We start from the raw sequence: 72,089 nt of genomic DNA on the forward strand, positions 1-72,089 counted from the left end.
TTGGAGGAAACAGAATGCGAGAGAGTTGGTTGGGGTGTGTGAGGTTAATGGGTGGAAATACAGGGACAGTGGGAGTGCGGGGAGTGAGATTCTTGGATTGAGAGAGACATCGAGAGAGAGTGGCAGGAGAGATGGAGTGGGGGGGACATAGAGGGGAGGTTTTGGAGACAGATGGAGAGTAGGACAGGAGAGAAATAGAGAAAGAGGAGAGCGTAGAGAGGGAATGAGGAAGAGAGACAGTGGGGGCAGTGAATGATAGTGCGAGAGAGAGTGAAGTGGAAGAAAGACAGTGAAAGAGAGAGAGGTAGGTGAGAGGTGGAGACAAAGACTGAGAGAGTGGAAGTGTTCAGTGAAGAGAGAGAGAGGAGAAAGAGGGTGATAAAGGGGAGAGAGGAAGAGTTGGAGGGGAAGAGATAGAGAGAGGGAGGAAGGAAGGAAATAGCGAGAAAGACTTCAGGGAGGAGAGAGAAAGCGAAAGATGGGTAAGAGAGACCGCGTGGGAGAGGGAAACTCGAGCGAGAATTGGAGGGATAAGAGACAGCAAGAGAGAGAGAGAGAGAGGGAGTGGAGATCGAGAGAGTGGAAGGGTGAGAGAGCATGGGAGGGAGAGGGAGTAGGTGAGAGAGAGGTTTACTGGGAGGTAGTTAGAGAGAAAGTGTGGGTGAGAGAGCGAATGAGTTTCGGAGAGAGTGTGGATGTGAAGCGAGTGTGGGAGTGTTAGAGAGGGAGGAACGGTGAGCGTATGATAGATGTACAGAGAGACAGAATGGGAGGAGGCAAGAGAAAGAGAGTCAGTTGGAGTGGTTGGAGAGAAATAGAGAAAAGGGGTGCAGAGAGAGCGCGCAGCGATGCAGAGAGTTGGGGAGTGAAGACAGAGTTGGAAGATAGGAGAAAGAGAGAGTGGGGAGAGAGAGATTGGGAGAGTGAGAAAGACAGTGGTGCGCGAGAGAGAGAGAGACATGTTGGGAGCAGAGTAGAAACAGAGTTAGAGGGAGGAGAAAGGGAGTGATAGTGAGAGAGGGAGAGTGCAGGGTGGGAAGAGAGAGTGGGAGGGAGAAACGTGAGTGGGGAAGATCGAGAGAGTGAAGGCTAGAGCGAGAGGGAGGAAAGAGAGGGTGAGGGAGAAGAGAGTGTGGGGAGAGAGAGTGGGGGAAGAGGGTGAGTGGGAGTGGTTAGAAACAGCAAGAAAATAGAAGGTAGGAGAGGATAGATGGTGGCAGAGCGTAGATAATGAGGTAGAGATGGGGACGGGCATAGACTGAGACAGAGTGGGAGGTTTAAGTGAAAGAGAGGGTGAGATGGAGCAGACAGATAGTGAGAGAATGATTTTGTAGATCGCGAGAATGAGAGGGGATAGAGAGAGTCATGGAAGGGAAAAGATGGAGGGAAAGGATATGCATAAAGAAAGAGAGGGCGTGAGACCAAGGAAAGGGTGAGAGAAAGTGGTTGGTGTAGAGAGAAAGAACGAAAGAGTGTGTGACTAAGTGAGACAGAGAGAGTGAGATAAGGAGAGCGTGAGAGAAAGAGGGGCTAGTGAAGAAAGAATGGCGGGATAAAGATAGAGAGAGGTGGGAGGGTTGTAGAGGATAAGTGATAGTGGGTGGGTAGGTTGTCTAGGTTGGAGGTAATTGAAGGGGGAGAAAGAGTGTGCCTGGAGACAGAGAGAAAGGGAAGACGGGAGTGAAACAGAGAATGGTTGGAGAGAGAGAGAATGAGGGACAGAGAGAGTGAGTTGACAGCGAGGGAGGTGAGACAGAGTTGGAGGGTAGAAATCGAATGGGGAGTGAGGAGAGGACGCAAGAAGAGGGGGAGTGTGAGATTCAGAGTGAGAAATAGTCGGGTGAGAGAGATGCAGTCGGAGAAAGTGCGATGGGATAAAATGGGGAGCGAGTGGGAGTGGGCGAACAAGTGTGGGAGAGCGGTGATAGAGAGAGTGGAGGTGAGAGATAGAATTTTGGGCGGCAGAGAGAGTGGGAAACGTAACAGAGAAGAATATTTGAGGGGTGGAGAGAGAGCGGGTGTTGGGAGAATGTGAGGCACGTAGAGAGAGAGGGAGAGAGTGGGAGGCGGTAGGTAGAATGGAGAATAGAGATAGAGAGTATGAGATAGTAGAGAGAGTGTGCCGGAGAGGGAGAAAAAGAGAGTGGGAAGGAAAGGAGTTCGTGTAAGTGTGTGAGAAAGAGTGGAAGGGTGCGACAAGAGAGTGCGGTGAGCAGACAGAGAAAGAGAGATAGACTTAGGGCGAGATGAGTGTGTGCAAGTGCAAAGAAAAAGAGATTGTTTGAGAGGACAGAGTGCCCCGGTTTCCACTCTCAACAAAAACACTTGCAGGTTCAGTGAACTGATCATGTTAAATTGTGTACAGGGTCATGTCGCTAAGGTGTATTTGTCCGAGGTAAATGTAGAGTAGGAGGGGAATGGTTCTGGATGAGTTACTATTTGGATGGTCTTGTTGGGCTGAAGGCTCTGTCTTCACATTCAACGAAAATTCAACGGATTTTGCTGACTATTCAATATACAATTCGTTTTCCTGTAACTTTTTTTTATTAAACAATGTGGATGTAAAGCAATTAGTGAATTGACGAACTTTATATATATAAATCGAACTCCATTTGACTGCTACACAACTCTCTCTTGGCGCTAACTGAGCAGCAAAATGCAACCTCAGAATCCACTGCCTGGAAAATGCAAGCACAGCTACAACAGGAAAGGAATCAGCTCGATAAGTCTGAGAAATGAGCTTGAAAGTGGTAATATCTTGTATATTTAGAAGGAACTTAATTTCACACTGGACCAAAATTTACAGAGAACTGGAATTCCGTGTAGGCATCATGTGCTCAGTCGGTTTGCATTTTCTCTGATGAAGCGCATCGTGAAAGGTACAATGCTGCAGTCAGTGATTGTAGTCTTAAAGTGTTTCATTTACAGAAATGTTTCATTACAATATATAAATTAAATATTGAACGACACTGTGTTAAGGTAACCATTACTTCTGTTTTGATTTTTTCCGCGATTTGTGGCATTTCGCCCGAGACATGTTTTTTCGCCTACGTTTCATGACTTGAATTCCATGGTTTTGTATAACATGGTGTTCCACAGGAACTCAGCTACCATCTTATAAAACCTAAATATAATGATGGCTGCTCGTCTACCCAAAAACGATATCCTGCATTGTTTCCATTACTATCGTGTCCAGAAATCCTTATATTCGATGCCTTGGTTTTTATTGCCTTATCTGTGAGAGAATTCCGAGGTTCGCCAGTGTCTGATTGCCGACGTTTATTCTAATCTCAATGCCTTTACCTAATACTGTAGCTGCTTGTTTTAGAAGTACAAGCCCGGGGAATTATCATCCTTGCTGCCAATGTGTCTCAATCTTTGTGAGTTTGTCCCTGAGATCTCCAGTCATTCTCCGAAAGCTTGGGGGATATGACCCCAAACCTGGTCCCACGACAAGCTTGTCAGCCCAGAGATCAGTCTGGTCTTTCTTTGCTGCAATCCATCAATGTCAGGTTTGTGCTTTACTATGTAAGGAAATTAGAACTGCACTCATTACTCCACAATGTCGGCGATGAGGTCTCACCAAGACACTGCACAGTTGCACTAAGAGACCCTTACTCCTCTACAGAAATCCCCTTGAAATTTTGGTCAACACGCCATTTATCTTCCGAACTGCTTTCTGCTCATTCAATACTGCTTTCAAAGACTGAAGAAAGCTGAGAGCCAGAACGTTATCTATTCTACCATTATCCACTTGGTGGGGTCTATGCACACGGCTAAGCAGGCCAATGCCAATCCCAATATTGAAAGCTGACATTAGAACTGTTAAGAAGTTGTCGGTGCATTGTACCTTTAAACGAGTTTAAAGACTAGCAACGTTTAGCAAGGCAACGGTGTAGGAAAATGTAAAATGTAGCATATGTTGGAATAGCCACCTGTCGGTGAGTTGCTATGAGCCAAAAAAAAATCAAATTCAAATTCAGCCAATCATTTTAAATTAAATCCAAGGTACCAAAGTGCAATCATGTTTGCTTTTATTATTTTGACAATATTAAAAACAATGAAATAACCCGATAGTTCAGCGTAAAACTATCGTACATTTTAAACAGTTAGCCAGAATGTCAAAGAGCAGCAAATCACCAACTAATACAGACTGCCAGCAGAACTGCTCTCAAAAAAGCAATCTTTATCTATCAAAGACCTGTGACGCAGAATCCATAAGAAGCAGAAAAGAAGACAGACAGATCGACAGAGGAAATTCGGCAAAGCTCCTGGTTTTCACACGCTACCTTTTTATGTAAATTATAATTGGGATTTCTTTTATCGGACAAGTAATGTGGAGTGGGAGGTAAAAGACAGGCTGAAGAGAAAGGAGTTATAAATCGTTGTTAGTTAAAATTCTGTATTAGACTTGAACATAAAGTTATTAATTTTTACTTTAAGTAGTGATTTTTGGGATACTTCTTTGCCTGTCCAATTTTAACAGATGATATCATTGGATGAATCTTATCTGTGTTGCTAGTTTAATTCAGCAAAGGGGTTTACCGTGTGCTCTAACAGTTTAGGGGGTCGTAGCCAGAATTTGAACAGTTTGGGTCACGGATTCGTGATTTGAACACGTTTAAAAAGATCCATTCAGCGATGTGGATAGATTTGAATAGATCAGGAGTCCGAAAAAGCCCAGGAGATTGAAGCATTAACATTTTAGTGTCTTGATCATTAAATAAACCATAGGCGACACAATTGATCTAATTTCGGTGATTAAATGTGAGTAATTAAATAAAAAATGAGGGGAATTGCTCTTAAAATTGCTAAAGAGCTTCTGCGATATTAAGATGATTATCAAATTTGCCAAGTAAGTGTACAACGAAAGAAAATGGCAGTCCTTTTAAAATTATAAAAAGTTTGATTTGCGTTTAACTAATGATAAATGTAAAGCTGACATTGCAAGGAAATTAGCTGAAAATGTGTTGCTGGAAGAGCGCAGCAGGTCAGGCAGCATCCAGGGAACAAGAGAATCGACGTTTCGGGCATATGCCCTTCTTCAGCCCTCACTTTCTCCTCATTGTAAGGGAATTACTCAAACATTTACGTGTGTCAGAGTAACAGATCAGTGCAGTAGATGTAGAGAAAAGATAAATAGCAACTGACGAAAATGGAGGTCCAAGACAAACAAAAGGGAGAGACAAAGAGAAAGAGAGAGAGAAGAAAAAGGAAGAGGGAGAGAGAAGAAACAGGAAGAAGAGACAGGAAAAAGAGAGAAAAAGTGTTCTTAACTGAGAAAAGAGACAGAGACGAAAGACAGACACAGAGGGAGAGAGAGAGGATTTGAATTTGAAAAGTTGCGACTCAGTCAACAAAGAAAAGTTAACAGGATGGAGATTAAAAGAGAAGGTATTGATATTTAAATATATGTCAAAACTTTACCATGATGTAATGAGAAATATGTTGAAGCCTTCTTTATTTCAATGTAAAAATTGTCTAGGCAAATGTCGTGATTCGAGGAATAATGGGTATTCCAGAATAAAGTTTTCAGCAGAGACAGTAAGGCACTTGCTGCATTGTCAGATGAGGGGTCTAGGCATTATGAAGAGATAAAACAGGCTATTTTAAGTGCTTATGCATTGGTATCTGTGGAAGCCGTTTTCTGGGCTTTGGCTTCCCTCCTGGTGAAGGAACCCTGTTGTTGAAGGACCCCTCCCCCGACAGATCAATAGTATTTGGTATGTAGCCTTGGTGGCTGTCTCGCACATAGCTTAGTTCCTCTCCCACTGTGATACATTGCTGGTCTGTCCAGCTTAATTGCTCAAAGACGCCTCCTCTTGTCAATCAGCTTCTCTCTCTCAACGATATTTTGCCTGTAAGTGATGTCCATCACATTAAGGAAATCTATCCTGCATTTGTCACGGACCTTCTGATAATAGCATGTTCGGTGATAACTTTCACTGCTGTTTACCTGCAGAACGTGTAGCATCTTTTAGGTTTGACCTTGACAGCTGACCCCTGATTCGGTACTTTCTCAGACCATTCTGACACTTTATCTTTAATGGTCAATCTGTGTCTCAGTCTTGTCTTCTTTTCTATATAACCTTGTAACTTTGTGCTGTACTTCAGAATCCAACCGAGCCACTTTTAAGGCCGAGGATATCTCCATGATGAATCTTGTAATAAACAGGCCAATGCTCAAGTTCTGCCTCTCAAGATTTTCTTGAAAAATTGGTATAGCTGGCATGGTCCCCTTCATTACGGGGTCTTCTGCAGAAATGAATTAGTGCTTTCAACAGTTTAAATTTGCGTAAGTGTAAATGGGAGTGATGCATGGGGCGAATTAAAATTGCAGATATCGGTTAAGTACATTATCCTAACCTGTGCTGAACACTACTAACTTTTGGTATCCTTCAGAATTGGCTATAGAACCACAGTTTGTGTGTTTTGTCTTTGTTTGTGTCCTCTTTGTTTCCCTAGAGGTAACGTTTCTGCGCATACGACGAGGCAGGTGACGATTGGATCAAACCACTCTACATATAAGATCAAAACAGCGGTGACGGGGTCAAGGCAATCTTGTTCTGCTGTGCAGACCGAACCCCATGCTTTTGTCCCCACGGAAGCCACGCTGAAACGCGATGGTAGACAACTAAATGCAACACCTAAATTAGGCGATTTCATTAGAGAACGTGAAGATTACAGATGCTGGAGATTAGAGTTGAGAGCGTGGTAACTGAAAAGCAGAGCAGGTCTGGCAGCATCCAATGAGCTGGGGAGTCGCCATTTTGCGCCAAATCTTTTCCCTTGTTGAATTTATGAATGTGGCTAAGAGCCATCAGCCCGTACATTTGCAATCAAAATCAGCGTTCAGCGAACACATTCAAAACCTTCCCACGGGACTCGAACCCTGTTCCCCTAAATATCCCAAAATTACCGACCCAAACTGGATTGTTGCTGTTGTCACTTTCCAAACGACCAGGAAAGCTGGCCAGAGAAAGAATGTTGTTTAAAAAGCTATTACAGTTCTCGCTACTTATCCACATTTTATGAGTGCAAGTACTCAACAGGGCTCTATTATCTGGACTGCAAGTGTTGGTAAAAGAATCTCACGATTCACAGATATTTCTAATAAAGAACTTGCTTGCCCAGAATTATGACCCGTGAAACACCATTTAACAATCATTGGACCTATGTTGAGGTTTGTGACATGTTTCAATACGCCCAGTAAGCTCTTGTGCCTAACAAGTTTAATTGGCTTGGACAAACATGCATTATATATAGTTGCTTGCCTCAGAAAGTCCAGACTTTCCTGAGTTGAGCCAATGGGACACAGAGGGCGACTATTACATTCTCCATTGTATTTTCCCCTTCATCGTCGACTACTATAGAAGCACGCACACCTAGGCTTGAAAACATTATTAGAATTGGAACTCCCAAATTTTGACTCTTCTGGAATGTGAATGTTTCATGACACTTAGAATCACCAGAATCTTTAAAAAACTAAAATAGAAAAATTGTTGCCAGGAAGAGAGAGTGACCCTCTCAGCCCCGAGACTCTGAAGCTAGCAGAACGATTACATTATTGTGGTCTTTTATTGATGCACATTTGCTTGTTGTTGATTGAATTTTTCTGGTTGTTTCCTGGCGCTCGAGATTCAGGATTGTTGTTCTCCTAGACTATGACGGCAAGACTATCAATTGTTAACTCGACATTTTTTTATTTTCATGAAATTCAAGCCAATTCAAAATGGCGGGAGACGACATTACAATCTTTAAACAAAAAAAATTCTCCTCAGATTTTACAATATTTGACACAAGTGTAAATCTGCTCGCAACTCTTGCATAATTTCTGCTTCTGACAAAGATCGATTTCACTCCCTGTTTTCACCAGGTGTTGGACTAATTGAAGGATTGAGTGAGGTCAGTTAAAGTTGTACCACTGAAAACCTTGAATTCGCTTGCAGAATGATTCTGTTCCGGTTTGAAAGTAGGTATCTGTTTATTACTTAAACAAGATTATCTAATCGTAACATTGAGGGCAATCATCTCAGACTTTAACGTGTGATCATTCAGTAGAGGAATTGCAGTGAACATCACAAAAATAATATTGAAAAATTGTAAAACTCTAAGTATGAAGATGGATGTAATATCCCAAACCAGTGATAGAGTTTTCAAAGGCATGATTCGAACAGAATTAATTTTTACACTGCTGCATCTCATTTGTGCATACGAAGTGTCAGGCGTAACTTTATTCGATGTTAATTTCCCTTCCCCATTAAAAATTCAAGTATCAGTTCAACATGATTTTCTGAGAAAGAAATCATGTGGCAAAAGTTAAGATAGTATTGTTGATATTTGTGTCTTTGGATTAAGTTTTCATTTGTGCATACAAGCATTTTGATACTGTGTGAGTAGACATGACTTTATTGATGCAGCTGCAGTCATTTCACACCCTATGACGCAATGACTGAGCAATGACTGATCAGAACCGCTTAAGGAACTAAATCTGGGATTCACATGGAGAGTCTGCAACCGGTTATTTATAATGGGTTTTAGGATTCGAAACAGTGCGCATTTTATATTATGCAATTGGGTCTGGAATGAGTTTATTTCACTTTCATATTGAAGTCTCGAGGCAAAACTCATACTAAATCGGAACAAAACTTGTGATTTAATAAGTTAAGTGTGATATTCTCCGATTAGAACAATCCTGATACAATTTCATGACTGCAATTATAGGCATATTGAATCATTTTAGTGACTTTAAAATCTATTTGTTCTTATTAATTAATAGTGAAATGTCTCAGTCACGTGTTCAGTTTCCATCTTGCGTTAACAAGATTGGCAAGATTGAATGGTTTATGCACTATCATACATTTTCAGCCGTCTATGTTGTTGCCTCATAATTAGTTGAAAGCATGGCAACATTGACTCATGTTTACCTCAACCATCCCATATGATAAATTGAGCACTGCACATCCAATTGGCAATGGAAGCAAGCGATGTAATAGAATGTGTAAAAAATGGTGTTGAAGCAAAAGCGCTGTAAAAGAATCTAAGTACTAATCGGGATCCTGAGCTTATGCCTGACACACCGACACTACTTCAGGATGGGGATGACACTGATATGGATGGGGGAAAGGGATGTTATTCAAGGAGAGCCAGTGAGCCACTTATATGTCCTGATAGTCTTCAGCACTCAACAGACAATAGACAATAGGCAATATGTGCAGGAGTAGGCTATTCGGCCCTACGAGCCAGCACCACCATTCATTATGATTTTCGTGGAAATTAAATCGACTTGACTCAATTATTAGCAAGATCAAAGAAAGGGACTTTATTTTAAATTCTGCCGAATTGACTCCATTACACTAAGCCAGATGCCTCAATGTAAGGAGTTCTGAACATTGTTTTGATGCTTTACTTATCGTGTTTCTTATCACGCTCTCAAGGGCAAAGACTGGGAGAATTCAAGTTGTTATTCTCTCATCCCCTGGTCTTAGACATATCAGTTCTTCAGCTTTTTCTGAGTTCGATTATCGCAAGTTCGTGTTGGATGTGGACATAATACGAACAGTGATAAGATGTCTGCAGGCGTTAGAAAATCATTCTCTTTCAAATTTCACAGTAAATGGATAATTTTCCATTACGTTTTCCATCTTTTTGTCATCCTATGACATCAAGGACAACGACAGCAACAACAAACAAAAATACAGAGCCAGAGTAGCTATATATCAAACAATGTTAAGGAAACACCAGACTTTTCCTTAGACACCACCGAGCTTTGTGGTGGTATCGTCACTTGCTCGGGTGTACCTGTACATAGCCCATGTGCACACGTCACACTCGTCAACGCCATGGTACGGTGGGGTCCACGCAATGCCTCAGCCCGTATGAATAGTCCGACCAGGGCACTTGCTAAAAGTTTGAGCTGGGGCAGCCCATATTTTTATGAGGCTTCTAATCACTATTTGCCCTTAAATGGTTCCGGTGCTGTCTGATGCCTAATCAGGCCCAGCAACACACTTGCAATGTCTGGCGTGTGTGCACGTGGCTCTTTCTGCGATCTTAACTGCTGTCTGTGTTGCACGGATCACTTAAAATGGTCCAAGCCACCTCTTCACCTTCCAGTTTTTCCTCCTGAATTCTTTCACCACTACCCACTCTCCAGGTGCTAGATCATGCAGTTCCCTCCTGTTGGTTGTTGCAGTGCTGCTTTCACTTGATTCTGTGTGTTGTGGGCTTCTCGTCTCCACCTCAGCCTTCCCCTGTCAGTCACCCTGTCGACCATCCTCCAGGACCAACTGAGGCTGTCTGTGTTGGCACTGTCTCGCCCATCAGTCCATTGCTCTGCAAACAAAGCATCCAACAGATCTACCCCTGCCCGCGCCGCGAACTCCACCTCTGCCTCTCTGTCTTCCTGCAGCCCCTCCCTCTAACGGCTGGGTGACCATTTGCATCACTGTAAGCTGAGCTTTATGTGCTTGCTGTTCCATCTTTAATTTCCGCTTATACTTTTCTTGGGTAAGCAATTTTTCAGCACGTATCGCGTGTCGTTCTATCAAATTCAGCTTTCTCGTGTCCTAGGTAATCCATGTCTCTTTTACATGTTTTTGCTTTTTCGTCTTTCATTCCATTGATGAAGCTGGTCCTCAGGTGTGCCTCATAAGGCATGCTTTCTGCCGCAGTGATGTTGTCGGGTGGTCTCAGTCCACCATGGGCATTACAGACTTCAGTGAGGCACGAACGTTACTGGGACACGGTCTCACCTTCCCGTTGTTTACACATTGTAATTTTGGTCATGTCCATTCGCACTGGGAATGCCTCCCTACAGGCGGTTGCCAGCGCTGCAACAAAAGCATTGAAGTCTTCGTTCTGCTCCGCTTGTGCGTCTGCTACCCTGCCATGAAGGTTTGCATTTGGCCAGGTATACTTGATTTTCGTGACATTGGCATCTACCTTTCGTCCCAGGAGACATCTCATCTCATATCACGTGAGACGGAACTGATTACAGAACTTTGCAACTTCTTCGGCGAACTTATTACCTCGAACCTCGCGTGAGTTAGGCAACCGCCCATCGGCACTTTCCAGATCCTTCATGGTCCATGGCCAGTTTTACAACACTGGATGCCCTTCTGGACCTAAAAATTCAACCATTGGTGCTTGCAGAACTATCTGGTTCGATGATCGTACAGCAGTACACTCACCGTCTGACTCATCATCCGTCGGAGGGTGACCGCAAACAGGCCCTGAATGCCTTTCTGTCTTGGAGTGGTCGTCCTTCTTTTGGGCTTCTTGCTTCAATTGGTTGCGGGTATGGCGGGCTATCAGTGATCCAGCAGATCCTGAGGCAGCGGGCGCTGACGTGGAATCTTCGCCAGGCGGATCATGTAGGGGTGCTGTAGGTCTCGGAGGGCAGTCATCAAGGTCAGAAACTGAAATAGACTTTAAACACAGTTCAGCTTCGTGAGGTTGTTTTCCGCGCGTCTGCATGTGTACTGGTGTTCGTCCGTGTATTTGATTTATCTTTTACTTGTGATTTCCTTTCCCTGATATCAGCCTCAGCCTTGCACATGTTATAAGCACTCCAATTCACGGGATATATTTTTCTCTTCCTTTTCTCTTTCTCCCTGTCCTCCAACTTCGAACTCAATATTTCCAGCTGTCGTTTACTAAAACTTCCTCCCTCAGGAAAACCACATTCCTCAATCCACAATTCTGACTGCTTTACAGATTCTGGGCCGTAATTAGTAGCATATATTGTATTTTTGGTTGGCCATTCCAAGTCCTGTGTGGACTCTCCCTTTGTTTGATCTTGCCATTTTTAGTGTAACTGGAAAAGTGTTCAGCTCTCTCTCTCTGTTATCTTTTCCCTTTGACTTGCTTTTTACCTCTGGAGGTCCCCTCTTGCTTTGGCCGCGTCTACCTCAATGCCTTGGTTTTCGTAAACCAAGAAACCACGTGCCTGGCATGTCTTTGGCGAGTCCAACTCAGCCAGTGGTGGTTCCAAGTCTAAAACTACCCTCAAACTTGCTGTCTCCTAAACACTCTGGAGACGGCAATCACCTTCCATGGGGTTTTGCTCTAATATCACGTGAAAGTTCACTGAACCCTTTTCGTGCTGTATTTAATCTCTGATAATGAGTCTCTACGAAGGATTACTTAAGGCACGACTATTACCCGGACCCGTAGTGTAATGGAGTCAATTCTGCAGAATTTAGAATGAAGCTCCTTCCTTTGCTCTTGCCAATAATTGAGTCCAGTCGATTTAATTTCCACGACAATGATTATGGCTGATCATCCACATTCAGTATCCTGCTTTTGCCTTATCCACATGACCTTTGATTCCACACCTCCAATTATAAACCTCCCGTTTCTGTGAAGATGAAGGGACCAGCATTGGTAACCATCTTCATAGCCGACATCATAAAAGTAAGTGGCCTGAGTAATCCACAACCGAGGCTGTCTCGATAAGCAGATGAATGTTAATGAACCAAGCCCCTGACTGCAAGGAGAACAAGTCCAATTGCTCAATATATTCGAAGGACAATACGGATGTGTTAATGCCACTTATCAGGCCCGTCTGTATTTATGAGGATATGAAGGCTTCATTCCCTGACAATGACATACAGGTGTACCACTCAATACAGTCATTAGAACGAGTTTTACAACAACCTGCAAATATTCGTGATGAACTGAAATGCAATCTCAAACCTTGTGAGTCACGAGGTCAATATTGCGATATGTTGCCTGCTCAGGAATTTTTACCAGGCAATCAGCTTTTCAATTTACAAGCTGACTCACCTTTGTTTAATGCGATGCTTTTGCGATGTATTCCTTCTGGTGTCGCCGACATGTTCCAGACAAATGAGATGAAATCGTCTAACAATTCCGGTCGCAATTTCAGTGAGCAGTGATTTTCTACTTGGATGTCCAGAATAAGACCAAACCACGATCGAGGTTGCAAGCAAAACCGAAGACGTCCAACAACCTAGCGATTCCTATGCCCCATGTGCCAACCCCGAAAAGGTTAACTGAGACCAACATACCAACTGGAAATGTAGCTACTAAGGAGAGAAGTGTCTTTGCAGCTGCCTTGGAGCTAACGTAAGGTTTGACATGTTGCATTCTAGCAAAAGGATGACTCTTGTTGTGCTTTTGGAGTAGCCACGATTACGGAGCCTTGTAGAAACATAGAAAGTTTTATCCTCACAGAGACTAGGTAAGGACGGAAATGCCAGATCTGGGTAAGGCACAGCAGTCAGAGCGGTAAGACTAGGCTGAAGACCACAAGCTATGAACTCAAATAGGGTGCTCCCTCGGCACTCAAACCATGATATGGGTGCCCAAAGCGGTGAAAGTTTGTGTTCCTTCGTTGCTCTTGCCTGTTTTAACTGATTATGTATAAAGTTGTACACACTTGGGCAAGGAGGGTTCCAAATCCACTCCCTTGCCTGGTGGTCCTTTTTACTTTCCTCTAACTTGTTCTTATAAAATTATCTCGAGTACATTGGTACAAATACCGTCTAATTATAGTAGTTGAACTGACTCAATGAATCGTCCCAACGGCTGACACTACTGTCACAACACCTTAGAAAAGTGGGAAATATCTGCATACGTAAACTAATAGTCTTTAATGTTTATAGTCACAGGCACACTAAGCCTAAGAATGGGGACCGCAGAAAATTGGAGCCTATGTGGGAATGCCAGGATCTTGTTCTAATAATCACCCGCACAGTATTCAAAATTCAAGGACCACTCGAGTGGACGCATATAAATCGATCCAAGAGAGCACTGCCTCAGTGGCAACCCAGCTCCAGGTGGGACTTGTGGAGTTGCTTGGGCTCGTCGCTCAGATCCTGGGCCAGTGCTCTTCGACAAGTGCTCATTGTCCTTGTTGTCTGTGCTCTTCTTGCGATCCTTGTTAGTTTCATTAAGCAGTGTGTGCGTGCTTTGTCTCACTTCTCCTCTTCATCGCATAATTAGCCCAGCTGGTCACGATCCCCCTTCACTGGCACAGGCCCTGAGCCCCAGATCCCAGCCCTAACAGCGCTGACACCTCAGATTCGTGGGACTACCTGTGTGATTTAGAACCTCCACGTCTAAACAAGCCCCTTGGCTCTCGCTACCTTCACGCTTTTGCTGAAGATCCTGACCTGCTCTTTAGATGGTGAAAAGAAAATGTACGATTGTGGAAGCCATTTTATTGGGTGTTATTTCCGTCCTGTTTAAGAAACAATTTTGCTTAAGTGCCCCTCACGCCAGCAGAAAAAACTCCTTGGTATATGAGCTGTGCCTGTCTCAAAGCCCCCTCGCTTTGCTCTCATTATGATGCAACGCTAATGTATAGTTTATCTGTTCAAGACGCCATTGTTTGCCTGCTCCTAGATTCCTCACTCTGATGTATTGCTGGAACATATAGCTTAGTTGCTGAAGCATACTTAGCCCGTCATTTAGTTTACGATATATTGCTAATATATGTTGTTGCTCTACTTAAGACTTCTGTCCGACATTTTTTGCAAGTCCCCTGCAACAAACGTGACGTGATAAATTTCACTCCAGTCCACTTGTGGAATGTGTCATATCAATTAGGGTTGACTTTGAGAGATGTCATCTGACTCAGTACCCCCTCACACCAAACTGATATCCTGTAATTAACGGTCAGCCTGTGTCTGAGCTCATGCCTGGTTTTCTGTATAATCCTGCAACGTTCTGTTGTACTTCGGAGTTCTGCCGAGCCGTACTTTGGACAGTGCTCTCCCCATTTCGTAATAAACTGTTAATGCTCAAGGGCACTCTCGGAAGGTTTTGTTCAAAAAGTACATAATTCAAATCACATTTTCTTGCTGTGCGTACTGGCGAATCGATTTGATCGAACTGTTCCGTATCCTACCAAATGGAAAATGCTGAATTTGTGACCACATTTCCCTTCCTTGAAACTCTTAACATGTGTCTTCGAAGTGACAGGTGGCTTCCGTTATCAATTGAGTGAAACTTCATTGCATGTCTTGGAATTCAGATTAAAAAATTTCAAATTCCATTCCGTAACTGAGAATTTCATTGGCTCACAAAATGTTATACCTGTCTAATTTGTTGCAGTCAATGTGTTCAGTCCATCAGTGATCACTCTTCCGTGTCTTTGATAAATCGCACTATTTTGATGCTAAACCTGTCCTCGGTGTCTTCTTTTTTGATTCTGCATCTGCTTAGCATGTATTTGTGTTGCGGCTGTCTATGTGTGGACATTTGCTACGATGATGAATAATGCTGCATTTGCATTTTCTGCATGTGTCACTCTCTGCATTTATAAGTGGTTCTGTGCGTATGAGCTGAAGGATGTGTTGCTAGGAAAGCGCAACAGGTCAGGCAGCATCCAAGGAGCGGGAGAATCGACGTTTCGGCCATAAGCCCTTCTTCAGGACTCTGTATGCATATTTTGTTGCATATTTATATTGAATTTATAGGTGGGTCAATGTTTGTACATCTGCGCGAATGCAACCTTGCTTGTGAGAGTACGTAGGTGTTTCACATTTATAGATGTTGCATTCTTCGCATGTATTAGTGCTCAGTGTGTGACTGTGTGATATTCTCTCTGTATTTATATATATTGATGAGCGTGTTAATTTTTGCATGAAGAAAAAGTTAATGCATACGTCTGTCCTTATCTTCTTTCCACCAATTTATATCCATGTATGTTTGTTCACGCACGCCTGTGTATAGACTTGAAAGCCGTATTTATTAATTTGCCAATATGTGTTTCATTTTTCATTTTTTTTCTGTGTGAGAGAACTTGTTTCTGCCACATTACTTTCATTGGTATCACAATCGCGATACCAATGAAAGTAACTATAGGCCGGTGAGTCTCACTTCTGTTGTGGGCAAAGTCTTAGAGAGAATTGTAAGGGATAGGATTTATGCACATCTGGATAGGAATAATGTGATCAAGGATAGTCAGCATGGTTTTGTGAAGGGCAGGTCGTGCCTCACAAACCTTATTGAATTCTTTGAAAAGGTGACGAAGGAGGTTGATGAGGGGAAAGCGGTAGATGTGGTATATGTGGATTTTAGTAAGGCGTTTGAGAAGGTTCCCCATGGTAGGCTACTGCAGAAAATACGGAGATATGGCATTGAGGGTGAGTTGGAGGTTTGGATTAGGAATTGGCTTGATGGAAGAAGACAGAGGGTAGTAGTTGATGGCAAAGTTTCTTCATGGAGTGCCGTCACTAACGGTGTTCCGCAAGGATCTGTTTTGGGACCATTGCTGTTTGTCATTTTTATAAATGACCTGGAAGAGGGGTTAGAAGGTTGGGTGAGCAAGTTTGCGGATGATACGAAAGTCGGAGGAGTTGTTGACAGTGAGGAAGGATGTGGCAGGTTACAACAGGATATAGAGAAGCTGCAGAGCTGGGCAGAAAGGTGGCAAATGGAATTCAATGTAGCTAAGTGTGAGGTGATTCACTTTGGGAAGAATAACAAAAAGATGGGGTACTGGGCTAATGGTCGGATACTTGGTAGTGTGGATGAGCAGAGGGATCTTGGTGTCCATGTACACAGATCTCTGAAAGTTGCCACCCAGGTAAATAGTGCGGTGAGGAAGGCATATGGCGTACTGGCTTTTATTGGTAGAGGAATTGAGTTCCGGAGTCCTGAGGTCATGATGCAGTTGTATATGACTCTGGTGCGGCCGCATCTGGAATATTGTATGCAGTTTTGGTCGCCATACTATAGGAAGGATGTGGAGGCACTGGAACGGGTGCAGAGGAGGTTTACCAGGATGTTGCCTGGTATGGAAGGAAGATCGTATGAGGATAGACTGAGACACTTGGGGCTGTTTTCATTAGAGAAAAGAAGGTTTAGGGGTGACTTGATTGAGGTGTACAAGATGATTAGGGGTTTAGATAGGGTTGACAGTGTGAACCTTTTCCCGCGTATGGAGTCGGGTATTACAAGGGGGCATAGCTTTAAATTAAGGGGGGAGTAGATATAGGACTGAAGTTAGGGGTAGGTTCTTCACTCAGCGAGTCGTAAGTTCATGGAATGCCCTGCCAGTAGCAGTGGTGGACTCTCCCTCTTTATGGGCATTTAAGCGGGCATTGGATAGGTATATGGAGGATAGTGGGTTAGTATAGGTTAGGTGGGCTTGGATCGGCGCAACATCGAGGGCCAAAGGGCCTGTACTGCGTATTCTTCTATGTTCTATGTTCTATGGGTTGGCTGGGACTTCTTTCCTCTGTCTTTCTCTGCTTCTGCACCTGTATTTGTTTTTGCACATGTGTCTTTATATCTGTGTCGATGTGCACAACGACATCTGCATCCTTTTGGATGTTTTCATACTTATGTGCCTTTTGTTCCGTGCATTTATGTATATCACTGTAAGACTGTGAGGCTTTGTAGTTAGTGTTTGATTGACTGTGTGATTGCCTGCTGGTGCCTGAGTATCTATGCTTATGAGTGGAATGAAAATAATATGTGCATTTATCTGTACGCTAATATGCACGACTGCATGCATGCTAAAATGTCTGCATTTTAGCGCATTTTTCCTTGTGTTTGTGGGTTCCAATGAGAGAGAAGTAGACATCCGAAATAAGTGACCCTTTCTCCCACTGTATTCGCAACACCGTCAAATTACAACATTTTGCTATCCTCAAATGTATGGCAAAGTATCCAAATCGGACTTTAAAATCTCCAACCTCAGTCTCTGCGAATACTCAATTCAAGGCAATTGTATAAACTGTAATCAAAATACTTAAAGATTTCAGACAAAACAAATATCAAATTCAGCTGCGCAAAGCTAAACAACAATGTCATTGCAATGAACCAAAAAGGCTTTCTTTTCAGCGGAATACGTGCAAGACTGGAGGATACACAATCACAGTAAAGGGAGAAGTCAAATAAAAATAAACACGAATCAGACCCTATTACTTGGCAGGTTTCCACGATGTGTCGTTCCGCAGGCATAGATAATTACTTCCAGATTGTTTTTATGATGGTATGTATTATAATTCACCTAGTAAAGAGGACATAACTCATGTATCGTCATTTTCTATTCTCTGAAACTGTAAGAGCCTTCCGGGGGATATTAGGCAGGGAGCTTTCAAAGCTGCATGCTGTAGTTGCAACAAAGAATTGTTCTTCTTAAATGCAGCTGTCCAAAATCCATTTAGCAGTCTGCTGATATACTGAGAGAACAACGATCGTCGCTATGAGATTCCACCTACCATTCATCGTGTGCCATCTCCTTTAAGATGAGGTCTTGTCCGGACTTTGCTCGAACCAATTCCTATGTAGTATCTTTTGATCAGGTCACAGCCCACGTTGAACCTCAAGCATGAACTCCCGAATATACAAAACCCTGTTTGTTATCACTTGTGTTTTCATTTTAGCACTTGCACGTGGTTTAAAACTCAACTTTAGCTTATAGTTTAGAGTTATTAGCTGCAAACAAAACCGATTTTGCAATATCAGATTAACGAAAAAAAATCGACGAGGTCTCCGTAAACATAGTTGATCACATGCTTTGAGCTGCATGGATCTCTTTGCCTGTCAGAGGATCTATGTGCTTGTGAATGTGTTTTTGGGTGCTGCGAGTTTCCGTTTTCTGTTGGCAAATCTTTGAGGGTGATTGTTTGTGTATGTTTATGTTTGCGTTTACATGGATCTTCATGTTGTTCTCTTTATACGTATGAATCCAGTCTGTCTCAGTGCGTGATGCATGGTGTGTAAGTTTGTGAATGAACCAGTGTCTCCGTATCTGCCACTGTCTGTCCCCATGGTGGACAAGCAGGATGATGGATGAACAGAACAAGCCAGACAGCATTAGGAGGTGGAAAATTTATCTTCTCGGGTGTAGCCCGCCTTCTGGACTGTCGGTCGGTGTAACGGGCGCTGGGTATAAACGGGGTGGGCGGACAGGGTGGTGAGGTGGGGATGGGTGAGCACAGGTAGAGGGTACAGCCTGTTTGGTACATGGGAGAATGGAATCAATTTGATGGCTAGAAAAAAGGACCGATGAGACGAATGGAAGGGAAAAGGGAGAGGCTATGATGGGTGTTGGGTAATGGAAAGGACGTTATTTGAAATTAAAGCACTCAGCTTTGAGAACTCTGAGCTGCATGCTGCCTCAATGGAAGATGAGGTGTTGTTCCACCAGTATACAATGCCATCGCTGTGGCAATAGACGACGCCAAAGCTGGCCATGTTGGAAAGGGAGTCGGAATAAGAACTAAAAAGAGCGGAGACTGGTAGATAAGGTCGGCCCCTGCAGGTCTGGCTGAGATATTTGATGAAACCGTTCCTTAGTGTGTATTTGGTCTGCCCAACAAAGAGAAGACCACATCGGGAGGACCTGATGAAGTAAATTAATTTAGATAAGAGGCAGGTGAACCTCTGTCTTAGCTGGAAGGATTGTATGAATCCCTGGATGAAGGTAATGGGGGTGATGTGCCTGTCTGTCCATGCCGTACTATCTGTGGTAGAGGATTGCGATGGTTCATACACACTTTACTGGTAAAATATGACAACTCGGAAACCATCTGGATGGTGGACTGTACATGCGGGGCAAATGGTGGATGGTAAATGAGAATCGAGGTTTACAAAGCAACTTAAAGCGTCAGAGGAATTGTGCATTTATTGTGGAAAAAATCCTTCTTCCAAATCTGAGTAATTCGATACACCAAAGTACAGTGGATGCAGTGACAATTAGCAAATTTAAGGATGAGTTACATGGCGTTTTACTTGGTAACGGGTTGAAGAAATATAGAGAGAAGGCAGGAAAGTAAGGGTGAATAGCATATCTGCTATCACAGAATGGCCCCTTTCTGCTCCTATCGCTTATGAAGTTATGAACTTATGAGAGAAGAGGTGAAAGAAGAGAAAAATATCGAATGAAGGCATCTTCAAATTAACATTTCTTTTCTATAAGGGAGAATAAACAAGGAAAACGCATATATCTTAACATTTCCTCTCGTTGGAGACCAATCTCGCTAAGACTACCAAATTAAATGCTGGCAGTTAGAAATCCAAGACTTTCAAAACAATGTTGCTTTTACAATTGCCTCAAATTTGTGTACAGATCTGTTCTTTGGTTTCTCCCGAGCTGCTATCGAATTCTGTAATGCATTCCGTGCAATGTGGTTGCTGTTTCTAGATTTTTTGACATTTACCTACGTGATTTCATTTGTGGATAGTTTTCAGATCCATCCCTTTGTTTTGCAGTTATAAATTCTCTGATTAGCTTGACATCACCTCATCAGTTATTTTATGACGAATTCTCACGGCCTTTATTCTAACTGAAAGTCGAAGCAGACAGTTCGAAATAATAGAGTCGAAATTTTGCAACTCGTGTTTGAAAGGTAAGTGGAGTATTTAAATGCAGACGGGGAGCATCTGAAAGCACGTCTGCAAAGTATCAAGCAGACAAAAATTATTTACAGAAAGTAAAGTTGTACGGACAATTCTGAATCGTAGAACTGAATCGTAGATTAACGACAACGTGGAAGCAGACCATTCGGCCCAACAAGGCCACATTCACCTTCCAAAGAGCATCACGTTCACTCTCAACTCCATACCTCATTCCTGTAAACCTGCATTTCTGTGACCATTGCACCGAACCTACAAAGCCCTGAATACTATCGGCAATTTAGCATGGCTAATTCAACTAGCTTGCAGCTATTTAGACTGTCGGAGGGAACTGGAACATCCATTCAAACGATTTAACTGTCTACCTGGTGAACGCATTGTGCAACTGCAAATTGCAAATTCAAAACTGGCTATTGAGGAGGCCAAAATCATTAGCGAATGTCGACATTCCGGATTGTAACAGGGATAAATCTTGAAAGACTTCATTACGGAATCACATAGAATACTGAAAGCCAAAATTTCTCACCAGCGATCCTGAAAATGTTGATCCCATGTGCCAGAAGTAGCAAGCCCACCCATTGCCTAACGAATTTGACGTAGATTTACCAAAGTATTTCATAGAAAGTCAGTTAACTGGGTTTTTGAATTGAGAACGCGCATACTGCCAAATTCGCCCCTTGCAAAAACCACCGAGCACAAAACCCCTGATATTCGGTATTGATTACCGCATTTTTTTTCTGTCTGGCCTGTTTACCAAAGGGGAAAACGTTATTCTTTGTGTTGTGTATTTCCTACTGTCAGACAGCTGCCTTCCGCGTATAGCTAAGTTGCAAGCAAAGAACAATAGTAGAGGCTCTGACCTGAGAGCCTGCTCCGCCACTCAATATGATTGTGGCTGGCTAAACTACACGTGACATATTCAAAGCATATAAGATCTAATTTAATGGGTGGAGCCGGACATAATTTTCCCTCTTGTGTAACCAATGGGATCCATCAAGATTTTTCTTTTAAAAATGGGTCATCCATTTAAGACAGAAATGAGAAATGTTCCAGTTGTTCTGTTATACTTCGGTGAGTTTTCGGGGTCTCCCTTCCTCAAAATTCAGCGAATGCAGGCAATAGAAATTTTTTGTTGAATGATCACTGAATACTGAGTGGAGGAAAGACTATCTTTGAATTTGGCGCTGAGGTTAAAATCAGATCGGGGATCACATTGGATCATTTGAGCAGGCTGGAAGGGCCCTGCACTTGTTGTTCGCCGTTTGTTAAAAGGGCCATCTATGCTTAAATGTAGCATACGGTGGGGAAAAGTGCAATATAAAGCAAATTCGTTGCCACTATAAAGGAAGCACGTTTCTATTCAACAGCAGAACTAACTGCTAATGGTTTGCTTTGGTTATGTCAGAAGTGTGAAGGCCAATTCGGTTGTAGCAATCCAGTGATCATTATGGCAAGGCGATGCCTGGGTGTTTGGGCCTCATGACCACACTCAGTTTCCTTCAGGTCCTGAAGCGACCACAGCCACACAGTGTCCCTCCTCCTGGACTAATTCCACATTCCTCCGGGCTCGCTCATTGACCATTTCCTGAAGCTTTAATGCACAATGAAAAACAAGATGTTTACACTGAGATTAGGAGACGAAGCAGAGTCAAAAGATATTGTCAAATGGAGACAGGAGCAGGGAGGGGAATGGCGCAAATTGAGAAACACACAAAGTGGGCTGGAATGAGAGACAGGGACAAGGAGAGGAGAAAAGAACGAGAGGCGATGGCATCATTTCGGTAACACCAGTGAAAGGGGAGAAACATGGGGGGCGGGGGAGGCGAGAGTGATTATATAATAGGACAGTAATAGAAGACAAAATTTGATGGAGAAATCAAAACATGAAAGGAAGCGAAGAAGCAAAAATCATAAGAAGGTCATTCAGCTTTCCTCTCGATCTTTTGTCCGTGTGATGCAAGCAGAAAATATGAGAGGTTTATCATTGCTTAGCTCCTCCCCAAAACAGTTATTATATGCAGTTGCGGGGGCGAGGGTGATGGTAGAACTCGTGGGGTGGCATTGGATGTGGGTAATTTGCGTCTGCCCTCTTTGTATAGTGGAATCTCTTACCGTCTTCAGCGTGATTTTCTTCGCCTTTTTGTTGTCAATCTCTGCATCCGAAGTGATCATCACATGAACCCATTGATGCGGAGAACCTAAATGCAATATTTACGACATCAAACAAATTACACACACATGTAATTCTGGACAGGATATAGTATTGATTTATAAAATGTCCCTACCAGATTGGATTCCCTTTTGTCTTGCTCGTAACTGTTTGTTCTATCTGCACATCTTTTTTTTGCTATTCTGCCTTCAGTTCACTATTCTTATCTGCTCTCTCTCTTCCCTCAATTACCATGCTTCACTCTATGCTTCTAATGGCCTGCTGCTCATTGATTCTATTTCACAAGCAATTTATTTCCATGCTTACGCAATTCCAGACTTCCCGTTTCACCTTCGCTTCGTGATCAGAATGATCAATAAATGACACATGGAGTTAGGGAGACACAGGTGGAGGGAAATAAATGTAGATAGGAAGACCCAAATGCAGAGGATTTCAAAAGGAAGGACTGAAGGTGGTGTTTGGCATTAAAGACGAAGCTTCGTGAACCAGTTTGAAGGTTCTACAATAACTGCTCCACCCTGCAGTGTATGCCCCACTTAATATTTTTGTTCGTCAATGGTGGTAAAATAACTGTATACATAGCACTGAGGTAACAGGAGTCATCACACGAATACAGATAATACAAGTGACTCAATGATTTCCAGGACGCAACCTCAATTGCTAGACCCCGGTAAGTTTGGTGGATGTTCAAGAAAACAATTAAGGAGCAAATAATCGACATGAGAAAACACTTGTGAACAACTTTCTGGTTAATCCAAAGATATTCGGCAAGTAAATCAAGATGAAGTGATAACCATGGAACGATCAGTCCCTAACAAACGATCAGTTTGTGTCTAGTGGGCACACACTGGAAGAGTATTAAATGAGACACAATATTTGATCAGCTAAGTCCGCATTGCTTTTTTACCTGGAGGTCATGGCTCAGAAGGCTTGTTAATTATTTTGAAGAAGTGTTCAAGTGTTTGGCAGGCTATCAATTAATCAGTATTTCGGAAATAAATTTGACACAACTCCAAGCCAAAACGCATGAAGTTAAAATTGCAAAGGATGCAGCGGAATTTGGCAATCCTGATTTAAATAAAAATGCCCACAGACATAGCAGTTGGTCATGCTAAAGGCCAGTGTGTGGAACAGGTATCAGTGGGTACCACTGTTATCATTGTTGGGTCACTTAATCTTTGAGATGTTCACAAACAACTTTGATCTGCAGATGCGAATTTCGGAGAGTAGTCACACGGGCATGCTAAATAAGATTGCAGGTTATACAAAGCTTAAAGTTTGTGAGAAGATTTGTAGCTCGGGTGCTCGTTGCTGTGGTTCTGTTCGCCGAGCTGGAAGTTTATGTTGCAAACGTTTCGTCCCCTGTCTAGGTGACATCCTCAGTGCTTGGGAGCCTCCTGTGAAGCGCTTCTGTGGTGTTTCCTCCGGCATTTATAATGGCCTGTCCCTGCCGCTTCCGGTTTCAGCTGTCCGCTGTAGTGGCCGGTATATTGGGTCCAGGTCTATGTGTTTGTTGATGGAGTTTGTGGATGAGTGCCATGCTTCTAGGAATTCCCTGGCTGTCCTTTGTTTTGCTTGCCCTATAATGGTAGTGTTGTCCCACACAACCGGAAGCGGCAGGGACAGGCCACTATAAATGCCGGAGGAAACACCACAGAAGCGCTTCACAGGAGGCTCCCAAGCACTGAGGATGTCACCTCGACAGGGGACGAAACGTTTGCAACAAAAACTTCCAGCTCGGCGAACAGAACCACAGCATACAAAGCTTCGCCAAGTAGGTGACATTAAATATATTTATATATATATATATATATATTAGATGAATGGATTTTGTCAGGTGACATTTTTAACCTGATAAATGTGACGAAGCAACAACCAAGGCTTGGTTTCAGAGAGGGGAAAAGGAGAAAAGCATTCCTGAAGAAGGGCTTATGCCCGAAACGTCGATTCCCATGTTCCTTGGATGCTGCCTGACCTGCTGCGCTTTTCCAGCAACACATTTTCAGTTCTGAGAGGAGAAAAGTCATGTTACTGCCCTTGATCAGAGATACATGAATCTGGCAGGAGAATTCAACCGGGTAGTTGACAAGCAGCATTGGATTCTTGTCGTTTTGAGGCATTCCAGTGTGAAAACAACATGGTGGTCAATTTGAATCTACAGAAAGTTTTGCTCAGTTCATTGCTGAACTACTGTTGCAGTTTTGGTCATCACACTGTCGGAAGATGTGGTTGCACTGGAAAGGGTCAAAAGAATGTTTGTCAGGAGGTTGCCTTGGATGAAGCTATGAAGAGGTTATGCACATCGTTTTTTGTTTTGAGCGTGAAAGTTTGAATGGGGATCCCAGACTGGTAGACAAGATAAGCACAGGCATGAACATGGTGAAATGAAAGCCGCTGTTTCTCTTCGTAGAAATATCCATATCAAGGGAAAAGTATTGAAGTGAAAGGCAGAAAGCTTACAGGATGTTGAAAGAATATCGTTTTCGCTAGATGTGTTTGGGTTTTGATTGAACTGTCAGCGATAATAGTACTGGTGGGAAACGTCACGAAACTTTGAAAGTACTTGGATGAGCATTCAAAGTAACATACGATTAAAGACTATCGGTCGAGTGCGGCAAAGTTGGACTTGCGAAGTTGGTATTATTACCATTGTCAGTATAAACTTAATCGGTCAATCAGGCTCTCCAGTAACTTATCATTCTCATGGAAACTACTGAGAACCATTACATTCTATGCACCTCAGTTAATACATTCGAAACTCCTCAGTCATTACATCTAACTCCACATAGCCACTGCATCCCACTTCCCTCAGTCGCTACACAATACCCTGACTTCATACTTCTTAGTTAGGTCAGCTATCCAAGCTATCAGTCAGGTAAAGTTACTGACACTGCCTTTATCGTAAGTCCATTCTTGATCGGTTAAGTAGACCGAAACTGCGTACAATATTCAGTCGTGTTCTCATTTAAGGCATGTACAATTATCGCAAGACATGCCAGATCCTATATTCAAAACGACTTGCTTTGAAAAGCGACATTTCATTTACTTCTTGACTTACCTGCATGACTTCCTTTTGCAGCTAGGACAATCAAATCTTTTTGCACATTGCACTGTCTCAATATGTAGCCATTTTGATTTTAAACTGTCGTCGCCTTTTTGCAGCGACTATTGACTTCATCCTGCATTGTTTTCCACACTCATTCAATTTGTCAAAACGACACTGAAATTATCTGCATTTTCTCGCAAGTCATCACGCCACACAGCTTGGTGTTCATATACTTTCCCTGATTTGTTCCATAACCTACAAATCCCTCACCTTGCTCAGCATCAGTCTGAAGGTTATAAAATTCCGTAGGGTTGGATGGAAGAGTAAACGAATTCAAAGTAGAAGTCTCAGACCCTGAAGAGTCAGGCGAGGCAATGTCAATCGAAAATGTTGTCGATAGATCCTTGTGTCTTTGAGTTGGTACTCTTTCTGCAATAGGAAGAAAGGATGGTGGCATATGAGCTTACAGGTGATGCATCGTGTACTGTTTTGAAAGGTTACATAATCATTAGATAATGCATCTACTTCGCAAATAAACCCACTCCATACTTGCACTGCGTGTCTCAATAAAATACTCTTAGTGGGGTCGGACGATAGAATCAGAGCAGTGCCAAACCCGAAGGCGTCACAAGAGCACAGGTGTCATAAAAGTGACAAGAAATTGCCAGAACCACGTCAATACCGACACGGAGAAATGTTTGATGGATGAGAAAGAAGAGTTAATCGGGCTAAACAAGTGCATAAGATAACTCTGACGGTTAACATTAAGGGGAGTATACACAGATTCTATGAATATATCAAAAGGAAATGATTTCGGTGTAAGGAATTGGTGGACGAAGGTGGCAATTGTTTCTTAAACTGAAGCACATTGGCAAAACGCTGAAACATTACTTTACAGGTGTCTTTTCTTTCACCAGGAGGACAATACAAGCACAAAATGTCGGAATTTATGTTAAGAGGCGAGGTGGTATGGGAGGACTTTTTAAAAAAATTTACAGTGGTCAAATATTCAGTTTTTTAACAATAGGGTTGCTCAGGAAGTTAATTCGAATTGCCTGAGCCAAATTTTCCAGTTGAGATCGTGTCGTAGAGAGGATGAAAGAAGATTCGAGAACGACTAACGCCAAAACTTCCTTTCGACAATAATCTCGTAAACAAATACTGGGGAGCAATTAACCAGCAACCCTCATGTAATTATTGGGAAGGCTTTTGAAGAAAGAACAAGTGAAGCATAAAATGAGTTTTCATTTGGCGAACCAAACATTGAAAGGGTATTCACTGCCTCTTTGCCAAAGGGAGCTGTTATAAAAAAAGCTTACTGGAATATTTCTACGAGGTAACAAAATGTTTGGCATTTTATATAATTTATAATAATTTCTACAACAACTTTCACAAGATCCAACATGGGAAACTTAGGTAAAAATGTAAAAAAGCGGCAAATTTAACAAGTAGGTTCCACGATTTTCAGAATGATGGGAGAAAGATGGTCTGTTATTGAATTGACAGCAGTGCGTACCACAGTGATCATTGCTGGTTCACTTATTTTTCATATTCTTAAGTTAAATAGATTTGTAGCTTCAAATTTGAATGTGTGAGCACTGAGGACCTTTATTAAATTATGCTGATACAAAGATTGGCCAATTAAGTACATTGAGGAACACGTTATTCAGTGACACATGGATACAAATACTTTGCCAGGTAGACGGTTGTGTGCCAGATGAAATGTAAAACTGACATATGTGTGATGGTACAATTTACAAGAAGGAAGAATACATGTCACAACTTAATGAATGATTGGACATTCGGAATCAAAGAAGAAAAGAAGTGTCTTGCAGTATGTGGACCCAGATTGCTGAATGTGTCAAGACAGGTTGACGAGATAATTAAAGAAGCACATTGGTTAATTCCATTTCCCAGGTGCTCTTTCGCTCATAAATGCAGGGAGATAAGATTTCAGATGCAAATGACTGTGTTTCAGTCACTGTTGGAGTACTGTGAGCATACTGGTCAATGCACGATAGAAAGATTTGATTGCTCTGGAGTCGGTGCACAGAATATTTTCCACAGAGGTGCCTTGAATAGAGCTATATAGAAAGTTTGGATACGGTGGAGTTATCCCCTTTGGAGAGGAAGGTGCTGAATTGGTCGTGACAGCGTGGTTGAGATAAGAAAGGGCATCGACAAGCTGAAAAAAAGACAACCTCTTTCCCTTCATAGAAACTAATGAAACAAATGAAGCAACTGTCAAGTGCAAAGTAAAGGCTGAGGAGATTTTTGGAGTTAAAGCATATGGACAGAAGCAATATTGGGATTTGAAATACATTGGCTGGGAGTCTTTCTGCTCATCAACATATCAACTGGTAAAATGCAGTGAACCAGCATTTGAAGTGTCATAATATTCAAGACTACGGGTTTATTTGGAGGACTGGAGAATTATCAAGGTGGTGATATGCCATTATTCAAATTACCTCTGCGGTCGGACTGGAATCTATAACTCTGTGTTTTCTCTCCTGCATCATTGCATTCAACTCACTCTTTCACTTCATCCCGATCACCTCAGTCATTAAATTACTCACGAAATCCCATTTTTGTCAAATATGACTTCTCAGTTCCCAGTTCACGATTTCGACTCAGTTAAGACACGAACTCCCAGTTCCACCAGTCATGAGGTCGTACCCGCTCAGTCACGACATCCTGCTGTCTGATTTACTGAATTCCATTCACCTTAATCACGGTCTTCTAACCTTGTCGGTCAACACATCAAATTCTCCTCCAAAATTCAATCTCACTTCCTTAAGTCACTCACTTCATCACTCCTCCCATGCCAGTCACAACATCCCACCATCTTCAGAAACTGTGTTATATTCCCATCAGTAACAAAGTCCCAGTCCAATCATGCACAGTATTCTGTTACCGTCAGTAAAAGCATTACCCTTCATTCGGGGTCTATATTCTATTCCTTTCATTTACAACATCCCACTCCCGTCACGCGCTTTATTCTACTCCAGTCTTTAACAACATCACACTGGGCTGGCGCATTTTACCGCTCGACCATCACGCACTCTTTCACACTTGGATGAGTTACACATCCTTCTCCTATCAGTCTGCCCATTCATTTTTCCTCACTTCAGCATCCGCCAAGTTCTACTCTATCTCAGATGTTCATCTGAACTGCTCAGAATTACACTTGGACTTTGTGATTTTTGGGACTTTTTGTATATCAAGTTGAAGTTCAGGTTGCAGTTTGCGCCCTGCGATGGTAGGTTTGTGACCAGCTGGTTCTTTACCACGCGGCTTAACATAATCAGTGAGCCTCTGTTGAAGCACTGTCATCTGTCCTGCTTTTTCTTTACGTGTCTTGGTCTGTTAAAGTGAGTGATATCATTTCCGGTTCTTTCCGAAGAGGTTGGTAAATAGGATTACTACAGATGTGCTTATTGATGGAGTTTCGGTTTGAATGCCAGGGATCGCTGAATTCACGTGCGTGTTTACATTTGGCTGTCCGAGGATGGATGTGATATTGATGTCGTGTATTTCTTTATCCGTGTGTTAAGATACTAGTTATAGATGATAATGTCTTTTAATGACTAGTAGGTGTTTGTGTATCCAGGAGGCTAGATTTCTTCCTGGCTGTAGGGTGTAGTGTTTGATGTAGCCCTTGCAGGGCATTTTGTAAATGACATTCGAATTAGGGTTTTGGTCGTAAAGTGTCCTTTAGGTTCATCAGCAGCAGTTTCATTCCATTGGTAGATTTGTGGGCTACCAACGCTGAATCGGACAAACAAGCAGGAAAATAGCCATCAGGATAAACGAACACCAACTAGGTATCAAGATTCATGATCAGCTATCACAACGATCCTTACACACAGACGAAGAAGGACACCACTTTGATTGTGACAGCACATCTATTTTCGGACAGACGAAACAAAGACAGGCACGGGATTTCCTAAAGGCCTGGCATTTAAACAGGAACTCCACCAATAAACACATCGATTTCGACCCCATTTACCAACCTCTGAGAAAAAAGAAACAATAGTTATGTCACCCACCTAACAGACCAAGAAAATAAACAGAAATTGGGACAGAACACCATTAGTTGAACGGAGGCTCACATTTGACGAAACGTCTGAGAAAACAATAATAAAACACAGAACATCGATCAATGGAGTGCAGAACAGGCCATTCGGCCCTCGATGTTGCGCCAAACTATGAACTAGTCTAAGCCCATCCCGACACTACCCCATCATCATCCATGTGCTTCGAGTTATGTTTGAATCTCACTAATGTTGGTGAGTTAACTACATTGGCAGGCAGAGCATTCCATGCCCTTAACACTCTGTGAGTGAAGAAATTGCCTCTGACTTCTGTCTTAAATTTATCACGCATCAATTTATAGCTATGGCCCCTCGTTCAAGTTGATGGCATCATCACTGGAATAAAAGACTTTCATGTCACCCCATTCTAATCCTTTGATCGTCTTGTATGCCTCTATCAAATCCCCTCTTGGCCTTTTCCTTTCCAATGAGAATACAATTAAAGTCTCTCAGCCTTTCCTCATAAGGCCTTCCCGCCAGACTACGCAACATCCTGGTAAATCTCCTCTGCATCTTTTCCAATGTTTCCACATCCTTCCTGTAATGGGGGGACCAGAACTCTACACAATATTCCAAGTGCGGCCACACTTGTGTTTTGCATAATTGCAGCTTGACATTACGGCTCCGGAACACAATCCCTCTACCGATGAAACATACCATAATGCATGCCTTCTTAACAGCACAACCTGGTTGACAATTTTCAGTGAACTATGTACATGGACTCCAAGATCCATCTGCACATCCACACTGCCAAGAATCTTTCCATTGACCCAGTATTCGGTCTTCCTGTTATTCTTCTCAAAGTGAATCTATTCACATTTATCAACATTGTACTCCATTCATCACCTCTTAGCCCAATTCTGCAGTTCATGCAAGTCGTCCTGAAACCTGCAACATTATTCCAAACTATCCACTACTCCAACGACATTAAAGTCATCTGCAAATTTACTAACACATTCACCTACCCCTGCATCCAAGTCTATTATAAAAACTACAAACAGCAGTGGTCCTAAAACAGATTGTTGTGGCACACCATTAGGAAGCTGACGCCAGTCTGAATATTTTCCATCAACCACCAATTGCTGCTTTCTTGCAGAAAGGCAATTTCCAATCAAAACTGCTAAATTAATCTCAATTCCATACCCTGCATTGTCTCCAACTGCCTAGCATGTGGAAACTTATCAAAAGCCTTCCTCAGGTCCATGTATACCATGTCAACTGCCCTACCCTCATCGACATGCTTGGTTAACTTCTCAAAAAACTCAATGAGGTCGGTGAGACTTGACCTGTCTTTGATGAAACCATGTTGACGACCTGCAATCCGATCTCGACAGAGCCCACACACAACTTCCCACTTCTATCTTTGAATGGCGCGATCACGATTCTCGTCATCCTTTTCTTCCTCACAAAATTATAGAAAGCTTCATTGTTCTCCTTTATTTTGCCTCCTAAAGACTGCTCATGTCTTCTCTTTGATCTTCTGAACTCTCTCTTTAAATCCTACCTAGCAAGTTTACAACTCTCCTTCGTCTCACCTGAACCATGTCGCCTCATGGTCACATAAGCCTCCTTCTTCCGCTTAACAAGCGATGCAATTTCTTTAGTAAACCGCAGTTACCTTATGTTATCACTTCACCCGTGCCTGGCTGGGATATATGTATCAAGGAAATGCAATATCTGTTCCCTAAAGCAGCTCCACATTTCGAATACCTCTATCCCGGTATTTTGCTACCGCTTTCTTTGCATCCGACGTCTTGCCTAATCGTATTATAATTGCCCTTCCTCAATCTGTATCTCATGCCTGTGGCATGTTCTATCCATCTTCGTCTCTGAACGAATCGAAACCGAATTATGGTCTCTTTCCAAAGTACTCACCTGATACTAAATCAAACTCCTGGCCTGGTTCATTACCAAGTATTAGACCCACTGTTGCCGTCACTCTTATCGACCCTTCGATATACTGTGTCAGGAAACTTGCCTGCACACATTGTACGAAAACTAATCCATCCGACATCCTCGAAATATAGCATTTATCATGAATGCTGTGGGATTTGAAGCCCCCCATAATGACCACGCTGTACATTTCATTTTTACCCAGAATCGTTTTGCCGATACTCTCCTCCATATTAGGTGCGGCACGGTGGCTCAGTGGTTAACACTGCTGCCTCCCAGCACCAGGATCCCAGGTTCAATTACAGCCTCGGGTGACTGTCTGAGTGGAGTTTGCGGATTTTACCTGTGTCTGCGTGGGTTTCCTCCGGGTGCTCAGATTTCCTCCCACAGTACAAAGATGTGGAGGTCAGGTGAAGTTGCAATGCTAACTTGCCCCAAAGTGTTAGGTCAATTATCAGAGAGGAATGGGTCTTTCTGGGTTACTCTTCTGAGGGTCGGTGTGGAGTGGTTCGGCCGAAGTGCCTGTTTCCACACTGTAGGGAATCTAATCTAATCCCTGGAAATCTGCGGAGGCCTATAAATAAGCTCCCAGCAGTGTAACCTCTCCTCTCTTGTTTCTCACCACAGCCCATGCTCTCTCAATAGACGAGTCCTCGTTAGAAGTTCTTTCGACTACCATTATACTTGTCTTGACGAACAAGGCCACACTTCCCACACACCCTATTTTACCTCCTTCCCTGTTCTGAATTGAAGATCTAAACCCTGGAACCTACAACATCCATTCCTCCCCCTGCTCTATCCACGAATAGCCACAGCATTGAAGTCCCAGGGACCTATCCATGCTGCAAGCTCACCGACCTTATTTCGGATACTTCTGGCTTTGAAGAAGACTCACTTCAAACCAATTTGCTCCCTGCCAGCCCATTCCCGTGACCACGAAATCGTGTCCATGTCCTCCCTACTCTCATCCTTCTGTGCATTGGAACTACACCTCAGGTTCCCATTTTCCTGGTGAGTTAGTTTAACCCCATCCGAATAGCGCCAGCAGATTTTCCACCCAGTATATGTAGACCCACCAGCTCAGCGAGCGAACTCACAACCGGACACTTGGTCTCTTCTGTATTCTGTACGCTCCCATGGAGGTAGAGAGTGAGTGACATGGAGAGCACTTATGTTTTCCAGAAATTAGGGACAGGACCACATAGTATCTCATCTCATTTTTGCTTACCGAATAAGGGGTGCTTGTAACATTCTAACGGACTCGCGTGAAATCTCAGAACCACACTGTGGGTGGGAAATTACTTATGACGTACCTGCACAATATCCAGCATTACAGAATTGTGTCGGCTTCAACTCATACACAAAGAATGTGGAACATTTCTTGATGATGATGTCTTGCCTAGAGGAGCAGTTATTATTATTCCAATTAAAACAGATAGTCCTGGTTACCTCCCCATCACTCACGGAAGGATGGCGACCTGCAATTCATTTTGTTTTAATCGGAAATGATTAAAAGATACAATGAGCAGTGCGTAATGGAGAATTAAATATGGTAGATAAATAGGTGGTTATACCATTTAACCAGCCTGTACTCCTTGTGCAGCAGTGATCAATTGGGACAGCATTCTCTGGAATCATCCATTCACCAGAACTGAAATAAAAATTACAGAGTCAGCTCCTGATCTGATCACATATATTACCTGACTGGTAAACTGTCCGAGACTTCCACAATCTGTGCCCCTTTCGAAAACATGCACTCTGAATGAAATATTTCCCTCCAGCCCGAATATATACTGTTAGCCCTTGGCTCAGGTTCAGGTATTTGCAAGATTGTACGGAGGATTTACTGTATAGAAAGTGGACATTCTATCTACTGTTTTATTTTCAATTATTCACACATACACGAACTTTCAAGCATGACCTATAGATATCCTCTCATCAACATTAAACTATCCTGGTTTATCCTCAAGTGTTTTACGATCTTTATTCCATTAAACACGTAACAAAAGTTGAAGTCAATACCCGTCCCTGTGGTCGTGAGCTGAACATTCAAATTATTTTCTTGATAGAGGAGTCTGTTCAGAATTCTCCATTAGATTCATGATTAACCCTCACAGCGATTGTCTCATTAATGCTTGGTTGAATCACTTTCAAAGAGAACACAGTTCTCTTCGTGTAAATTAATGAAAGACCGTGAATACCAGAGTAGGTGCCCCTCGTTTGCATAACCAGAATAACATCATGACCAAAACAAAATGATGTGCTCCTAATGCGGAGCACCAAACTGTGGACTGTGCTCTTTCTGTAAATCAACTGATGGCTATGGAGACAGGAAATGTGTGCTGCAGTTCAATTGTGGTATGATAAATGTTTAAAAGAGTTACACATGATTATGAACGAGTTTGCTTTTAATTTTATAAAAATATCACGAGTCCTTCCCTAAAATACATTTATGTTTCTCTCTTTGCGAAACATGATGTTTTCAGTTTCAACAATGAGGGAGATAAGTTTAGTATTCCGGAATTACAGATGTTTTTGTTTCACTCCCACCAATTCCCTCATAGCTTTACACTGGTGCCTAGGACAATGAAACCATTGACAGTGCAAACAGTGAGCCATCACCCCGCCTTTTACAATTATACTAACGTTCCAAGAAAACTCACTCTTTACCTATTAAAGCTGTACCATCCCTGTTGGAGATTGTTACCACACTCATCTCGGTGTAAGCATTCTTTTAGACCCAATTTAATGCTCCTCCTGGTCGGATCCAAGACTGTGTGGTTCACACATGGATCAGCGATTTTGCTGTTTGGGACTGAGGGTCACAAAAAAAAACTGTTTAATATTATGTTGTAAAGAACAGTGAATTTGACATAGCAACATGAGCTGCCAGACGCATCAAAACTATAATTGGTATTAGCAGGGACGAGGGACACAGTAATCTGGAACGACTGAAGTTCCAATTGTAGTCATTTGAGAAGTAGAGGTTGAGTGCAGTTTCGAACAAAAAAACATTGAAAGTCACGAGTGGTTTTGACAGTGTCGATTACGAGAGAAAGTGATCGTATTGACAGAAATGTTGAAAACAAGAAAGAAGTGGGAGGCACGGTCGCACAGTAGTTAGCACTGCTGCTTCACAGCGCCTGAGACCCGGGTTCAATTCCCGCCTCAGGCGACTCCTTGTGTGGAGTTTGCACATTCTCCCTGTGTCTGCGTGGGTTTCCTCCGGGTGCACCGGTTTCCTCCCACAATCCAAAAATGTGCAGGTTAGGTGAATTGCCCGTAGTGTGAGGTAAATGTAGGCGAATGGGTCTGGGTGGGTTACGCTTCGGCGGGTCAGTGTGGACTTGTTGGGCCGAAGGGCCTGTTTGCACACTGTAACTAAACTAATCTAAAAGTCTAATCAGTTGCTTGAGTCATTGAGTCATATAGATTACAGCACGGAAACAGACCCTCCGGTCCAACCCGTCGATGTTGACCAGTTACCCCAACCCAATCTAGTCCCATTTCCCAGCACATATTCCTACCCAGCACAAACAATTCCTACTGATATACACATCCAAATACCTTTTAAATTTTGCAATTGCAATTGCACCAGATTCCACTACTTCCTCTGGCTGCTATTTACATACACGTACCGCCCCCTGTGTGAAAAGCTGCCCCTTAGGTCCCTTTCCCCGCTCACTCTAAGCCTCTGCTCTCTCGTTGTGGACTCCTCCAACCCAGGAAAAAAGACGTTGTCAATTTATTCTCTCCATGCTCCTCAGAATTTTATAAACCTCTATCAGGTAAATTAATGATATTCTGAAATGCAGATACATTGTTCTCCGCAGCTATTGGTATCAGGAACGTTTGCCGAAGAGTCTAATGTGGACAGTGGCAATCCGCTCTATGAGATGGAATTGGATGCGTATCGGAACAGGTGAGGTGAAGGGTTTTGAAGTGATTGCAGAAAATTGGTTCTTGGCAAGGACACATTCTGAGACACAGCAGAGTCACGACATGCCAGTTGGCTTCCTGTTCTTCTTAAGCATTTCGTTGGAGTCTAGTGTAGTGTCATGGATACTGTAGTACTCTTTCCGAAATAATTATAAATTTTATGCTAATAGTTAATAACAAGGGAGACAATTTGACAGAGTAGTGCCCATTCAGTATATTACATAATTGTTTCTTTTCTTCCGTAAGATTAACTCCTATCAGCACTGAAAATACAAAAGTTATTTTAATACGATCACAAATGCACGATAGGTTATGTTTATGCGTGATTAAAACAATTAAACAGAGTGAAGTTTGAATGAATGTTCAGGAACTTACACATCAAACCGAGAACCAGCAGTAGAGTCCTCATGCCACTGTGTGATACTCTGTAAATGGGAACAGAGAATTACTATTAGAAAGTGTCAATGAAGAGCGACATTATGGGAGGTAAATTAAAGATTGGTCGTCCTTGAATACGAATTACTATGAGTGGGTGGCTTCAAACCATCTTACATTCACTGGGGCAACTGCAGGAAAAATGAAACGTACGTCTGTGTTCCACCGGAACAACCACAGACAGGGTGCGATCGAACTCTCTTCATCATTATTATCCTCAACAGAATAAGAAGCACCTCTCTCACATTTGTGCATCTATCTGTACACGTCCTTACAACTTCCATCTCATGTGTACAAGTAACAGTTACTGCAAAGTAATTGTAGTCCGAACATCGCAATTACCAGAACCTCAACTGACTTGAATGCTATGTTCTAAACAATGAACCAGCTCCTTTTACTGTTTCATTACATGGTAATCTTTGAGAACAACTCCAATTGCAAAGACTTCAATCGGTAGAGGATAAGCAGTCCTCCCATCACCGAAACAAGTGAATATAAGTGACAGCTTTATGAGTTTGTTAGCGTGTTCCTTTAGTTCATTCCCGCTTACCTGTCTCTTTTGAAGTCAGTTTCGCTGTGGGGTATTCCAGTTCAGCTGCTACCTTTTTAGTCCCATCAAACTTCTGCTATGCATTGTGCCAGTTGCACAACAACTCACACTACATCCTCAGAAGACTCTGAACAAAGTGTTGGTTGGCTACATAATCAATGATTTAAATTGTGGCAACTTCAATGCAAATTAAATATTTTTTATGAAATGGCATACAGAAAGAGAACAATGACACATCTTTCCTGGCGTTGGAACGTGTTGTTTGGTTGTACCTGATCCTAATGTTCGCATTTGACTACCGCCACACATCCACACCCTCACACAAATGATGCAGGAATATTAGAATTGGCAGAGTACATGACCATGCTGTTGCCAGCACCGTCCAGCCTTCCTGAATTTGCATGGCCGCTAATCTGGCACTTGCAACGGCCAGTACATCGGGCAGCAGACTTGAGTACTTGCTGCGTTTGGGATACTAGGGGCCTGACAAGGCTGACAAACATTGCAGTCTGAATCTAAGACGTCGTAAAAGCCAACATGACTTTTAGTTCCATGTTCACCATTAAACTCTGACATGTTCTTCATCAATTTCGGATCCTCAAATACTATCAGGTTCTCAAAAAGTGATAGCGTCTGCACAAGCCTAACACCACTATTCGTGTCAAGGTGTAAAATAGTGCCAGAGAGCGTGTCCGTTTCAAGACATTTCAAATTTTCAGAAAATACATTACTACCCGAGTATATATTAATTTCAGGATGGTATAAATTTCAGGCTTTGTCCTCGACTCAGACTCTGTGTAAGTTTTAGCGCCTGTCTGTAATAGGGCCGTTATCATTTTTACAGTTTCTATTAAGTGCAAGTTGTGCTTTAGTTGAAAAGACTGCATTGTCTTTAGGCTTTGTATCAATTTCAGAGCCGGGAATAATTCTGAGTATGCATCGGGTTCAGGGTCTGTAATATTTTTACAGGGTCTACATTAGTTTCTGAACGTGCATCAAATTCAGAGACGTATTGCTTTCTGATCTGTATGTATTTCAGTGTCTGCATTTGGATGTGTAATTGATTAAAATGTGCATCAGCGTAAGGGGCTGTTTTCTCGTTTAACGTCTAAATTTGATTCAAGTACCATATCAGTTTCACGGTCTTTTTTCCATACAAGGCTTTTAGAGAGTTTATTATTTTCAATGTATGTATCAGTTTCAGTTATATGGTCGGCATTACTTTCATGGACTGCATCATTGCAGGGTTTACATCACTTTCAATTTTTGAATAAGTTTCTGTTTTCGGGTGTGTATTAGTTTCGAGACCTGTGTCACTTACGTTGCAATTTTCAGTCGCAATTCGATTCAGTTGAAGTATTAGGTTCCGTTTTTTTAATAGTGTCAGCATCAGTAATAATTTCAAGGTCGATATCAGTTTCAGATTTTGTTTTCGATTAAGGCTATTCACTAATTTCAGGCACTGTATGTGTTTCAGGTTTAGCATTCGTTTAAGGATCTGCATTACTTTCAGGGTATATGTCCATTTCATAGTCCATATCAATTTCACTGTCTGTTTTCGACTCGTCTGCATTGGCTCCTGACGAGTGATCAGTATTACTTTACAATACGCTCAGGTAATGTGCTGTCAATTTAGCCTCACTCCTCGAACCACTCCACGTCTAAAAAACAATTTGGAATTACAAAATTTCTTCGTTTGGTACACAGCAAGTTTGCATTTAAATAAAATCACATCTTAACGAAGCTTTGTGTTTCCATTGGTACTCAATGCAGAGCAGTCCGTCTATTGGACTTTGCCTACTTTTCTGGAGTTTCACAATCTTACATGTTCTGAAAAAAGCAGGTTCTCCAGCAACCCATTAACTCTCTGCATTTATTTGCATTTCATTTGCATTTCTTGCCGCATGTGTTTTCTGCAGTCCTTTATTCCTGAATAACATATCAAATCACAATTTCTCTCAATATCATGCAATCAAAAATAAACCAAATCCCAGTAGAACATAGAAGAATACAGCGCAGTACATGCCCTTTGGCCCTCGATGTTGCGCCGATCCAAGCCCACCTAACCTACACTAGCCTATTATCCTCCATATGCCTATCCAATGCACGTTTAAATGCCCATAATGAAGGAGAGTCCACCACTGCTACTGGCAGGGCATTCCATGAACTCACGACTCGCTGAGTAAAGAATCTACCCCTAACATCTGTCCTATACCTACCCCCCCTTAATTTAAAGCTATGCCCCCTTGTAATAGCTGACTCCATACGTGGAAAAAGATTCTCACTGTCAACCCTATCTAAACCCCTAATCATCTTGTACACCTCTATGAAGTCACCCCTAAACCTTCTTTTCTCCAATGAAAACAGCCCCAAGTGCCTCAGCCTTTCCTCATACAATCTTCCTACCATACCAGGCAACATCCTGGTAAACCTCCTCTGCACCCGTTCCAGTGCCTCCACATCCTTCCTATAGTATGGGGACCAAAACTGCACACAGTATTTACGGAGAATGCCAATCATTAAATCCTGAGCTCCCTGATCAACAGGCATCGACCTTCTTTTTTTCCCTTGCTTTCAGAGTGTTTGTTGTTTTCAGTGTTTCAATTTTAGAGTCTGTATCACATTCATGAAGTGCAACTTTACAAGATTTTCATGACTTTCATCTGCTGTCTTATTTTCTGTTTTGGAACCTGCGTTAGTTTCAAGAAATGTGTCACTGACTGTCTTTTTAACAGTATTTATTAAATGTAGGAGATTTGTTCGTTTCAGCAAAAGTTTCATTTACAATATTAGGCAGATACTTTTCAAATTTCTTATTAAATTAAGAACGAACATTAGTTTAAGGGCATCTATTCATTTCAGGGTATACATAAATTTCACTGTCTGATCCCAGTCTGTATACTTTCACAGAATCTATTAGATTCAGAGACAGTTTAAGTTTCAGAATGTGTGTCAGTATTAGGGTACCCCAAGTTCAGGAAATGCGCTTTCAATGTAGCCTGGGTCCTCTACACTCCACCCCTGAAGTGCAATTTAACCTTCCAATAATTCTTTGTTGGTGACATAGTGAGTTTCTATTTAAATAAAATGACCGTTTCACAACGCATTGTATTCCCAGTGTTACTCAGTGCCAAGCAATCAGTTGATTTTTGCCTTCTGTTCAGGAGTTCCACAATTTTAGACATTCTGAACAAATAGATAATCTACGAGATCTACTGGATATTGGTAACAGGATAGGACAGAGTCAGCATGGATTTATGAAGGGGAAATCATACTTGACTAATCTTCTTGATTTTTTTGAGGTTGTAACTCCGAAGTTGGACGAGGGAAATCCAGTAGATGTATTGTACCTGGACTTTCAGAAAGCTTTTGATAAAGTCCCACACAGGAGGTTAGTGAGTAAAATTAGGGCGCATGGTATTGGGGGCAAAGTACGAGATTGGATTGAAAATTGGTTGGCTATTAGGAAACAGAGGGTAGTGATAAACGGCTCCATTTTGGAATGGCAGGCAGTGACCAGTGGGGTACCGCAGGGATCGGTGCTCGGACCGCAGCTTTTTACAATATATGTTAATGATATAGAAGATGGTATCAGCAATAACATTAGCAAATTTGCTGATGATACCAAGCTGGGCGGCAGGGTGAAATTTGATGAGGATGTTAGGAGATTACAGGGTGACCTGGACAAGTTAGGTGAGTGGGCAGATGCAGTTTAATGTGGATAATGTATGGTTATCCACTTTGGTGGCAAGAACAGGAAGGCAGACTACTACCTCAATGGAATCAATTTATGTAAAGTGGCAGTACAGAGAGATCTGGGTGTTCTTGTACACCAGTCAATGAAGGCAAGCATGCAGGTACAGCAGGTAGTGAAGAAGGCTAATAGCATGCTGGCCTTCATAACAAGAGGAATCGAGTATAGAAGCAAAGAGGTGCTTCTGCAGCTGTACACCTGGAGTACTGTGTGCAGTTCTGGTCTCCAAATTTGAGAAAAGACCTTCTGGCTATTGAGGGAGTGCAGCGTAGATTCACGAGGTGAATTCCTGGAATGGCAGGACTACCTTACACTGAAACACTGAAGCGACTGGGCTTGTATACCCTTGATTTTCGAAGACTGAGAGGGGATCTGATTGAGACGTATAAGATTATGGAAGGATTGGACACTCTGGCAGTAGGAAACATATTTCCACTGATGGGTGAGTGCCAAACCAGAGGACACAGCTTAAAAATACGGGGTAGACCATTTAGGACAGAGCTCAGGAGAAACCTCTTCACCCAGAGAGTGGAGGCTGTGTGGAATGCTCTGCCCTCGAGGCCAGTGGAGGCCCACTCTCTGGATTCATTGAAGTTAGAGTTGGATAGAGCTCTCAAAGATAGTGGAATCAAGGGTTATAGAGATAAGGCGGAAACAGGATACTGATTAGGAATGATCAGCCATGATTATATTAAATGGCGGTGTAGGCTCGAAGGGGTGAACGGCCTACTCCTGAACCTATTGTCTATTGTCTATTGTCTATCTTTCACTTTCCTGCATTTTACTCGAATGTGTTCTTGAACGTGTTTTGTAAAATCCCTTAGTTCTGAATTCCATATCAATAGGCAATTGTTCTTGTTCTCTCAATATTCTGCCAAGATAAGAAAAGTAAATGCAATATTTACAGAGCAAGTATTTGGGGAAATCCTGAGCTCCTCCATCAACGAAGATCGACTTTGCTCCTTCTGCCATTCCACATAAATCTACTTCTGCCAGTTTTGACAACTCAACAAAAGAAGAATTAGTGAGTCTGCTACAGTTGTCGCATAATCTCTGACTATTTCATTATTTTCTTTTCAAGACTGTGCTCAGCGACCTTTTCACACTACGAAACAACGGCAGTCCATCAGTGAGGGTAACTTTAGATTTGCATAAAAATAACTGCACGTCATTTGTTTCACAATGGTCCGGAGTGTCTATTTATTTCCTTGTTTCTCAAAGCTCTTTCATTCTGCAGTTTCTAATTTGCATGAGTGTGTCTAATTAGTACTTTCTGGATAATGTTACAGCACACAAGCCCTGTTGCAAGTCAGAAAATCAACGACATCGATTGTTATTGAAACATTGTACCTGATCTTGACTGTGATAGGTCCCCAGCCATGGGTACCTGTATGCATCCCAGTTGTGCCTGTCTATTTGCCGGTCATATCAAACATTCCTGCTTCAGCATTTTCACACGTATTGTACCCGAAATCTTCCACGGTTACATCGATGGCTGCATCGCTACAGCGTCTTACACTCAGGCTGACCTGGAACAGAACATCGACTTCACCCACAACTTCCACACCGCTATGAAATTCACTTGATCATTCTCCCAGCCCTCCTACAACTTCCTCAACCATCCCATTTCCATCTCCAGTGACAGAATTCAAACGGACGTCTACTATAGATACCATAACTACCTTGAATGCACCTCCTCCCACCCCGTATTGTGCAATAACTCCATTCCAATCTCATAATTGCTCCAAATCCGCTGCATCTGCTTGGATGCAGACACATCCCAATCCCAAGCATCTCAGGTGTCGACCTGTTTTGAATATCCAAACAGCCCTCCACCGCACGACCTCCTTTCCCGTACCACCACTCTGAACACACTCCCTCCATCCACGATAAGAAAAGAGTGTCCTACGTCGTCCTACCACCCCACCAGTCTCCGCCTGCAATGCATTATCCTCAAACACAACCACGAACACAAACAAACCTCACAGTCAGGAACATCTTCCTGCCCCCACCCGTGTCACGTTTCTGCAAGACCCGTTCCCTCCATCATTCCTTAGTTAACTGCACCTTCGTTAACGTGCCCTGCAACCAGGAAAATGCAAACAAATGCAAGTATGCCACCTACATCACCTCCCTCCAGGGCTCCAAACATACCTTACAAATGAGACAAAAAATATTCTGCTTCTCTTCCAACTTAGGATAATGCATCAGAAGCTCACTATGAGGTCCTCTCGACATCGGGGAGACAGAGTCTAAACTTAGGGGGCAGCACACCGAATTTCACAGGATGGTCCTCAGCGGACGACCGGACTTCCCAGTCTCTGCCCATTTCAATTCCCCAGCCTTTGACTTTCCAACATGCCCATCTTTGGCCTATTCTATGTCCAAAACAAACCGCAGCGTCAATTGGAGAATCAACAATTTATCTTAAGGTTAGGCACTCTGCAGGTCGGAGGATTCAACACTGAGTTTGACAATTCCAACTAACCTCACTCCCAATCTCCCGACTCCCCTCCCACCCCCTTCTCCTGACTGCCACTTCTCGCTGTCAACAACTGGATTCATTCATCCCATTAACTAAACAGGTCATACACTTTACCTTCCATCATGTATTCTCATTTCACCACTCTGACCCTGGCTACCCCTTCAGCTGCATCTACCCCATACCACACCCAATCCTGAACAATGGTGAACCCGAAATGTCGACTTCTCCACCTCCTGATGCTGCCTGGCTTGCTGTGTTCGTTCAGACTCCTGCCTGTCTAATTTGAATTCCAGCATCTGCAGTTCATTCGTCTCTTGACTGTAATGACCAGACATTGGACCTGGAAATGAGGAGAGAGAAATTTAATGGAACACACTGCATCTCAGACTTTATAAGTAGGAGGAATTTCACTGAAATATACGTTCAGTCTCATATCTTTGGCACTGATTTTAAATTTCTAGCAATTTCACATTCACATGACCGACCCACCAGAAAGCACAGAAAGTTACACTCAGAATGGAAGTGTCTGTGACTCTTCAACATGGATGCTATACTGTCAAATGCCTGAGGTCATCAGGTCAATGGAGAAGAATCCAAACTATTTGATTGCCATCAATTGCTGACTCCTTCATTCATCTGTCTCCATGGTCGTTCTGTCGGGATCAATGTCAGTGTTCCTGTTCTGTCTGCTATATGTAATCAACTTCTACTTAGATGTCTAAGAGTTGATAAGTAAGGTTGCGGATGATGAAACCTTTTATGCGGTGGAAAATAATGAGGAGAATAACTAGAGATCACAATAGGACATAGAGATTTGTCATAAGGGCTGTATCATTAAAAATAAAATTCAAGCAAAATAAGTGTGACGGGTTGTATCTGGGCAGGCATACAAGGCAAGAGAATACATAATGAATGGTAGACCTCCAAAAAGCATGCCACCCATCCCAGACGTCCGTGGGCAGGCACTAAAGTGGGGAAGTTGGCATATAGGGCAGTTGCAAATAAGATGTTTAAAATTAGATGGTGCAAAGATAGATTTGACACCAACGAAGTTTTCTTTTGAAAGAGAGATCAATAACGAAATGGTCAAAAGTTTACCACTAGGGTCGAAAGCTACAAGGCAATCTGAGAACCATAAATCTTTTTATTTGCTAAGCCAGACGCTAATCAGAATCTAGAACAGTCTGCCTGTCATGCAGGATGAGACAGGCGACCTCAGAACACCGAAAACAATCTAAATGTGTACTTACAATGCCCAACTATACAAGACAATGGGCCAAATTTGTTACATTTGCCCAGAATAATATGTGGTTGCTGTTGAGCAGCACAGATTCTAAAAGCCAAAAAGCCAGCACCTGCATTCTTCACCTCCTTGGATCCCAAATACTGGTTGATCAATCAATCTTTCTCCAGGTTTACCTTTACAGGAAAGACTGTCCAGAAAATGCAGCCTCAGAGAGAGAATTCAGTCTCTCATGTGTAACTTGCACGGAGACTACCTGAGTCTTGTTCGAGTTAGAACAGCGATGCAAGGAGAAGATATATTCAAATGGTCTGTGTAGAATGAGATTGCTGATTGGAAGGCATGTATAACTTCTTTGGTTGAGACGTTGAAAATGCCAATGCAGCAGTTAGTTGTTGACTGCTACATAATTTTCAAAATTAATTTAAAATTTAAACAAGTAACTTAACTCAGACTGATGCTACTTGTGTAAAGATCTCTATTAACGTTAGGGTCTTAGTTAGTCAGAATATGCATTACCGTCAGTATTTCTTAAATGTCAGAATATCTAACAGTTTCAGAAAATTCCATAATGCCAAGACTTCTGCAGGTTTCCAGGCCTCTGGTTGAAACAATGCCTCTGTGCGTTCTGAGCCTGTTTGGGCATCAGTATCTACATTAGTGTGACGTTTTCTGTTGTGATTAGACCCTCTGTCAGTGTCAGCATTTTGTTGCAATGAGTCATATCATTTTTCAGCAAAGTCCTGAGCCTTACCAGTGACTACAGAACAGAGGCTGAGCTAGTTTACTGACTCCATTTTCTCAAAGAATTAACTGTAATTTGTGTTTGAGCCGAAGGTTACAAATCACTTCTGCCATCCTCCCAATCTTCCCATGCACTGTTTATGGTCCAACCATCAGAAAACTGAGATACACACGAAGGACAGCATCAATAGTCATATCTCTGTTTCTCATATTGTAGTCCAAGTCCCCAAGAGGGCTGTCATTTGAAAGTTAATTGGTGTATGTAGTCAGGAGCGATTTTGAGAAAGGAAAACCTGACACTTGGCTTCTCTCGGATAAACCTGAATTTCTTTCTGGACCATCTCGCTGAAAGGAGTGGCGTCAACGTTTCAGAGAACTGGCAGTGGTGTCCAGACAACCATAGCACCAGATGGTGCCAGCTTATCCAAATATATCACCTTTTGTCAGTTTATTCTCAATGGTGAGGAACACTGGGCAGCAATGCGTAGATATGACTAACTGTAGATGATAAGCTACACTCACCCGTTATTATCCATTATAATATTCTGTGAAATTTGTAATTCTCTTTGAAAAATAAATAAGGGCAAAAACCTTTCGTAACATATTCAAGTCTTCTTTCACGTCGCTGCTCAGAGGTTCTTGCAGTGGCTGTCTCTCTTCCTACAGGCACCAGCATATAGGAATGGCATGTATGACTGAGACAGGTATTCTTGCAATTTGGGACAGGGCAAAATGCCACATATTATATTCATTCATAACGGCTGCTTCCAGAGATCGAAACAATAACAAAAATGAGAAACAAGGGCAATATGTGCCAATTAAAGGAAATAAGGTGTTTTAGATTTGGCGACTGCATGCACAAGATAAATCAACAGCAACACGGAGCACGCATCAGAAATGCATTAAGCCATATCAGAAGCAGCTCGAGCGTACATTAGCGAGACGTATGGAAATCCATCACATATAAGAAATACATACGTCTTTTATCAGAGACAAATCAAGCTTTCAACGGATGCGAATCGATCCATACAAGAAATAACATTTACACAAAGCAGAGCATAGCCACCTGTTAGAAGGGACAATAGAACATATAACACAGAACACAGAACAATACAGCACAAAACAATCCCTTCGGCCATCAATGTTGCGCGGACCTATTAACTATTCTCAGCTCGTCCCCCTACAATATCCCATCATCGTCCATGTGCTTATCCAAGGATTATTTAAATCTCCCGAATCTGGCTGAGTTGCCTACATTGGCAGATTGGGCATTCGCCGCCCTTAACGCTCTCTGAGTAAAGAACCTGCCTCTGACATCTTTCTTACCCCTCAATTTGTAGTTATGTTGCCCTTCTACAAGCTGATGTCATCATCCTATGAGGAAGACTTTCACTGTCTACCCTATCTAATCCTCTGATCATCTTGTATGTCTCGATCAAACCCCTCTTAGCCTTATTCTTTCCAATGAGAACAGACCAAAGTCTCTCAGCCTTTCCTCATAAGACCTTCCCTCCAGAAAAGACAACATCCTGGTAAAGGCCCTCTGCACCTTTTCAAATGCGTCCACATCCTTCCCGAAATGTGGAGACCAGAACTGTACACAATATTCCAAGTGTGGCCGCACCAGCGTTTTGATGAATTGCGGCATGATATTCCGGCTTCAGAACTCAATCCCGCTACCAATTAAACCTAACACACCTTGTGCCTTCTTAATAGCACTGTCAACCGAGTTGGCAATCTTCAGGAATCTATGTACATAGACTCCAAAATACCTCTGCACATCCACATTAACACGAATCTTTCCATTGACCCAGTACTCTGTCTTCCTGTTATTCTTTCCAAAGTGCATCACTTCACATTTAGCTGCATTGACGTCCATTTGCCACCCCTCTGCCTGATTGTGCAGTTTATCCAAGTCTTGCTGCACCCTGTAACATTCTTCCAAACTGTCCACTACTCGACCGCCTTTTGTATTATCTGCAATTTTACTAATCCATCCACCTATGCCTGCGTCTAAGTCATAAAAAAAATAACAAACAGCAGTGGTCACAAAACATAACCTTGTGGCACACCAGTAGTAACTGGACCCCAGGCAATGTGTTTGCCATCAACCATCACTCGCTGCCTTCTTTCCGAAAGGCAGTTTGTAATCCAAACTGCTAAATCACCCTCAATTTCATGCCTCTACATTTTCTCCAACAGCCTACCATGTGAAACCTTATCACAGGTTTTATTGAAGTCCATGTACACCACGTCAACTGCGCTACCCTCATCTACATGCTTGGTCACCTTCTCAAAAAAACTCAATGAGGTTTGTGAGGCTCGACCTGCCCTTGACGAAACCACGTTGACTACTTGAAATCAAATTGTTGCTTGCTAGATCATCATAATTTTTATCTGTTATAATCCTTTCCAAAATCTTTCCTAGTACAGAAGTAAGGCTCGCTGGCCTATAACTACCTGGGTCATCTCCACTGCCCTTCTTGAACAAGGGCACAGAATTTGCAATCCTCCAGTCCTCTGGTACTAAACCTGTGAACAATGACGACTCAAATATCAAAGCCAAAGGTTCTGCTATCTCCTCCCTAGCTTCACCGAGAATCCTCGTATAAATCCCAACCGGCCCAGGGAACTTGTCTACTTTCACTCCTTCTCGTCTTGATACCAACTATTTGTATCTGACGTTAGTCATTTCCAGTCTAATATCTCGTACCTCATTCTGCTCTTCTGCAATATTCTACTTTTCCTGAGTAAAAATCGATGAGAAATGTTCGTTTACGACCTCTCCGATTTCCATCGGGTCTACTCTCAACTTCCAGTTTCTGTCTTTGACTGGCCCTCTTACTACCCCAGTCATCCTTTTATTCCTCACATACCGACAGAGAGCTTTCGGGTTCTCCTTTATTCTATTAGCTAAACGCTGCTCGTGACCTCTCTTTTCTCTTCTTAAGTCTCTCTTTAAATTCTTCCTGGCTGATCTGTAACTCTCCATTACCTCATCTAAACCATCTTGGCTCATCAGCACAGAAGCGTTCTTCTCCTGCTTAACAAGAGATGCAATTTCTGTAGTAAACCACGGTTCCCTTACCTTATCACTGCCTCCCTGCCTCAGAGGGACATACCTATCAAGGACACGCAACATCTATTCTTTAAACCAGCTCCACATTTCCATTGTATGAATTCCCTGCATTTTGCTACCGATTCTATGCATTCTAATTCTTGCCTAATCGCATTACAATTGCCCTTGCCCATCGATAACTCTTGACCGTGGCATGTTCTTATAACTTTCCATCGCTAAACAAAACGTAACTGAATTATAGTCACTCTCTCCAAAGTGCTCATCTACAACCAAATCGAACACCAGGCCTGGTTCATTCACTAACAGCAAATCCTATGTGGCCTCCCCTCTTGTCACTCCTTCGACAAGCGTCAGGAAAACTTCCTGTACACATTGCACAAAAACTGATCTATCTGACAAACTAGGTTATAGCATTTGCAGTCAATATTGGGGAAGTTAAAGTCTTCCATAATATCTACCCTGTTCCTTTCTCGCCTGGACAGAATACTGTTGCCAATCCTCTCTTTCACCTCCCTGGAACTCTGCGGAGGCCTATAAAAATCTCCAAGCAGTGTGACCTCTCCTCTAACCTCAGCCCACACTACTTCAGTAGACGATTCCTCATCAAAAGTTCTTTCAGCCACCTGACCTTGGCTAACAACGTCACACCTCCCCTTCTTTTACCGGCTTGCCTGTTCTTAATTAAAGATCGAAACCCTGAAACCTGCAGCATCCGTTCCTCACCCTGCTCTATCCATGTCTCCGAAATAGTAACAATATCGAAGTCCCGATATATAAGACAGTTTGACGTTCTGGCACTGTCAGCATTTTTCTCACCATATATTACACGCCGTATATCAGAGGCAAAGTCGAATCTAGTTACAGAAGAATTGCTCTTCGACAGAGAAAAACAGATTCCACATTAAAGGTTGGTTTGTTGTGCATCACAAAAAAAGTCCTTTCCTTTCTAAGCCATGGGAAAGGCACAGAAAATCCTGATCAAAATGAAACTGGATCATATTTTGACACTTCTATTTACTTAAAAGGCAGATGTCGATGAAGAAATTGATTTGGCAGGTGTATAATTCGATTAATAGTGCAATGCATAGGAAATTAGTTTATCAGTTGTATAATGAGATTAATAGAGCAATGCATAGAAACATGTAATGTGGAAATTCGTTTGGCAGTTGTATGTTTAACTTGATGGAGCAATGCATAGAATCATATAACAAATGAGCAATAGATGAGTTAATTCTGTCAATAATGGCAACACGATATGGTGGGCGAATCAAATCATGTGATAAGTGAGTTTATGTGCTAGATGATGGTAGTATAATGTGATAGGTTAAGTGTAAAGTAGAAGACCATTGCGGCAGAGGATAATTAATTTAGAAAAGCAATGCAAGCTAGTGTGATTGGTTATTACCATGACACCAGATAAGCACGGCAACTAGAAAATTATAAAAAGTAGTGAGCCCCAAGTATCGGGGGCTGCCAGGAAGCAAATGTCTGATTTTTTCAGCTTTTGTCTGCAACTAAAAGTTCAAATTCGCGATGAATGTTCTGTGCCTCCTTGTGAACGTCACAGAGCATTGCATACAAACTTTCGACAACAAATTTGGCGCTGCGAGGAGACTCGGGGGAAAAAAAACACTTCTGAACAGAGGCAGCAGGCAGACGGCGCTTCCCAGTCGATTGGGGACCCTCCTGAGCCTGACAGAATTAGGTTTGGCGAAGCTTCAATACATATGAGCATTTTTCTGATATTTTCGATTACATTCTATTGAGTAAGGGATGATCTCGGGGATGCAGACGTGCAGAAAAGCAGCTGAAAGGTTGCTCTGATCCAAAGAACCAAAGAGTCCGGTAGTAAATTGAAATTTCAGGAGACGCAGAGGATTATTCAGGAATACTGCACAGTGGTGTGATTAAGTGCAGAGCAAAGCGATTGGCTGAGATAGAATTACACGAAATGTTACAAAATCACTGTGGACACCACCTTGCGTGTAACGAGCGTCTGAACAGTCAGGCTGGACCATCCTGCAGATGCCGCACGAGAAAATTAACAGGTCTGAATGGGACGGTTGGAAAGTCCCTGTGGATACTCCTGTGCCGGTAAAGAGAGTCTGAACGGTCAGGGCAGGATGATTTTGCGAATAATGCCGCAGGGAATTAAGGTGTTTGTGCCGTCAGAGAGGAAGGTTTTATGGATACCGGTCTAGAAATAGAAGGGCTCTATACAGGCAGAACAAGTCAGGAAAGACTACTTCATCGTTAGTATTATTGATCCTGATTAAAATTGAATGCCTGCAATTTGGTAATAGATGACTAAAGTACAAATAACTGAGAATAACCACATTTTCCCAAGCGCCACTAGACTGTTAAGTAGTATCAAGACAATTACAGTATGATAACTGGACTGATGTATTTTTAAACATCACCAAAGGGAGAACAGTTGAAATATTGAGTAAGAAATTCCCAGTCACAAAAAAAAATTGTAATTTCACCGAAAAATGGGGAGAAAATTCAGAAATTTCGATCAGAACGGCCAAAGAATGCACCTTTGATATAAACAGGTTGAAATAGAAGGGTTTACTTTAGATTAGATTACTTACAGTGTGGAAACAGGCCCATCAAGTCCACACCGACCCGTATACCACCCAGAACCATACTCCTACATTTAACCCTTCACCTAACACTACGGGCAATTTAGCATGGCCAATTCACCTAACCTGCACTTTTTTTTGGGATTGTGCGAGGAAACTGGAGCACCCGGAGGAAACCCACGCAGACACGGAGAATGTACAAACTCCACACAGAGAGTCGCCTGAGGCGGAAATTGAACCTGGGTCTCTGGCGCTGAGAGGCAGCAGTGCTAACCACTGTGCCACCATGCCGCTCACTTCAATTAAGAACCACAAACAGAAGGTAAAACTAAAAAGAGGAAGTACAAAAGGGAATGGGAGGCAGAAATATGAACATTTTTCAGATGAGAGGTAGAAAAGCTGATAGTAACCAGGCAGGCTGCTAAAGAACAAAAAAGCAGTCTGTGGAAAGTGGAGTTCAGAAAGATAAACTTTATTTGAGTCAGGACTTAGGCGAACTGGGCAAGCTTCTACCTAGTCGATAACAGAAAACACAAAGCCATCACCTTTGATAAAGGGAACGGTGGAAATAGAAGGAGAAATTGAATTGGTTGAGGACAAGGACGAGAAAACTGAACTGAATCAGAGATGGGAGGGTGTGAAGGGGTTAATCAACGAAAGGCAGAAACAGAGAAAGGTGTTTTGAGGGCAAGTGAAAAAGGCAAAAACACAAAGGGAAATTTAGACGAGGAACTCAGGTTCCTTCGGACAGTACGAGAACAAAGCTCTACGCGGATTTTCTAAACTGTAAACGGAGTATTGAATAGGCCCAGATGGAAAATGAGCCATAGAAGGGGCAAAATGGGGTAGAAAAGCGTGTTCAGAGGAAGGCCTGACCGGTAGCAGCACGGGACGGTTGGGATTAATTGCAGATGGAATAATGGTCAGGATTGAAGGGTAGTCCCTGGATGAAGATGATAGCATGGATAAAGTGCTCCCCCATACTAAAAGAATGATCGCTCTTCTCAAATAAGTGTGCGTGTGTGTGTGGGTGTGTCCGTGCGTGTGAATCCTTGCAGTTTTCAGAAAGGTTAACTGTTTGTGATCTAGTTTTAATGCACCTTTGGTTGATGGTGATTGAATGTTTGTTTGTTTTTTATTTCTGGAGCTCAACATACAGGACTGTTTCGAATTTATTTTGCATTTTGGAAATTTAGGACGATTTCTTTTGAGGGATTCAGGAAACTACCAGTGATTATGAAAAACCAATTTCATGAATAAATGGTAATACTAATGAAATATTAACCCACCCGTTCTTCTTACGGACCAAGTCAGCTCTACTGTCAACTTCTAACTAACCACATTTTTATGCTTCTATGAAATCCAAACCTGTTTTACTTCAATCAGTTTAAAATGGACGAAGACGACATAACGATCCTATTTTTTTTTAAAAAAAATGTCTTCCCCTTAGACTCTGGACCATTTAAAATCAGCACAAATTTGCTTGCAAATTCCTCATATTTTCATGTGGCTGCCAAAGATCAGTTTCACACCTTTCACCCCAACTTGTTGGACGAATGAAATAATTGGTTAAAGGAAGTAAAATCAGCCACACTAAGTCGTGGCCTCAGGTGCAGAATCATTCTGGCCTAGGATGAGAGCAGGTCCCAGCTCAATTTCATTTAAAATAATAAACTATACCTAACATTGACGAATATCATCTCAGACTATCACATTTGCTGATTGAGTGGAGGAATTACGTGAACTTGAATATTCGTTAAATATTGTAGAACTGAAAATATGAAGACAGATTCTAAATATCACAAACCAATAATATAGTTTTCAGAAAATGATTCTAGCAGAAATGATTTGTTTTTGTTTCGGACTATTTTGTTTCTGCTGAAGATGTTACATCTCATTGGTGATTATGAAGTACCAGTTGTAGCTTTATTCTATATTAATTTGCCTCTCTCACTGAGAAAATAAGTTTTGGTTGAACATTATGCTGTGAAAATCATGTAACAAGTATTAAAATCCTATTCTGCATATCTGTGTGTTTGGGTTCGGCCAATATTTGTGGATTACAAGTATTTTGATACCATGCAAATAGACAAGGTCTTTTAATAGAGCTGCAGTCTTTTCACATGCTGTCGCATTGTAATTGAGAAACGTTTGGTCCGAACCGTTTAAGGTACCAAATCAGCGATTTGAATGCAGGGATTAGAACCAAGCAATTATAATGGATTGTAGAGTTGGACACTATGTGAAGTTTACATTTTTAAATTTAATTTTGAATAAATAAATTTCCAGTTTACATTGGTGACTTTTAAAATGTTTTAGTCGCTTGCTCAGTTTCCATCTTTCAATTATTGATAATGATTCTACTCATGAATAGTTATAAACCAATTGGATAAGCCCTGAATTGCAAAATCAGAATTAATTGGCAGGATCGTTTGGTTTTATACCTTAACACATTGTCAGTGACCTCTGTCATTACCTCATGGTTAAGTTGAAGCATGGCAGCATTGATTCATTCGTAATTAGAAAATGGAAGGATAACGCCAATACTAAATGAAAAGACACCTTACTGGCCATTGGAATAACTCTGCATGTGATACGGGTAGAGGTGTATTCAGCAGAAGTATCTCCAAAAAGCTGGGAGAATGTAAAAGAACACTAAGTTTGAGGAATATGCATATATTAAAAAGTTAAATTAAAAACGCTGTAAAAACAAAGTACTTACATTCTACTCATAATGCAGAGCCTATGTCTGGCATACAGACACTATTTGATGAAAGCGATGGGGATTTTCCCCTAATATCTCCTGACTCTTCCCAGCCCATCGCACGATAATAAACATTCCCGTGCTCTGAAGATGCAGAATCCAATATCGGTATCCACCTTTATAGCTGCTGTCATTGGGGTTAGTGGCATGAGCCATCTGAAACAAGGCGCTATGGCGGGAATTACAGTTCTCTTCCTAAACCAAACCCTGTCAGGAGAAACCCTGTTCAATTTGCTCAATATGTCCAAACAATGATACAGATGTAAAGGCAGCATAATTCTGCGATTGAACTGAATCCGAATGACTTTTGTAAGAGGGCTAAAAGAAGTGGCCACCTGTCTGACAAAAGTGGCATAAATCCCAAAAGTGAAGAATGATCGAGAAGCTGACTCATCTTTGTTAAACCCTATGCTTTTGCAATGCATTCCTTCTGCTGTCACCAACATGAACAGGCAAAACCATATGAATTTGTCCAGGAATTTCGGGTTGCTAATGTGATGACAATGGTTTTCTACTGGGTTGGCGAGAACTGGAATGAATCACAATGCAAGCTAAAGGTAAACAGCAATTATGTCGTGAGACATCCTGAACCCTATACCAGATGTGTCAACCTGGAAGAGGTCGATTAGTACCAGCATACCCACTAGGGGCAGAACCTACCTCAGGTGTCCGCTCAACGATTAATGCTGAACAACCCATTCCTGTCAGGACTCTGGAAGTGGGGACAGGCAGGATTCAGTGCAACCACTTTGGGACTAAGAATAAGACAGTGGATTACGTCCTTTCACAATGTGAGATATGCGTTCAGAATAATGTTAAAAACGGAATCTCGACCCCTATAGGTCACATACCTGTGTTCGAAGGACCATTTAAACATGTGGTGATTGACGATGTGGACATGACAAAGACGTTGAGAGGAAAAAGATATATGTTTGTGGTAATCGACAGGTTCAATAGATGGGTAGAGGCAACTCCATCTAAAGACTCAGGGACAGCCACAGTAGTGAAATTTTTAAAGAATGAAGTTATTCTAAAGTTTCTCATAGCGTCAGAGATTAACTCAGACAATGGGTCTGCCTTTATACAAAGAGTGGTTAAATGGGTGCTGCAGACTTTGAGGATCAAGCCGAGATTTAGATGTGTGTATCATTCCCAGTCACAAGGCATGGTGGAAAGGATTAACGGAACTTTTAAATCTAAGTTCAATAAAATTTGCGCAAGTCCGATGGCTCAATGGACTGCCGCTCGCACTAATTCGCTCGCGCATGTAGACGAATTGCATGAAAAACGTGCCATTTCAATAAATACTTAGCAGTCGACCATGCCAATGCCAAATGGAGGGTTCTGTATGAAGGACCTAGCTTGAAAGAATTGTAGCTAGATGTTAAGTTGTACATGCAACAACTAACTGTGATATATGAATCTATCTGACAAAGAGGACAGACATATTAGACCCGGAGACCAGGTATATGCGCGTTTCCCGGAGAAAGTGGAACGAGCCGAAGAGAGAGGGGCCCTTCCCGGTGAGCACCGACTTGCCCATAGCCGTTCAAGTGGAGGAACGTTACACTAGAGCTGTCCCGCAGATGCTGACTGACACCAGAGCTGAGGTAGGTGAGATTGAGGAAGGAGCTGCAGAGCCTGAAGAGAACACGCTGAAAATCAATACCCCTTTACGAGACTATGAGCAGTTGGTGAGTGAGGTTTTCTCTGATAATTACGCCTCCAAGAATATCAGAAATCAGTCTGTGAAAGGTGGTCTGTCTCCTGATTGTTTGACTTGGGATGGTCCAGGTGTGGTCAATGATGAGACATTCCCCAGTCGTGAACCTTTCTATGAGTGTACAGACTAGTAGACCATCGACTTGTCAGTCATGGTGGATCTCGCTTGATAATGCCAATGCCCTGCAAAGCCTAGGGAAACGGTATAGAGGAATGAGGAGTGTGGAGCCCACTCCTCAAACATGGTTGCTGACTGTAGTAACCAGTGGTAACAATGGGCAAATTACACGGCAGCATTGCTGACGAGATAGGACTGCTTCCTGTGCACTGAGGCGAAACCATCATACTTCGTTGCCCCTCTGCCCAATAACTCTTCCACTTGCTTTCAAAGGCAACAACAACAAACCCATCGTCCAATTGACTGAATGACGCGTCATCACCGGTGCAACACAAGTACCTTCTCTGGTGCCTCCTCATGCAGGATTCCACGTATATGCAACGGAACGAAAACGTCAGGCAGCAACTTCGACAGTTGTGTAATTGTGGTACCGCTTAGTCTACCAGTAAAAGACATCAGACCTTCCCCATGGCTACTTTCACGGTGCATAAAGGCTTAAGATTTGACTGTTTCAGATGGAATGTCTCTGTGCCGGTAGGCCATTTTGTACGCCATTGTGGGGACACACTTCACCTTCGGACTGACACAACTTCTGAAGCCATGACCCACATCTATGGTTCATTCTGAATTGGCTGCACATCACGTTAGCAGACACCTGGTGGCGTGTGGCTTGGAAGAGGGGTAGGGTCCGACGCTTCCTTCTGGCTGGGATTTGACCTGCACTCGTGTTCTGGTCCACCTTGAGGTTGATGTGTCACTACGGGCCCACATTGACTCTCTATTACGAACAACTTACACAGGCGGCGACGGGAGAGCGCCCCTGACCTTACAATGCAAATTGATAGTATCAGTCAGCCAAGTGGCATCACCATTCAAATCCAAGGCTCGAAGCAAAATCGCCACAGGGTGGGAGTCACTTCATCCTCCTACCGGACTTCACAAAAATGCAGAATGGATTAACTACATTTTTAAAACCAGCAGAGATTCATAAATTCCACTGATCATGCCCTCTCAGCCTTGGAGGAGCAATTGGATGCAACTACCAAAACGACATGGTGAAATAGCCTTTGGACTGGTTGTTAGCCAAAAAAGGTGTGATGTTTGGGAAACATTGCTGCACCGTCATATCCAATAATACTAACATGGAGGGAACATTTATTAAGGCGACGGATAAGCTGACGTATCTCAGACAAGAGCTTAAGGAAAATGCAGGGCCCGGCCATCAGTTTTTTTCACTGGCTGGATAGCGTTTAGTAAGGATGGGGAGCTTGACTCGCCAAGATTGGGATTGTTGCAGGTATCATGATGAATATTGTTGCAGTTGTCTCTTGCTGTGCTATACCTCTTCTGAGACTTGTTTTAGTACGTCTCACTGCACGGAAGTTTCCTGTGGTTCTGCCGAACATCTCCCTCTTCAAATAATACTCCAACGCTGAATTATTATGATCTCATAACTACTGACGTGCTGAAGCCTTTTCCAGACAAATACGCCTGAATAAATTTGTGTCATATGCGAGCTTAGATTGTGAGAGTCTTTGGGTTATTTTTCCTATTCTGGATATTGAGTGACGTGTTTTTGGCCCATTGACACCAGGCACGGCTGGAGAATCCTTTGAGAATTGGATCGTGGAATTATTCCTTCCCGCTTTTGGGACTGTAACTACCAGTTTGGCCTTTACTCCTCCAGCTCATTGTATTCTTTCTCTACGTCAGACCAATAGATCTCAAAGGGGGGAATATATGGAAATTAGTTTGGCCGTTGTATGTTTAGATTAATAGTGCAATGCATAGAATCATCTAATATGAAAATTACTTTGGCAGTTGTATGTTTAAATTGACGAAGCAATGCATAGAATCATGTAACAGACGAGCAATAGATGAGCTAATGCTGAGAGTAATGGACACATAATATGATAGGCTAGTCAAATCACGTGACAGATGAGCTAAAGCTTAAAATAATCGTTGTGAAATGTGATAGGTTAAGTGTAAGGTAGAAGGCCATTGTGGCAGAAAATGATTAGTCTGAAAGACAACGTAAGCTAATACGATTAGTTAGGATAATGACACCAGGTAAGGGCGGCAACATGACAAAGTTTAACTTCGTGAAGAATGTTCTGCGTCTCCATATGTTTCTCGCAGAGCATTGGGTACTCAGGCCCCACAGCATTCACTAATCTAATCATCCTTTCCCCAACAATGATTGAAAAATTCCTTTATCTGCTCGTCATTTTATCTTTACGGTGATCAACCCTGAGTACATCGTGCCTTTTGAAGCGATCACAAGCCCCAAGTCAGCTGGTCACGGATTAATGCCAGAATGAATTATTAAAAAGAAAGTTTTCTAATAAACTCAGTGACGTCGACTTTTGTTCGACAGAGAACAATTGTATTCGTCATATCGATACAAAGTCCGTAATTTTCAGAATTATTGCATTATATTCCAAAGTTGCAGCCTTTTATGACCGGTTAATACGTCAGATCTACTTCTGAACAACAGGTACTGTGCTGTCCTATTCTGTGCTCTATGGTCATTTTCAGTGGTCGTGACTCTAACAAAGGACGTCAAAAAAACTTGCAACATGTCAGATGTGTATTTATCCTCAAACAGTCGTCACCAGTTATTTCCTAGAATTTGCAAATGACAAAATAGGGTAGCCACATATTGTGTAATAGGAATTATGCAGTTTTCTTTTGGAATCTTGAAGTCAGATATTTAAAAGTTCGCATCCACTCCAAAATGTGACTTGAAGCCTCTCAGCAATAACTGGAGTAATTGCATCCTCCGTTTCAATTGCGAAAGGACTGGATCATGAATATGGGTTGTGCTGTTTTCCAATTTGTCAATCAATATCAACAACCGCTCTGCCACGAGACGATACTCCAACGAGACGACCACGCTATGGTATAATGATGAAGAGTGTCAGGATGCAGACAAGATTTAATGTAGCATGACAAGGGCTTGAATATGTGAATCAGCAGGTATTGTTCCTTCTGTCAAAGGCCGCAACACCCATTTGAAGCACGTTGCTAGATCGCCATAAGACGTAGGACAGGATGGGAGCCATTCATTAAACCTAGTCCGCCGGCCATTTAAAGAGATTTTTTGGATGTTTCTTCTGATATGTTTTCGATTGCGCTTATCTGCACTTTCGTCAAAACAAGCTTTTCTTGGCATCTTACGTATTACAAAAGTCATGATAAGGAAGTACCAAGAAATTTCCTTTCTGCACGTTTTGTTTGATATGTCCCTTGTCAACATCATGTTCCAAGAGGTCATGAGGCAAGGATTCCATATTAACATCTAACAGTGAAACCACAAACCTGTTGTCTATCGCTATGCTTCCATTTCTGTTGTGTCTACCCGTTGGATGGATTTATGGTAAATTGACATTCAAAGAAAAAAAATCAGAGCAAAGAAAGTACAACATAGCAACAGTCCCTTCGGTTCTGTCAGCCTGTGCTATTCGAGATCCTTTATTTATACCTGTCGGCTTTTTAAAAAAATCTTTATCCCTCTGCACCCTGCCCATTCATGTTTATGTCTGCATAATACAAAATGACGCTATCGTTCCCACCCCGACCACTTCCGCTGGCAATGCGATCCACGCTTCCACAACTTCTCGGTAAAGAAGGTTCCACAACATATCTCACTTAATCATTTCCCTTGTCACGTTGAACTCGTGACTCCCGGTAATTGAATCTCCCACTCTGGGGAAAAGCCTTATTGCTTTTTACCCTGAATATACGTCTCATGGTTTTGTAACTATTGTCAACCTCCGTCTTTATAATGAAAATAATCATAAGCTACTCAAGCTCCCTTCATGACGCCCTCCATACCAGCTTCTGTGCAGCCACTTCAAAGTATCCACATGTTTTTGTCAATCTGGCGACCAGAACGGTATACAGTATTTCAAATATGGCTGAACCAAATTCTTAAACAAACGTAACATGGCCTGCCAACTCTTTCACCTAATGCCCCATGAGATAAAGGAAAACATTCCAGTGACGCTACTTCCACACCACCACAATTGTCATTTTTGGAGATCCAATAAATTTACCTGCTCACTCAATCTCAGCAAGAACATTCAAAGATTGGCAATAATACTTTCATCAGGGCCCGGCCCATTGCATATCTGACTGACAACAACACCAGTACGATGTGATATCATGTAGGAATTTCAACTTAGCAGGCGACATGCATTTGTCAAAAGGGCATAAAGAGACTCAGGACGCAATGCAAAGGGAGTTTGGAGATCTGGAAGCGTCGTCGATTATGAAGACAGACTTTACAAGAAATTAATGACAGTTTTATGATCACACCAGGGTATACGTTGAGATATTTGCTGTGATGGAGAAACGGATAGAACCAAAATTATGCAGTAACGTATTCGTTGTGTCATAGGCTGTGTTGCATCACACTTTTTTTATTAAGGAAGAATGGGGAGTAACAATGAGTTATTTTTAAGACAGAATACTCTCAAACTGAACGTAGTGGATTGTTCATGCGTGTTAAAGACGAAACACTCTCCAAATCTGCATTAACAACACGTGCAAATTGGAGACTGTTCGCGCTGGCAGATTATCTGCGTCTTCAGGACATGAAATGTTTCGGGATTCTTGATAAGCCGACAGTGTCAAATAAACTCACAGTTCTGCGTTGATAAACAGTGAGTAGGTAAGCTGACGGATGTGGATACTTCATTTAAATAGAAACTTAGGCGTTTGCACAGCGAAGTTGTCGAAAGTTCAAACAATATCTCAGGAATGGGAGAGTAAGCGAATTGAGAAAACACTTCGCCAAATATTATGCATAAAACGGAATGATTATCTGTTCTAAAACTAATACAGAACCTCAAATTAAGACAAACCCTATAACTACTAAAGCCGTTAAAAATGATAGAGACCTAAGAAAAGTTTTGCTTGCATAGAACCGGATATGAAATCTACGTCTAGTACAGATGTTGAGAGTTACACAGACCCCGAAATTAATAAAAACGCTGAAACTGATGCAGACTCTGAGACCAAGACAGAATCTGCGACAAAAGAATGTCATTGAACTCACAGAGGCTCGGAACATGAGAGAGTGGAATCTGAAACTGATATAAAAGCTGACTTTCAGAATGTACTTGGAACAAAGATGTGCTGGTCATTTTGGTGCCATGGCCTTTCAGTAGGTAAAAATTTTTACCTACAACTTAACATCTAACTACAATTCTTTCAAGCTAGGTCCTTCAAACAGAACCCTCCATTTGGCACTGGCATGGTCGACTGGTAAGTATTTATTGCAATGGCACGTTTTTCATGCAATTCGTCTACATGCGCGAGCGAATTAGTGCGAGCGGCAGCCCATTGAGCCATTGTACTTTCGCAAATTTAATTGAACTTAGATTTAAAAGTTCCGTTAATCCTTTACACCATGCCTTGTGACTGGGAATGATACACACATCTAAATCTCGGCTTGATCCTCAAATTCTGCAGCACCCATTTATCCACTCTTTGTATAAAGGCAGACCCATTGTCTGAGTTGATCTCTGACGCTGTGAGAAACTTGAGAATAACTTCATTCATTAAAAATTTCACTACTGTGGCTGTCCCTGAGTCTTCAGATGGAGTTGCCTCTACCCATCTATTGAACCTGTCGATTACCACAAACATATATCTTTTTCCTCTCAACGTCTTTGTCATGTCCACATCGTCAGTCACCACATATTTAAATGGTCCTTCGAACACAGGTAGGTATGTGACCTATAGGGGTCGAGATTCCGTTTTTAACATTATTCTGAACGCATACCTCACATTGTGAAAGGACGTAACCCACAGTCTTATTCTTAGTCCCAAAGTGGTTGCACTGAGTCCTGCCTGTCCCCACTTCCAGGGTCCTGACAGGAATGGGTTATTCAGCATTAATCGTTGAGCGGACACCTGAGGTAGGTTCTGCCCCTCGTGGGTATGCTGGTACTAATCGACCTCTTCCAGGTTGACACATGTGGTATAAGGTTCCGGAGGTCTCACGACATAATTGCTGTTTACCTTTAGCTTGCATTGTGGTTCATTCCAGTTCTCGCCAACCCAGTAGAAAACCACTTGTCATCACATTAGCAACCCGAAATTCCTGGATAAATTCATATGGTTTTGCCTGTTCATGTTGGTGACAGCAGAAGGAATGCATTGCAAAAGCATAGGGTTTAACAAAGATGAGTCAGCTTCTCGACCATTCTTCATTTTTGGGATTTATGCCACTTTTGTCAGACAGGTGGCCACTTCTTTTAGCCCTCTTACAAAAGTCATTCGGATTCAGTTCAATCGCAGAATTATGTTGCCTTTACATCTGTATCATTGTTTGGACATATTGAGCAAATTGGGCCAGTTTCTCCTGACAGGGTTTGGTTTATGAAGAGAACTGTAATTCCTGCCATAGCCCCTTGTTTCAAATGGCTCATACCACTAACCCCAATGACAGAAGCTATGAAGGTGGATACCGATATTGGATTCTGCATCTTCAGAGCACGGGAAGGTTTATTATCTGGGATGGGCTGGGAACAGTCAGGAGATATTAGGGGAAAATCCCCATTGCTTTCATCAAATAGTGTCTGTATGCCAGACATAGGCTCTGCATTATGAGTAGAATGTAAGTTCTTTGTTTTTACAGCGTTTTTAATTTAACTTTTTAATATATGCATATTCCCCAAACTTAGTGTTCTTTTACATTCTCCCAGCTTTTTGGAGATACTTCTGCTGAATACACCTCTACCCGTATCACATGCAGAGTTATTCCAATGGCCAGTAAGGTGTCTTTTCATTTAGTATTGGCGTTATCCTTCCATTTTCTAATTACGAATGAATCAATGCTGCCATGCTTCAACTTAACCATGAGGTAATGACAGAGGTCACTGACAATGTGTTAAGGTATAAAACCAAACGATCCTGCCAATTAATACTGATTTTGCAATTCAGGGATTATCCAATTGGTTTATAACTATTCATGAGTAGAATCATTATCAATAATTGAAAGATGGAAACTGAGCAAGCGACTAAAACATTTTAAAGGTCACCAATGTAAACTGGAAATTTATTTATTCAAAATTAAATTAAAAAATGTTAACTTCACATAGTGTCCAACTCTACAATCCATTATAATTGCTTGGTTCTATTCCCTGCATTCAAATCGCTGATTTGGTACCTTGAACGGTTCGGACCAAACGTTTCTCAATTACAATGCGACAGCATGTGAAAAGACTGCAGCTATATTAAAAGACCTTGTCTATTTGCATGGTATCAAAATACTTCTAATCCACAAATATTGGCCGAACCCAAACACACAGATATGCACAATAGGATTTTAATACTTGTTACATGATTTTCACAGCATAATGTTCAACCAAAACTTATTTTCTCAGTGAGAGAGGCAAATTAATATAGAATAAAGCTACAACTGGTACTCCATAATCACCAATGAGATGTAACATCTTCAGCGGAAACAAAATAGTCCGAAACAAAAACAAATCATTTCTGCTAGAATCATTTTCTGAAAACTATATTATTGGTTTGTGATATTTAGAATCTGTCTTCATAATTTCAGTTCTACAATATTTAACGAATATTCAAGTTCACGTAATTCCTCCACTCAATCAGCAAATGTGATCGTCTGAGATGATATTCGTCAATGTGAGGTATAGTTTATTATTTTAAATGAAATTGAGCTGGGACCTGCTCTCAACCTAGGCCAGAATGATTCTGCACCTGAGGCCACGACTTAGTGTGGCTGATTTTACTTCCTTTAACCAATTATTTCATTCGTCCAACAAGTTGGGGTGAAAGGTGTGAAACTGATCTTTGGCAGCCACATGAAAATATGGGGAATTTGCAAGCAAGTTTGTGCTGATTTTAAATGGTCCAGAGTCTAAGGGGAAGACATATTTTTTTTTTTAAATAGGATCATTATGTCGTCTTCGTCCATATTAAACTGATTGAAGTTAAACAGGGTTGGATTTCATAGAAGCATAAAAATGTGGTTAGTTAGAAGTTGACAGTAGAGCTGACTTGGTCCGTAAGAAGAACGGGTGGGTTAATATTTCATTAGTATTACCATTTATTCATGAAATTGGTTTTTCATAATCACTGGTAGTTTCCTGAATCCCTCAAAAGAAATCGTCCTTAATTTCCAAAATGCAAAATAAATTCGAAACAGTCCTGTATGTTGAGCTCCAGAAATAAAAAAAAAACAAACATTCAACCACCATCAACCAAAGGTGCATTCAAACTAGATCACAAACAGTTAACCTTTCTGAAAACTGCAAGGATTCACACGCACGGACACACCCACACACACACGCACACTTATTTGAGAAGAGCGATCATTCTTTTAGTATGGGGGAGCACTTTATCCATGCTGTCATCTTCATCCAGGGACTACCCTTCAGATCCTGACCATTATTCCATCTGCAATTAATCCCAACTGTCCCGTGCTGCTAAAGGTCAGGCCTTCCTCTGAACACGCTTTTCTACCCCATTTTGCCCCTTCTATGGCTCATTTTCCATCTGGGCCTATTCAATACTCCGTTTACAGTTTAGAAAATCCGCGTAGAGCTTTGTTCTCGTACTGTCCGAAGGAACCTGAGTTCCTCGTCTAAATTTCCCTTTGTGTTTTTGCCTTTTTCACTTGCCCCCAAAACACCTTTCTCTGTTTCTGCCTTTCGTTGATTAACCCCTTCACACCCTCCCATCTCTGATTCAGTTCAGCTTTCTCGTCCTTGTCCTCAACCAATTCAATTTCTCCTTCTATTTCCACCGTTCCCTTTATCAAAGGTGATGGCTTTGTGTTTTCTGTTATCGAGTAACTAGAAGCTTGCCCAGTTCGCCTAAGTCCTGACTCAAATAAAGTTTATCTTTCTGAACTCCACTTTCCACAGACTGCTTTTTTGTTCTTTAGCAGCCTGCTTGGTTACTATCAGCTTTTCTACCTCTCATCTGAAAAATGTTCATATTTCTGCCTCCCATTCCCTTTTGTACTTCCTCTTTTTAGTTTTACCTTCTGTTTGTGGTTCTTAATTGAAGTGAGCGGCATGGTGGCACAGTGGTTCGCACTGCTGCCTCACAGCGCCAGAGACCCGGGTTCAATTTCCGCCTCAGGCGACTCTCTGTGTGGAGTTTATGCATTCTCCGTGTCTGCGTGGGTTTCCTCCGGGTGCTCCAGTTTCCTCGCACAATCCCCCAAAAAAGTGCAGGTTAGGTGAATTGGCCATGCTAAATTGCCCGTAGTGTTAGGTGAAGGGTTAAATGTAGGAATATGTTTCTGGGTGGTATACGGGTCGGTGTGGACTTGATGGGCCTGGTTCCACACTGTAAGTAACCTAATCTAAAGTAAACCCTTCTATTTCAATCTGTTTATATCAAAGGTGCATTCTTTGGCCGTTCTGATCGAAATTTCTGAGTTTTCTCCCCATTTTTCGGTGAAATTACAATATTATTTTTTGTGACTGGGAATTTCTTACTCAATATTTCAACTGTTCTCCCTTTGGTGATGTTTAACATTACATCAGTCCAGTTATCATACTGTAATTGTCTTGATACTACTTAACAGTCTAGTGGCGCTTGGGAAAATGTGGTTATTCTCAGTTATTTTTACTTTAGTCATCTATTACCAAATTGCAGGCATTCAATTTTAATCAGGATCAATAATACTAACGATGAAGTAGTCTTTCCTGACTTGTTCTGCCTGTATAGAGCCCTTCTATTTCTAGACCGGTATCCATAAAACATTCCTCCCTGACTGCGCAAACACCTTAATTCCCTGCGGCATTATTCGCAATATCATCCTGCCCTGACCGTTCAGACTCTCTTTACTGGCACAGGAGAATCCACAGGGACTTTCCAACCGTTCCATTCAGACCTGATAATTTCCTAGTGCGGCATCTGCAGGATGGTCCAGCCTGACTGTTCAGACGCTCGTTACACGCAAGGTGGTGTCCACAGTGATTTTGTAACATTTCGTGTAATTCTATCTCAGCCAATCGCTTTGCTCTGCACTTAATCACACCACTGTGCAGTATTCCTGAATAATCCTCTGCGTCTCCTGAAATTTCAATTTACTACCGGACTCTTTGGTTCTTTGGATCAGAGCAACCTTTCAGCTGCTTTTCTGCACGTCTGCATCCCCGAGATCATCCCTTACTCAATAGAATGTAATCGAAAATATCAGAAAAATGCTCATATGTATTGAAGCTTCGCCAAACCTAATTCTGTCAGGCTCAGGAGGGTCCCCAATCGACTGGGAAGCGCCGTCTGCCTGCTGCCTCTGTTCAGAAGTGTTTTTTTCCCCCGAGTCTACTCGCAGCGCCAAATTTGTTGTCGAAAGTTTGTATGCAATGCTCTGTGACGTTCACAAGGAGGCACAGAACATACATCGCGAATTTGAACTTGTACTTGCAGACAAAAGCTGAAAAAAATCAGACAATTGCTTCCTGGCAGCCCCCGATACTTGGGGCTCACTACTTTTTATAATTGTCTCGTTGCCGTGCTTATCTGGTGTCATGGTAATAACCAATCACACTAGCTTGCATTGCTTTTCTAAATTAATTATCCTCTGCCGCAATGGTCTTCTACTTTACACTTAACCTATCACATTACACTACCGTCATCTCGCACATAAACTCACTTATCACATGATTTGATTAGCCCACCATATCGTGTTGCCATTAATGACAGAATTAACTCATCTATTGCTCATTTGTTATATGATTCTATGCATTGCTCCATCACGTTAAACATACAACTGCCAAACGAATTTCCACATTACATGTTTCTATGCATTGCTCTATTAATCTCATTATACAACTGATAAACTAATTTCCTATGCATTGCACTATTAATCGAATTATACACCTGCCAAATCAATTTCTTCATCGACATCTGCCTTTTAAGTAAATAGAAGTGTCAAAATATGATCCAGTTTCATTTTGATCAGGATTTTTTGTGCCTTTCCCATGGCTTAGAAAGGAAAGGACTTTTTTTGTGATGCATAACAAACCAACCTTTCATGTGGAATCTGTTTTTCTCTGTCAAAGAGCAATTCTTCTATGACTAGATTCGACTTTGCCTCTGATATACGGCGTGTAAAATATGGTGAGAAAAATGCTGACAGTGCCAGACCGTCAAACTGTCTTATATATTGGGACATCAATATTGTTGCTATTTCGGAGACATGGATAGAGCAGGGTGAGGAACGGATGCTGCAGGTTTCAGGGTTTAGATCTTTAATTAAGAACAGGCAAGCCGGTAAAAGAAGGGGAGGTGTGACGTTGTTAGCCAAGGTCAGGTGGCTGAAAGAACTTTTGATGAGGAATCGTCTACTGAAGTAGTGTGGGCTGAGGTTAGAGGAGAGGTCACACTGCTTGGAGATTTTTATAGGCCTCTGCAGAGTTCCAGGGAGGTGAAAGAGAGGATTGGAAACAGTATTCTGTCCAGGCGAGAAAGGAACAGGGTAGATATTATGGAATACTTTAACTTCCCCAATATTGACTGCATATGCTATAACCTAGTTTGTCAGATAGATCAGTTTTTGTGCAATGTGTACAGGAAGTTTTCCTGACGCTTGTCGAAGGAGTGACAAGAGGGGAGGCCACATTGGATTTGCTGTTAGTGAATGAACCAGGCCTGGTGTTCGATTTGGTTGTAGATGAGCACTTTGGAGAGAGTGACTATAATTCAGTTACGTTTTGTTTAGCGATGGAAAGTGATAAGAACATGTCACGGTCAAGAGTTATCGATGGGCAAGGGCAATTCTAATGCGATTAGGCAAGAATTAGAATGCATAGAATCGGTAGCAAAATGCAGGGAATTCATACAATGGAAATGTGGAGCTGGTGTAAAGAATAGATGTTGCGTGTCCTTGATAGGTATGTCCCTGTGAGGCAGGGAGGCAGTGATAAGGTAAGGGAACCGTGGTTTACTACAGAAATTGCATCTCTTGTTAAGCAGGAGAAGAACGCTTCTGTGTTGATGAGCCAAGATGGTTTAGATGAGGTAATGGAGAGTTACAGATCAGCCAGGAAGAATTTAAAGAGAGACTTAAGAAGAGAAAAGAGAGGTCACGAGCAGCGTTTAGCAAATAGAATAAAGGAGAACCCGAAAGCTCTCTGTAGGTATGTGAGGAATAAAAGGATGACTGGGGTAGTAATAGGGCCAGTCAAAGACAGAAACGGGAAGTTGAGAGTAGACCCGATGGAAATCGGAGAGGTCGTCATCGATTTTTACTCAGGAAAAGTAGAATATTGCAGAAGAGCAGAATGAGGTACGAGATATTAGACTGGAAATGACTAACGTTAGATACAAATAGTTGGTATCAAGTCGAGAAGGAGTGAAAGTAGACAAGTTCCCTGGGCCGGTTGGGATTTATACGAGGATTCTCGGTGAAGCTAGGGAGGAGATAGCAGAACCTTTGGCTTTGATATTTGAGTCGTCATTGTTCACAGGTTTAGTACCAGAGGACTGGAGGATTGCAAATTCTGTGCCCTTGTTCAAGAAGGGCAGTGGAGATGACCCAGGTAGTTATAGGCCAGCGAGCCTTACTTCTGTACGAGGAAAGATTTTGGAAAGAATTATAACAGATAAAAATTATGATGATCTAGCAAGCAACAATTTGATTTCAAGTAGTCAACGTGGTTTCGTCAAGGGCAGGTCGAGCCTCACAAACCTCATTGAGTTTTTTTCAGAAGGTGACCAAGCATGTAGATGAGGGTAGCGCAGTTGACGTGGTATACATGGACTTCAATAAAACCTGTGATAAGGTAGGCTGTTGGAGAAAATGTAGAGGCATGAAATTGAGGGTGATTTCGCAGTTTGGATTACAAACTGCCTTTCTGAAAGAAGGCAGCGAGTGATGGTTGATGGCAAATACATTGCCTGGGGTCCAGTTACTACTGGTGTGCCACAAGGATATGTTTTGTGACCACTGCTGTTTGTTATTTTTTTTTATGACTTAGACGCAGGCATAGGTGGATGGATTAGTAAAATTGCAGATAATACAAAAGGCGGTCGAGTAGTGGACAGTTTGGAAGAATGTAACAGGGTGCAGCAAGACTTGGATAAACTGCACAATCGGGCAGAGGGGTGGCAAATGGACGTCAATGCAGCTAAATGTGAAGTGATGCACTTTGGAAAGAATAACAGGAAGACAGAGTACTGGGTCAATGGAAAGATTCGTGTTAATGTGGATGTGCAGAGGTATCTTGGAGTCTATGTACATAGATTCCTGAAGGTTGCCAACTCGGTTGACAGTGCTTTTAAGAAGACACAAGGTGTGTTAGGTTTAATTGGTAGAGCGATTGAGTTCTGAAGCCGGAATATCATGCCGCAATTCAACAAAACGCTGGTGCGGCCACACTTGGAATATTGTGTACAGTTCTGGTCACCACATTTCGGGAAGGATGTGGACGCATTTGAAAAGGTGCAGAGGGCCTTTACCAGGATGTTGTCTTTTCTGGAGGGAAGGTCTTATGAGGAAAGGCTGAGAGACTTTGGTCTGTTCTCATTGGAAAGAATAAGGCTAAGAGGGGTTTGATAGAGACATACAAGATGATCAGAGGATTAGATAGGGTAGACAGTGAATGTCTTCCTCATAGGATGATGACATCAGCTTGTAGAAGGGCAACATAACTACAAATTGAGGGGTAAGAAAGATGTCAGAGGCAGGTTCTTTACTCAGAGAGCGTTAAGGGCGGCGAATGCCCAATCTGCCAATGTAGGCAACTCAGCCAGATTCGGGAGATTTAAATAATCCTTGGATAAGCACATGGACGATGATGGGATATTGTAGGGGGACGAGCTGAGAATAGTTAATAGGTCCGCGCAACATCGATGGCCGAAGGGATTGTTTTGTGCTGTATTGTTCTGTGTTCTGTGTTATATGTTCTATTGTCCCTTCTAACAGGTGGCTATGCTCTGCTTTGTGTAAATGTTATTTATTGTATGGATCGATTCGCATCCGTTGAAAGCTTGATTTGTCTCTGATAAAAGACATATGTATTTCTTATATGTGGTGGATTTCCATACGTCTCGCTAATGTACGCTCGAGCTGCTTCTGATATGGCTTGATGCATTTCTGATGCGTGCTCCGTGTTGCTGTTGATTTATCTTGTGCCTGCAGTCGCCAAATCTAAAATACCTTATTTCCTTTAATTGGCACATATTGCCCTTGTTTCTCATTTTCGTTATTGTTTCGATCTCTGGAAGCAGCCGTTATGACAGAATATAATATGTGGCATTTTGCCGTGTCCCAAATTGCAAGAATACCTGTCTCAGTCATACATGCCTTTGCTGTATGCTGGTGCCAGTAGGAAGAGAGACAGCCACTGCAAGAATCTCTGAGCAGCAACGTGTAAGAAGACTTGAATATGTTACGAAAGGTTTTTGCCCTTATTTATTTTTCAAAGAGAATTACAAATTTCACAGAATATTATATTGGATAATATCGGGTGAGTGTAGTTTGTCATCTACAGATAGACATTTCTAAGCATTGCTGCCCAGTGTTCCTCACCATTGAGAATAAACTGACAAAGATGATATATTTGGATAAGCTGGCACCATCTGGTGCTCTGGTTGTCTGGACATCACTGCCAGTTCTCTGAAACGTTGACGCCATTCCTTTCAGCGAGATGGTCCACAAAGAAATTTCGATTTATTCGAGGGAAGCCAAGTGTCAGGTTTTCCTTTCTCAAAATCGCTTCTGACAACGAACACCAATTAACTTTCAAATGACAGCCCTCTTGGGGACTTGGACTACAATATGAGAAACAGAGATATGACTATTGATGCTGGCCTTCGCGTGTATCTCAGTTTTCTGATGGTTGGGCCATAAACAGTGCATGGGAAGATTGGGAGGATGGCAGAAGCGATTTGTACTCTTCGGCTCAAACACAAATTACAGTTAATTCTTTGAGAAAATGGAGTCAGTAAACTAGCTCAGCCTCTATTCTGCAGTCACTGGTCAGGCTCAGGACTTTGCTGAAAAATGATATGATTCATTGCAACAAAATGCTGACACTGACAGAGGGTCTAATCACAACAGGAAACATCACACTAATGTATATACTGATGCCCAAACAGGCTCAGAACTCACAGAGGCATTGATTCAACCAGAGGCCTGGACACCTGCAGAAGTCTTGGCATGATGGAATTTTCTGAAACTGTTAGATATTCTGATATTTACAAATATACTGACGGTAATGCATATTCTGACTGGAACTAAGACCCTAACGTTAATAGAGATCTTTATACAAGTAGCATCAGTCTGAGTTAAGTTACTTGTTTAAATTTTAAATTAATTTTGGAAATTGTGTAGCAGTCAACAACTAACTGTTGCATTGGCATTTTCAACTTCTCAACCAATGAAGTTGTACATGCCTTCCAATCAGCAATCTCATTCTACACAGACCATTTGAATATATCTTCTCCTTGCATCGCTGTTCTAACTCTAACAAGACTCAGGTAGTCTCCGTGTAAGTAACACACGATTGATAGAGACTGATTTCTCTCTCTGAGGCTGCATTTTCTGGACAGTCTTTCCTGTAAAGGTACACCTGGAGAAAGATTGATTGATCAACCAGTATTTGGGATCCAAAGAGGTGAAGAATGCATGTGCTGGCTTTTGGCTTTTAGAATCTAAGCTGCTCAACAGCAATCACATATTATTCTGGGCAAATGTAACAAATTTGGCCCATTGTCTTGTATAGTTGGGCATTGTAAGTACACATTTAGATTGTTTTCGGTGTTCTGAGGTCGCCTGTCTCATCCTGCATTACAGGCAGACTGTTCTAGATTCCGATTAACGTCTGGCTTAACAAATAAAATGATTTATGGTTCTCAGATTGCCTTGTAGCTTTCGACCCCAGTGGTAAACTTTTGACCATTTCGTTATTGATCTCGCTTTCAAAAGAAAACTTCGTTGGTGTCAAATCTATCTTTGCACCTTCTACATTTAAACATCTTATTTGCAACTGCCCTATATGCCAACTTCCCTACTTTAGTGCCTGCCCACGGACGTCTGGGATGGGTGGCATGCTTTTTGGAGGTCTACCATTAGATTTAGATTAGATTAGATTACAGTGTGGAAACAGGCCCTTCGGCCCAACAAGTCCACACCGACCTGCCGAAGCGAAACCCACCCATACCCCTACATTTACCCCTTACCTAACACTACAGGCAATTTAGTATGGCCAATTCACCTGACCCTGCATATCTTTGGATGGTGGGAGGAAACCGCAGCACCCGGAGGAAACCCACGCAGACACGGGGAGAACGTGCAAACTCCACACAGTCAGTCGCCTGAGTCGGGAATTGAACCCGGGTCTCTGGTGCTGTGAGGCAGCAGTGCTAACCACTGTGCCACCGTATTCTCTTGCCTTGTTTGTCTGCCCAGATACAACACGTCACACTTATTCTGCTTGAATTTTATTTTTAATGATACAGCCCTTAGGACAAATCTCTATGTCCTGTTGTGACCTCTAGTTATTCTCCTCATTATTTACCACCACATAAAAGGTTTCATCATCCGCAACCTTACTTATGAACTCTTAGACATCTAAGTAGAAGTTGATTACATATAGCAGACAGAACAGGAACACTGACATTGATCTCGACAGAACTACCATGGAGACAGATGAATGAAGGAGTCAGCAATTGATGGCAATAAAATCGTTTGGATTCTTCTCCATTGACCTGATGACCTCAGGCATTTGACAGTATAGCATCCTTGTTGAAGAGTCACAGACACCTCCATTCTGAGTGTAACTTTCTGTGCTTTCTGGTGGGTCGGTCATGTGAATGTGAAATTGCTAGAAATTTAAAATCAGTGCCAAAGACATGATACTGAACGTATATTTCAGTGAAATTCCTCCTACTTATAAAGTCTGAGATGCAGTGTGTTCCAGTGAATTTCTCTCTCCTCATTTCCAGGTCCAATGTCTGGTCATTAGAGTCAAGAGACGAATGAACTGCAGATGCTGGAATTCAAATTAGACAGGCAGGAGTCTGAACTAACACAGCAAGCCAGGCAGCATCAGGAGGTGGAGAAGTCGACATTTCAGGTTCACCATTGTTCAGGACTGGGTGTGGTATGGGGCAGCTGCAG

At 42.1% G+C, this 72,089-nt stretch overlaps 1 protein-coding gene across 2 annotated transcripts; it reads right to left on the reverse strand.

Annotated features, from left to right (window-relative positions):
- Positions 1 to 19,603: 19,603 nt before the first annotated feature.
- LOC148134871 (pancreatic secretory granule membrane major glycoprotein GP2-like) lies at positions 19,604 to 36,559 on the reverse strand. Of its 2 annotated transcripts, XM_087985311.1 has the most exons (8): positions 36,471 to 36,559; positions 35,861 to 35,910; positions 34,217 to 34,361; positions 33,121 to 33,197; positions 32,860 to 33,024; positions 25,830 to 25,988; positions 22,456 to 22,541; positions 19,604 to 21,934 (listed from the first exon to the last, which is right to left on the reverse strand). In XM_087985311.1, the coding sequence occupies exons 2-8, from the start codon at positions 35,892 to 35,894 to the stop codon at positions 21,833 to 21,835; spliced, it is 768 nt and encodes a 255-aa protein (XP_087841437.1). In that variant the 5' UTR covers positions 35,895 to 35,910; positions 36,471 to 36,559; the 3' UTR covers positions 19,604 to 21,832. The 2 variants fall into 2 exon arrangements, with proteins under 2 accessions (XP_087841437.1, XP_087841436.1); XM_087985310.1 differs by having other exon boundaries at positions 19,604 to 22,541.
- Positions 36,560 to 72,089: the final 35,530 nt, after the last annotated feature.

Source organism: Chiloscyllium plagiosum, unplaced genomic scaffold (genome assembly GCF_037043375.1).
Source record: "Chiloscyllium plagiosum isolate Xiang-an unplaced genomic scaffold, Cpla_swu_hap1 HiC_scaffold_52, whole genome shotgun sequence".
NCBI classification, from domain to species: Eukaryota; Metazoa; Chordata; class Chondrichthyes; order Orectolobiformes; family Hemiscylliidae; genus Chiloscyllium; species Chiloscyllium plagiosum.

Excerpts from the sequence above, each read along its gene's own strand:
- LOC148134871 (XM_087985310.1), bottom strand. The coding sequence starts at position 35,894 with ATGAGGACTCTACTGCTGGTTCTCGGTTTGATGT. Across the intron at positions 34,362-35,860 it reads GCTGGTTCTCGGTTTGATGT|TCCCAAACAGCAAAATCGCT; the intron begins GTAAGTTCCTGA and ends TGTGACCCTCAG. Across the intron at positions 33,025-33,120 it reads GAGTACAGGCTGGTTAAATG|GTCGCCATCCTTCCGTGAGT; the intron begins GTATAACCACCT and ends AATGAATTGCAG.